This window comes from Hypanus sabinus, chromosome 18 (genome assembly GCF_030144855.1).
Source record: "Hypanus sabinus isolate sHypSab1 chromosome 18, sHypSab1.hap1, whole genome shotgun sequence".
Classification (NCBI taxonomy): domain Eukaryota; kingdom Metazoa; phylum Chordata; class Chondrichthyes; order Myliobatiformes; family Dasyatidae; genus Hypanus; species Hypanus sabinus.
In genome coordinates, this window is record NC_082723.1 from 41,577,421 (window position 1) to 41,649,509 (window position 72,089).

The 72,089-nt window shown below is 40.8% G+C and overlaps 3 protein-coding genes across 4 annotated transcripts; 1 reads left to right on the forward strand and 2 right to left on the reverse strand.

Annotated features, from left to right (window-relative positions):
• Positions 1 to 1,005: 1,005 nt before the first annotated feature.
• On the reverse strand, positions 1,006 to 5,844 carry LOC132407560 (uncharacterized). Of its 2 annotated transcripts, none has more exons than XR_009516508.1 (2): positions 4,070 to 5,844; positions 1,006 to 2,801 (listed from the first exon to the last, which is right to left on the reverse strand). XR_009516508.1 is itself a non-coding variant. In XM_059994279.1 (2 exons), exons 1-2 carry the CDS (start codon positions 5,426 to 5,428, stop codon positions 1,942 to 1,944), a joined length of 1,023 nt encoding a protein of 340 aa, XP_059850262.1. In that variant the 5' UTR covers positions 5,429 to 5,844; the 3' UTR covers positions 1,007 to 1,941. The 2 variants fall into 2 exon arrangements, 1 of the variants encoding a protein (XP_059850262.1); XM_059994279.1 differs by having other exon boundaries at positions 1,007 to 2,801; positions 5,266 to 5,844.
• A 14-nt stretch (positions 5,845 to 5,858) lies between these two features.
• Positions 5,859 to 11,606, forward strand: mrps2 (mitochondrial ribosomal protein S2). The gene is made up of 4 exons (XM_059994281.1): positions 5,859 to 6,018; positions 6,617 to 6,736; positions 10,137 to 10,263; positions 10,962 to 11,606. Exons 1-4 carry the CDS (start codon positions 5,994 to 5,996, stop codon positions 11,491 to 11,493), a joined length of 804 nt encoding a protein of 267 aa, XP_059850264.1. The 5' UTR covers positions 5,859 to 5,993; the 3' UTR covers positions 11,494 to 11,606.
• Positions 11,607 to 16,881: 5,275 nt separating this feature from the next.
• dipk1b (divergent protein kinase domain 1B) lies at positions 16,882 to 34,125 on the reverse strand. Its single transcript, XM_059994282.1, has 5 exons — positions 33,670 to 34,125; positions 28,674 to 28,808; positions 27,353 to 27,460; positions 19,878 to 20,054; positions 16,882 to 19,125 (listed from the first exon to the last, which is right to left on the reverse strand). The coding sequence occupies exons 1-5, from the start codon at positions 33,730 to 33,732 to the stop codon at positions 18,313 to 18,315; spliced, it is 1,296 nt and encodes a 431-aa protein (XP_059850265.1). The 5' UTR covers positions 33,733 to 34,125; the 3' UTR covers positions 16,882 to 18,312.
• Positions 34,126 to 72,089: the final 37,964 nt, after the last annotated feature.

A 72,089-nucleotide genomic window follows, 5' to 3' on the forward strand; every position in this document is an offset into this window, starting at 1 on the left:
CAGATAAGTATGAGGTGGTTCATTTTGGTAGGTCAAATATGATGACAGAATATAGTATTAATGGTAAGACTCTTGGCAGTGTGGAGGATCAGAGGGATCTTGGGGTCTGAGTCCATAGGACACTCAAAGCTGCTGCGCAGGTTGACTCTGTGGTTAAGAAAGCATATGGTGCATTGGTCTAATCAATCATGGGATTGAGCTTAGGAGCCGAGAGGTAATGTTGCAGCTATGTAGGACCCTGGTCAGACCCCACTTGGAATACTGTGCTCAGTTCTGGTCGCCTCACTATAGGAAGGATGTGGAAACCATAGAAAGGCTAAAGAGGAGATTTACAAGGATGTTGCCTGGATTGAGGAGCATGCCTTATGAGAATAGGTTGAACGAACTCGGCCTTTTTTCCTTGGCGCGATGAGAGATGACCTGATAGAGGTGTATAAGATGATGAGAGGCATTGATGGTGTGGAGAGTCAGAGGCTTTTTCTCCAGGGCTAAAATGGCCAGCATGAGAGAACACAGTTTTAAGGTGCTTGGAAGTAGGTACAGAGGAGATGTCAGCAGCAAGTTTTTTGTGCAGAGTGGTGAGTGTGTGGGATGGGCTGCCGATGATGGTGGTGGAGGCGGATACAATAGAGTCTTTTAAAAGACTCCCGGACAGGTACATGGAGCTCTGAAAAATACAGGGCTATGGGTAACCCTAGGTAATTTCTAAGTTAAGGACATGTGTGGCACATCTTTGTGGGCCGAAGGGCCTGTATTGTGCTGTAGGTTTTCTATGTTTCTATGCTGGAGACTCGTCAGCCATCAAATAAAATCATCATGAAAAAGGCGATGTATGGAAAGCTTGGGGAAGGACAAGAGGAACAAGGTTCTGAGTCAGATACTTAAAGTCAGAGAAGATAGCCCATGTAGATTTTTATTTCTGTCCTAGAGGGTGAGGTATTGAACTCAAGATGGAGTTGTGGTATTCATTTGCTTAATACCTTTGATAAGTTCAACACCCCATTTCAGACCATGATCATTCTTGGAAATACACCTTGTGCTTTGGAAAACTTTTGGACATAATAGTTAGATGCAAAACAACCAGAAGCAGAAAGGAAATTGTTATTTTTCAAGTAGCTTTAATAATGGAGAGGAGATTCTCCTGTCTGCTCACAGAGGCTGAGGCCATGAACAACAAGTTGTGACCAGGTGATCTGACAGGAGAAGTCAATTAGTTGAGCACTTGTGAAAGGCTGATAGTGTTTTGTTGATGCCAGAATAAAAACTTTTCTACAAATGTTTACTACAATTCAATATTGGTATGAATCTCAAAAATACATCTATACATATCAAAATATAAGATTTATATAAAAATCACTATTTACAGAAAATATATATTTTTTCTTAGGATTGACATCATCTTATTTCCTGACACAAGGTTGATGGGAAATTTTCACCTTAACAGATGTTGAATACAGCTGTAAGAAGTGAACAAGGATAGGGTAGTGTGAAGGAGGGTTGTGCAATATGGTACATTGGATATCATAAAGTTAACAGTGTGTCATTTAGTTCCTTATCTTTGAACGTGTTTTTACTACCCTTCCTGTATTCACTGAGATTCAATGCAAATTTGTCAAATAATACAACACAAGTCTTAATATGAACTCCAGGCAGCATAGATATCTGCAAATTCAGAGATTTTCAAGGTCAGTAAGAAGGATAGATTTGTCAAACTGCGAGAAATGGCAAGGGTACAATCCAACATGAGTACAAGTGATGCTCCACCAGATGCTATCCGCTTAGAGATCCTTCCTGCTCAAAGTGCTAGCCTTCACACATTTGCTTGTTGACTGATATCTGTTCACAATTTTGACTCTTGCCACTGCTATCACTGCAAGTTCCTTTCCCGTGTTTAATTACCGAATAAAACAAAAGTGAAATCAGCCAGCCAGATGAGTGGACTCAGCACAGAAAGCCATTTTCCAAGTGGTCCTCAGGATTCACTGTTACAACAGGGGTGTTGTGGATATCTGTATTAGTGGGTACTGTTTGGTTGAGGTAATGTAAAATATTGGCCATCATTCTCAGCGTGAAATTAGAAGGGGAAATCTCTTGCTTAGGTTCCGCATTAATGAACCACACAGAGACGAGGGACATTGGCACAGCTGTTAGTTCAGTGACTGGCTGCAGGCTGAGGGTAACAGTACAGGAGAGATTTTTCACTATTTCTGCAATTATAATATTAGAACCTGATCTGGGAGAGGAACCAGTTTGCAACCAAAGAACTTGACTGTAATCTTGCACTTTACTCCTTCCATCTGTACCCAAATCCCCATCACAGACTAACAATAAACTGGCAATAGTCTTGGAGAGGCAAAGCATTGTATTCCATGATACACCATAACCAATTAACTGAGCTTGGAGGATTTCAGCAGGGTCAGTGGGAAGCTGATTGAAAATATTTTCCAGTGTTGCCCAGAAACCATCTGACTGCCTTGGGAACAAGACCCTTAGCTTACGAAGCTTTTGATTCAGTGAGTGTTGATGACTGAACTTCGGTGAGTCAAGGTGGAGGAGGAGAGGGTCATTGTGTTTGGAGCAAACTAAAAAGATTGTGACGGCAACAAAAATGAAAGTTAAAACTGCAGCAAGTTTTAACGAAACAAAGAAGTCTGATTCTGGAGAGATTGAAGCAGTTGTCTGCTCTCTTGGTTCCACTTCGTACCCACAGGAATTGTGATCAGCTCCAGGAAAACTGTACCACTGAGCTGTGTCAGTATTTGCCTTCTGTTCATTGGACATATCCCTGATTGCAATCTCACCTGTGACAAATATTTAAAAAGGCATGTCATATTTATTTAGCAAACACGAGGAAATCTACAGATGCTGGAAATTCAAACAACACACACAAAATGATGATGGAACATGACTAAGGGTCTCGGCCCGAAACGTCAACAGTGCTTCTCCTATAGATGCTGCCTGGCCTGCTGTGTTCCACCAGCATTTTGTGTGTGTTGTTCATATTTATTTAGTACTTTTTCTCCTAAAAACATCTCAACGCACATAAAATAAATACTGAAATTCAAATGAAATGATAGATCCACAGGGAAGAGTTTAGTTCGAAATACTGTGGGCAAATACTGTAACATATGCAACTCAGATTCACAGAAGAGTTTAGTAACAGAGATGGGGACAGATCCTGTAATATACATAAATGCAGTGACATATTAATCACTGATACGTGGTGCAGAAATTATAGATGAACAGTATCATGTCTGATTAATGATATTGTTGGAATCCACTTTTTAAAATACAGTACTTTTTATAAGATATTAGATGAATTAATGTAAGACTAAAGTCATAGTTTAAGCACAATCTGTAGTTTTTTTAAAACAAACTCATGTAGTTTTCACAGTATGTGGTGGTTCGTTCCCACTTCCTGGCAGAAAGCGGAATAGCAGTATCATAACGGTTTATCACCTTTCTCATTTTTCACTGGTTAAGTGTTAGCACAGTACCCTCATAACATAATTGTACAACTGTTGATTGGTTTATTCTTATCTAAGGAATTTCTGTTATCAGATTATAAAGGTGACAGACTTTTCTAGAAACTTTTCTACAGGCATTGTTGCTTTTCATTGAATCTCTGCTTTTGCCTCTCAGCCCTTCACTTCAAAGGCATCTTTGTTTAAACTTTAAAATAAATGTTCATTAAGAGTTAAAACTCCTCACAATTCTTGACCCCCAGAAGAAACCCAATGATTGGAAAAAATAATCCAACAATATGCAGGACAGACATGCTGACAAACAGAGCAAACAAAAATATGGATGGATAAACAGGATCCTTTCTCCAACAAGTGTACAGAGTGCTTGACAGTTTACATGGCAAGCTTCACTAGAAGCTTATTAACTGATAGATACCCCTACAAAATCTTTGATGGGGCAGTAGGAAGCTTACATCAGGAACACCAACACATGCTTAAAGATCACAGTCCCCCCCCCCCCCCCCCCGTTGTACTCCAAAATGGTAATGCATTAATACAGCTGACAGACACACTGGTAGCTCCAGCAACTTGGCTTCGATCCTTACCTCAGGTGCTGATGGTGGTGTTTCAGGTGCTGCAGCTTCCTCCCACATCCCAAATACATGAAGGCTGGTAGGTTAATTAACCACTGTAACTTGCCCCCAAATATGTAGGTATGAAGTTGATTAGAATGTTTGGAGAGAAAAAAATTGACTCTAATGTAGAGGTTTGGTTGGGCAGCAAACTCAGTCAGCAGCTCTGACACCAGTCCATTCTCTGTGACCATACAACCTACAGGCTGGGCTTAACCTGGCTGCTCCAAAGGTGCCACCTCCACAGTTTTACACAGACCGGTGGATCTGGTCGACCATCCATTGGCGAACTGCTGGATCTGGGTCAACTATCAGAAAAGCAGAGCAGCATAAGTTCCTCAGTCACTGGACACTGAGGGGCTGCATTTGGTGGGGAACCCCCTCAAGCAACCAAGGTTTGTATTACCTCAGGAATGTTGCTCTGAAGACAAAAGGTGCAAACATTACTAAGGTGTGGAACTAACCACATTGTGAATGTGTAGACTAACTGACAGTAGGAATTTAAAGAGTTTTTTTTTCTTTTGAATGTGTAATTCTGCAATGGCGGGAAGAGAAATTGGTGACTGCAACAGAGGTTTACAAACTTCGATAAATTCCGGATATCCGAACTGGGAATTCTCAGAGCAAGCAACATTTGTGGAGGGAGAAAACAAGCTAGTTCACTATTTTCTGGGATTATGATGGAGGTGGGGGATCTAGGACACTGTTCAGAAGTGCCGGCTGTGAGCAACTCAATGCAGAGAAGTGGAGTCGATTGCTCTGGCACAATCGAGGTACAAGTATAATTTAAAAAAAACCTTTCTTGCCGTAGCATTATAGGTATGCAGATTCAGACAACGCACAGAACATATACATAAATTCATATGCCTTCACACAAGTTGCTTGACCTGCAGAATTCTTCTAGCAGTTTACTTTTGTTTCAGATTTCCAGTATTCGCAATACCTTGTGTCTCAACATTTTGGAATTGTTACATTCGACTTTGCGAAAGGTGAAAACAAAAGTACGACTGTGGCGCCCTATAGTTTCGAGAGTGAAGAGGCTGGGATGACCCCTTCCCTTCCGCTCAATCTGATTCCTACTAGAGTTTTGTCAAGTTCTGTGTCCATCTGCTTCACTCCTCTCCAATCCGAGCAGTCCGGCCAACTCTCCCTGACTTCTCTCTACTCACCGAGGTTGCGGGACGGAGCTGGCGTCACTGGGCTGTGGCCAGGTGGATTGGACAGGGTTCCGGGCCCTGCCATTCGCTCGCCGGTGCCCCCAGGCTCTGTGGTCCGGGGCTTGCAATCTCGGCCCCTGAACAAGCTCCGGGACTCTCCTCCCTTCTCTTCCATAGCTGCAGCCAAACCGGTCAGTCCGGTTTCTGGGAGGGAGGGATCAAGAGGCGGGCTGCATCCAGGAGATTGGACCCGGCTTCATCCAGCCCGATGCCAATCGGATGGAGCAGCCACCGATATGCCCGTCTCGGCGCAGAGCCAGGCTGAGGGACTGGTGATGAGGTTGGCGGCAGCGGGAGCCCAGCGCCCATGGTCCGGAAAGGCGGCAGCCGGACAATCACTAAAAGTGTGGGGACATTGAAACAGCAACGGAAAGTACTAGGGCCCCGGCCACAACTCTGCTACCTTGCCCAAGAGGACCATTTAACGCTCGGGAACCTTTTCAGTTCCTCCCGCCGCCTAGAGCCTGAGTACCCGACTTGTGGAGGACAGCCAACCGCGCACGCGCAGGCGGCGACTGCAGCGCCATGATGGTGAGGGTCTGAAGGTGTAATGCGAGGGCGTGAATAATGGCGCCATGATGGTGAGGACCGGGGAGGCGGATCGACAATGACGTCAGACGGAAGTTCGAGGGATTGCTTTTCCGCTGTTGTTCATAAAGTTTGTTGAATTAAGGCTCTTCATGGCAATGCGGTTGCTGCAGGGCGGTGAGTGGGAGCCGACTGAGCTCAACCGGGGGTCTGTTGTAAAGGGGCTTCATGTGCTGGTTGGGCAAAGGTTCTTCCAGCGAAGCTCCAGGAGGGCCACACCTACTCCTGGGGTATCCCCCTGCCAGCTTCGTGTCTCTGCCTATCACCCGGCCACATCGGCATCCGGAACTCCGAAGCTCCCGCTTCTCCGCTCCGTCAGGCTGTCCCCAAACAATCTGCTGCTGGAACTCGAGGTCGACCAGCCTCTGTAGCAGTGGGACTTTGGGTGGGGGAGGGAGGTAAGTCGAGACGAGGCACTGCATCAGACAGAACCAGTTCCTCCAGCAGATCGCTTGATGTTCCAGATTCCAGCATCTTCAGCCTTTGGCCATTTCCATTTTCATTTCGAGTCACTGCGATGCCCATGAGAAATCATCGACCCGAAACATGAACTCTGTTTCTCTCTGACTTGATGTGTATTTCAGCTTTTCCTTTTCAATTTCAGAGCTACCGCGTTAACATTAAATTTTGCGTTTTGCCTCGCCCTCTCCTGACTTTGGCCGATAGTCTTTGTTTCGCCTTGTAATCCGATATATTGTCTCTCTGCCTCTCTTAGTACTGCCGCGATTGGGCTTCATAACCCAATCTGTATTTTCTTCCAACCAACTCCTGAAAGGCCAAACGTATGGACACGTCGCAGGGCCTCTCCCTGCTATACAGGTGTCTCCACAAACAGGTCAGTGATGAGCTTACGAAGTTGGGCATTGGAATTTGCTTCACTATGCAATCTTGAAGAAATTGGGAAGCGGGTCTTTTGGACAAGGTGACGTTGAAGGGGAGAGCAGACTGGAATGTCAAAAAAAAACATTGCAAGTCCTTCTTGATCAAGGGGAAACTAGAAGTCATTCAGTTTGGCAAACTAGGAGAATGGAGAAGCTACTAACAGGTAGTTACCATCTTCGTCACTTATTGTGTAAGCACCTTATATTTGATGAAGGGCAGAGTGAAAGGGTTTTTGTAGATGATGAAGAAAGTTGGCAGTTATTTTTGATATCCTGTATGATCTTGTAGTTGCTTGACTGGAGAAGATAAACCTGATAAAGTTTGTTCTGGTCCCTCTTGACTGGCAAGTTCAAGTGTATTGTTGCTATTGGCACAGGATATTAATGCCATGAAGAATAGCTTTTTGCACCAACATAAGTGACTTAACATAAATTGTACATGTATCTGTTATCGATTATACATACATCTGACAGAAATGTGGCCAGACCACGTTTCTGTCAGGTATATTCAAATCTCATATGGGCGTATGGTAGTGGAGATGACTGAGGGACCAATAAAAGCATTTGTGATAGAGGGGGATAATGTTGCTATTTTCTGGGGAGGGAGGCATTAATGGTGTGGCTGAGCAGGTAGGTCTAATGGGGTCGAGTTGTTAGTTTTGAATTTGAAAGTGCAGTCATGTGTGGCTTGGGAGAGTTTTTATTCTTTCCTGCTAGGAGAGAAGCGGAGTTGAGAAGAGGAAAGGAAATGTGGTTAAAGGCTGGCGTGCACAAATGATGGCCTTTTTGCTGTCAATTCAGAGGAGAGCAGACTTGAGGATTACCGTCCAGTTGGGCATACAGGCAGTGAGAAAGGGAGCTGCTTAAGTCACTGAAAATTACAAGCTGTTTGGTGCAACGGATAAGGGGAGATGGTGGGAGGAAGGGTGTGTCCTGCTTGTAGCTTAATGTGTTCATTTCTGGATTTTGATTAGACGGTGAGGCATTTAATAAGTAAGTAGGGATAGATTAGAACAGGGTTCCCATACATTTTTTTTTGCTGTGGACCCCATTAAGCAAGATTGGGAACCCCTGGACTAGAGTGAAAAGGGGCGTCATATTCCCACTGCCCTCATCCAATTTATATTTTTAATTGTCTTTGGTAAAATCAATCTGAAAATGCATTGTCACTTTCCACATATATGCTAATTAGTCATCTATAGTTCACTGCGATCTCTCTTGATCCTTTCTACTCTCACTAAATTATCTTTCTGCTTTTTTGATGTACATTAGTGAATAGGTGGAAATTCATTGTAGAAATTCATATTGTGAAGACTGAAGGAATCAATATTGTTGTCTCCCTCACAAGCTATATTCCCAAATCAGTGAATCTATCCCTCTTCCTGCATTGAGCTCAGAGTGAAGCCAAGTGTTTGTAACCTTAATTCCCAGAATTCATTTGCCGATTTGGTTCTTCTCTAAAACTGCCAATTTCCACTCAATAACATTGTCTATTCTGGTACTCCCTTCACCTACCTGCTGTTAAAATCTTCATCCATGACTTCATCTTCAAATTTGTTACTTCAAATTCACTCCTGGCCACCTTCAGACATCCCTCTGTAGACTTTGTGAATCTCTGCCTTCTAACTTGCATTAAATACTTTTTTAATTCAAAGCCAATGTTCCCTATGTTGGTTTCTGGTTAAGCAATACCCAGTCTTTGAATCCATTGCTCGGCTCCATTTACTGACTCAATTGTCTCTAACCTGGTGGCAAAGTGTGAAGTTACTGGACTCAGATTTTGGCCTTCAATTGAAATTCTGCCAATGCAGCTCAGGATTTTAAATTAATCAAATTAAACAAGTCTAGGTTCCTTAAAGGAACGAAAAGCATCAGTAGTGGTAACTGTGAAGTACTGGATTATTTATAAAACAAGCATCCTTGTCAATGAAAACGATCTGCCAGGCCTTGCCAGACTGTTGTGCCCAATTCAGTCCCATTGAGCTGTGCTGATTTCAGGTACTCCACCACTGTTAGCCATGTCTTCAGCTGTCATGGTGCTAAGTTCAGAAATTTCTTCCCTAAAGATCATCCTTTAAAGTTCTTAAAATCTGTTGCCTCGACCAGTTTTTTGATCATTGGCTTTTATATCTCCTTATGTGGCTCACTATGAAATTTATTGGATAATGTTCTTGTTCAATGTTGTTACTGTATTATTACTGTGTTAATCTAAGTTGAACGGTTGAGCAAGCTAGAATTTTTCTCTTTGGAGCAAAGGAGGATAAGAGGTGCATTGATAGCAGTGTATAAGATGATAAGAGGCATAGGTAGATTAGTGGACAGCCAGCAGCCTTTTTCCCAAGTTGGCAGTAGCTAATATGGGAGGACATAATGTTAAGGTGATTGGTGGAATGTTTGGGGGGAGGAATCAAGATTCAAGATTGTTTATTGTTGTTCATCAGAACACGAATGTAAAGGAGAACAAAATGATTGTTACTGCAGCATTTGAAAACATGCAATGAGCATAAAGAGCACAATAAAAACATAAATATAAATACATGAAATTAGCTTAATACTTTGATTTTAGTACACAAAGTGGTGCTAGACACAGGAGTGTCTGTACAGAAGGCGACTCTGACAGGAAATATTAAAATTGGTGGTGGCGGTGAGGTAGGTTCAATGGGTGGACATGTTGATCAGCCTGACGGCTGGGGAAGTAATTGTTTTTGTTTCAGGGGTAGTGTTCTTTTTAACACACAGTGGTAATTATATTGAGTGCGTTGTTGGGGGTGTTGGAGAGGTGGATTTATCAGGGAGGTTTAAGACACTCTTAGGTAGGCACATGGATGAAAGAAAAATTGAGGGCTATGTGGGAAGGAAGTGTTAATTGATTTTGGAGTGGGTTAGAAGGTTGGCATATTATTGTGGGCCTTCACTGTGCGGCATTATTCTGTGTTCTAAGTTGTTGTTGAGGTAGGTTGAGATAAGGTAGCTTAATCAGATGGAAAACTTCAGTTGTGTCTTTGCTCATCAGTCCGGTTCTAGTTAAAGTTGATAGATTATAGAGTTCAGGGATTTTATCTGATATGAGTGATCTATCTAGAAGTGAAAGCAGTTGTTTGAAATACAGGCAAGTTAGCACTGAGATCGTTGAGATGACTGGACTTTTCAATAAGGTCACGGTTGATAATAACTTCAACTTCACGTTCCTGCCTATCCCCCTAACCGTTCACCACCCTGTAGAAGGGACAGCAGGTGTTGAAGGATAGAGGTCAGGATTTGTACAGAGGACTTGTGGTGTCAACTCAGCGAGACGTCTGAACTGTGGGTGTGCAGAATTGCAACTGTTAACCTTCTGCTGTTCAACTATTCCAGAGGATGACAAAGTTTTGAACGACCCCCTGAAACATCCTGATTTCTTCCATGTCAGTGAGCTCTTCACTGTCCAAGACCTCTTCGACGCCAGGGTGCACTATGGTCACAAAAGAGGATGTCGGAACAGGTAGGTGTTTGCTGTTCAGGGACTTGGACTGGATAAACCACAGAGGCTGGTAAACCATAAGTGGTGATTGGTGGTAGGAAGGGGAAAAAAATCCCTTTTATCTTCCATTCTGGTTGAGGTGAAATTTTAACATAGAAAACTAACCAGTTGAGAGAATTTATAATTTATCTAGGTAGGGCCACTTCAGAGATGGTGTATGGATTGTACTGAAATGTGTTATTAAATCTATTAATTTTAAGCAAAGATTTCAAGGTGAGGCATGAATATGGAAAGTTTTGGGTTTGGGATTCCAGCTTTTGAACCATAGCTCTCAGTGTGGGGTGATGTTGGAGCTTGTCTAGAGAGGGTGGAAATTTCAACTATACATGACTTGGCCCCCAGAACTCATTAGGGAACCCATGGGATACTGCACTTTTACAGACAGCTGCTAATGTATTGTGGATGTTGAGATTTTCTAATTGGCATGGATGCAGATGGTCTGTCCTTAATTGCTAAGGTAAGTGATTTTGTCCTGTAGGGCATTGATGTGATACAGCCTCAGAGGGTGAGGTTGTTATGTCTAAGCTTTTTAAGTGGGAGTGTTTGGTTTCTGGATGATAGAGCTGGCATTACTTACAAGCTGTGCCTTGGAGGGTGGCTGCTCGGTGAGGTTTGTCTGAAAAGAACAGGAATCATGGAAGCGCTTTGCCTCTCTTTAGGCTGATGGAACCATATCTATTTGGGTGCCGAATGGAACAGGACATTATAGACTTGGATCAGACCATTCTTCACCTTCAGCAGGCTCTAAACTTCACTGCCCATTGTGCATATCGGAAAGGGATCATCCTGTTCGTAAGTCGAGCCCGTCAGTTTTCTCATCTGATAGAGAAAACAGCACAGGAGAGTGGAGAGTACGCGCACACCAGATATTGGCAAGGTGGGCTCCTGACCAATGCGCACATCCAGTATGGCCTTGGTGTTCGCTTGCCTGATCTCATCATCTTTATTAACACCTTAAACAATGTATTTGAACAGCACGTTGCTGTGCGAGATGCTGCCAAAATGAACATTCCAACAGTAGGAATAGTGGACAGTAACTGTAATCCAAGTCTCATTACTTATCCCATCCCAGGGAATGATGACTCTCCTTTGGCTGTTAAACTTTATTGTAAACTTTTTAAAATGACCATTCTCCGGGCAAAGGACAAAAGACGTCAAATGGAGCTTCTCCATGGACTCCAGAAAGAATGAACAAAGTGAAGTGATTAATATTCTGAAACAGCTGCCATCAGCCAAAGGAATCTGTAAAAACAGGAGGAAGTGTCCATTGTAATAAAAAAAATTTAACACAATATGTTAATTTAGTCTGTGGTTAGCGCACAATCTTCTTGAAGGTTCCTTCTCACTTTGGGACAAAGACGAAGGGAAAAGGTTAATGGAAGAGTGGAAGGCAATGGGAAAGGTTTGAAATAGTTATTTGAGATATATATGAAAAAAAGTCTCTACATCTGGGGAGTTCAAAATGATAAGCTGGGCGCTACTGGCTCCAGAAAGAACGTGCATTCACCAGCAGGGAGAACCTCCCAAACTAATTTCTTTAGTTCTATTGAAAGAAATCAGCAGCTAATTCTAGGGTGCTTGCTTAATTTCTGCTGGCTATTGCTGTGACCCTACATGAGTTCAGTATAATTCTAAAGGTCCTCAAGTGTGATGGGAGGTGCAGAAGGATCTTGGAACAAAGTAGAATGTTGAAAATAGCCAGGAGGCCAAATGATATGGACAGATAAACAGTCATACCATTGGTAGATCAGTACTCACTAAAACTCAGCTGAGGACTTCGACCTAATTTTCAGCATTCAACACTATACTAATTGCATCTAGACATTCTGACATCAGAGATAAGGAGCAAGGTTGGGTTATTTGACTCCTGTGTATCCTCCCCAATTCATGGTCAATCAGTTCTGCCTCGGTGCTACTTTTCAGTATTTAGACAAGAAATTGGAACTGAATTAGATCATTTGGCCCATCTAGTCTGCTCCACCATTTCATCATGGATGATTTATTATCCCCCTCAACCCATTTTCCTGCTTTCTCCCCGTAACCTTTGATGCCTTGACTAACCAAGAACCTATCAACCTCTACTTTGAATATACTCAATGACTTGGCCTCTACAGCCGAATATGACAATAAATTCCACAGATTTACCACCCTTTGGCTAAAGGAGTTAATTTGCATCTCTATTCTAAATCAACATCACTCAATTCTGAGAGTGTGCTCTTTGGTCCTTAACTCGCCCATCATAGGAAGCATCCTATCCGCATCCATTGTCTAGGCTTTTCAATATTTGATAAGTTTTAGTGAGACTGTTTTCTCCCCCCCCCATTCTTCTAAAACCCAGCAAGTACGTACCTAGTGCCATCAAACCTCCTCATGTTAACCCTTTCATTCTCAGAATCATTCTTGTGAACCTCCTCTAGACCCTCTCCAATGCCAGCACATTTTCTCTTGGATAAGAGACCCAAAAGTGCTCACAATATTCCAAGTGTGATCTGACCAATACATTATAAAGCTTCAGCATCTCAGCCTTGCTCTTATTTTCTAGTCCTTTCAAAATGAATGCTAACATTGCATTTGCCTTCCTTACCACCAACTCAATCTACAAGTTAACCTTTAGGGGATGCTGCACAAGGACCCCCAAGTCCTTTTGAAACTCTGATTTTGAATTTTCTCCCTGTTTAGAAAATAGTTTATGCTGTAGCGGTGTGCTACACTCAGCGCTAAAATAACGACACGGAGTCAGTAAACTGCAATTAAAGATGATTTTATTCGAACTTCACAGCCTTGCTTTAAAGCCTCCCTCATCCCGCCCTCCCCGGGCACGGATGCTCCAAAGGACACGTACACACAAACCCCTGCAGGCTTTTTCCCTTTGTTGTGTACCTGGCCTTTGTGCCTGCATGCTGGCTATTTGTGAGCCGGTTCGAGTGCGCTAGGAAGTGGGTCGCCACAATGCCTTTATTCCTTCTACTAAAGTGCATGAACATACTCTGCCTGTTCTTTCAATCTGCCCAAGTCCTACAGACACCTTGCTTCCTCAACACTACCTTTCTCTCTACCTATCTCTCTACCTATCTTTGTATCATCTCAAAACTAGGCCACAAAGCCATAAGTTCTTTCATCCAAATCATTGAATTATAATATGAAAAGAAACGGTCCCAATACAGACCCCTGTGTAACACCTCTAGTCACTGGCACCAACTAGAACAGGTCCCTTTTTTGCTGGCTCTTTGTTTCCTGTCAGTCAGCCAGGCTTCTATCCATTCTAGTATCTTTCCTTTAAAATCATGGGCTTTTAACTTGTTAGCAGCTTCATGTGTGGCACCTTGTCAGAGGCCAACTGAAAATCCAAGGACATTACATCCTCTGATTCCCCTTTGTCTATCCTGTCTGTTACTTTCCTCCAAGATGTCCAACAGATTTGTCAGGCAAGATTTCCCCTGAAGGAAGCCATGCTGTTTTTGCCCTACTTTATCATGTGCCTCCAAGCACCCCGAAATCTCATCCTTAATATTGGAATCCAGCATCTTCCCAACCACTGAAATCAGGCTAACTGACCTATAAGAGCCAACACGAAGAAATCTGCGGATGCTGGAAATTCAAACAACACACACAAAAATGCTGGTGAAACACAGCAGGCCAGGCAGCATCCATAGGGAGAAGCGCTGTCGACATTTCGGGCCGAGACAAGGGGTCTCAACCGGAAACGTCGACAGCACTTCTCCCTATAGATGCTGCCTGGCCTGCTGTGTTCCACCAGCATTTTTGTGTGTGTTTTAACTGGCCTATAACTCCTGTTCTTCTGCCTCCTTCCATTTTAAAGACTGAATTGAAATCTGCAATTTTCCAGTCCTCCGGAGCTATCCCAGAATCTTGAAAGATCATTACTAATGCCTCCACAATATCTTCAGCCACCTATTTCAGAACCCTGGGGTGTAGTTCATCTGCACCAGGTGACTTTTCTAACTTAGGATCTTCCAGCTTTCCCAAGCATCATCTTAGTAACAGCAACTACACTCACTTCTGCTGCATGACGCAGTCTAATTTCTGATATACTGCTAGTGTCTTCCACAGTGAAGGCTGTTAAGTTCCTTTGCCATTTCTTTGTCCCTCATTCTTTGCTCTCCAGCATAATTTTCCAGAGTTTTGTTATCCACTCTTACCTCTCTTTTACTCTTTATCTATCTGAAAATAAACTTTGATATTTTTGACTAGCTTATGTTTTTTGTATTTGCCTTCTGCTGGTTTTTAAAAGCTTCCCAATTCTCTAATTTGCCACTAAATTTTGCTATTATATGTCATTTCTTTGCTTTTAAGTTGTCTTTGACTTCCCTCGTCAGCCACAGTTACCTCATCCTCTCTTTAACTGTTTCTTCTTTAGGATATATCTATCCTGCATCTTCTGAATTCCCCCCAAAAACTCCAGCCATTGGTGTTGTCATCCCTGCTGGTGCCTCCTTCAAATCAACTTTGGCCAACTCTTCTCTCATACCTCTGTAATACCTTTTATTCCGCTGTAATACTGATAAATCAGACTTGAAGCCTGGGGAGTGCTTTGATCTCTGGTAAATAAGGTACCATTACAAAATTGGTTATGCGCAGTCAGTATAGGCTTTACAAAATTCTCAATAGACACTTTATACTCAAGATATCTTGATTTTTGACTAACATTAGATTTAAATGTTTGGTTCCTGGTGGGAGGGGTAGGTTGATTTCCCCAGAAAAGCTCATCCAAGTGTCATTCACATGGTTATTTTTATAATCTGTGGTAAACATATTGATGTTGCTAAAGAACAGTGTTACATGTGGTGTAATTGCCTGCTTGATTTTTCAAATGATTACTATTCAAATGCCACTTGCCTTTAGCTCTATTCCAATTTTAATAATAATGGAAAACTAAAAATAGCAGCTTCTGATGCAAAGGCATTGTTATTCCAGGCAGTGGTAAATCAGTAAAGTTTTTTTTATGCATTGTACACCAATGATTCAGCCACTGTTGTCACTGATGATTCAGTATTAAAACAGCTCTTCTTCTGTCTGGAAAATGCAGCGCCACACCTCCCTCTGAAGAGGCGCTGCACCATCAAGAGGGCAATGCCAAAGGAGCACTCTATTATCAGATGGCAATGTTGAGAGAGTGGACTAGCGTTGGAGAGAGGCCAGGCCAGTAATTGAAGACAGATCATTTGCTGCTGGATCTGTTTTTGTAAAGCAAAATATAGATACATCTGATGTGATCCCAGCTTTGGTCATTTACCTCCAATGTATTAGTCATAAAAAGTACAGCAGAGAAACATCAATGTACCTACCCAAACTTCTCTTAAATGTTGAAATTGAGCTTGCATGCACCACTTGCACTGGCAGCTCATTCCACACTCTCGTGATCTTCTGAGTGAGATCGTTTCACTCATTTTCCCCTTAAACTGTTCACTTTCCATGACTTCTAGTTGTAGTCCCACTCAATGTCAGTGGGAGAGAAAAGCCTGCTTGCATTTGTCGTATCTATACCCCTCATAATTGTGTATACCTCTATCAAATCTCCCCTCAATATTCTATGTTCCAAGGAGTAAAGTCCTAACCTTTTCAATCTTTCCATATAACTCAGGTCCTCCTGTCCCAGCAACATCCTTTTAAATTTTCCTTGTACTCTTTCAACCTTTAATGGATGATCAAAACTGCACAAAATACTTCAAATTAGGCTTCACCAATATCTTGTACAACTTCAACATCCCAATTCCTGTACACTTCCATCTATCTGTCCCAAGTAATTCCAGCCAGCCTTGATAAGGCTGGGATCAGAGCTGTTGAGGCCATTCTATATAAAACCATATAAAACAATCTAGGGTCTCTAAAGCTTTTTGCACAGTGTTTTGTGCTTTGGAGACAATTTAAAGTGAACATTTACTCTACTAACTTGAATACTTTTGAGATATGATAAAAACGGGCATCCAAAGGGAGCTCATGTGGTCAAATGTAGTGTGTACTATCTGTGTGGAATTTGCAGAGATCATGATTGAACGTGCATCTTGGGTGCTGTGAGGCAGTGGTTCTGCTAGCTACCTGCCTTAAAGCAGTTTCTTAAAAGATGTTGAGCTGGGGTGTGGGATCTGTTTCCCATATCCACAAGGATTCCCCAGACATGCTTGATCAACGTATTTCATTGTGGGTGCCTGGTTTCAAGTAGTTTTGCTCAAAGCCGGTGTCCAAGAGCTTTTGCTCTAAGTCTTAAATCCCACCATCTTGTGTGCGAAGAAATGGGGAAATGTTTTGGGTCCCATGGGAAGTAAAGGAATAACGATTTAGCTCTATGTAGCTACATAACTATGTAGCTCTTTGAGCCTTCTGTGATTCATCTTGCTGCTTTAAACTTTATTTGACCTAAATAGGACTAAAATGCAACAAAACATTTTGGTTTGGAATGCTCACTTTCTAGGTAATGAGACATTTGACTTGTTATGGCAGGTTCCCCCACCCAAACATCATGACAGGGAATACAACTTCTATATCGAAGGACACTGTCTTGAGTTTACTTTAAGGGTTGGTCTCTGAAACATTGTGATAAATAGGGAGGGGGAAGGTTTAGAGATGAAGCACATTAAAACAACACCATCAAACTGAGAACACAGTAGACATATATTAGCACAATGATCCACCTATTTTCTTTTGGTATTTATTTATTTATTTACAAGACATTCTTGGCATAGCAGTTGTTTATTTCCTATCATTACCTCTGAGAAGGTGCAGGTGAGTCACTTTGAACAGTTGTAGACCATCTGGTGAGGGTACTCCTAGTGTCATTAGGTAGGGAATAGTAGAATGTAGACTCAGTCATGCTGAAGTAACTATGACATATTTCTGGTAAAATAATGGGTCATTTAAATAAGAATTTGCAGGTAGTGGCATTCCCATGTGCAAATTGTCTTTGTCTTGCAGGTGGTATAAGTATGTTTGGAGAAGGGAAAAGGAAAAGGAAAAGTGAAAGGAATTGCATCAGCGCCAGATTCCGGAGCAAAGATTCCCAAGTTCGAATCCAAGTTGAGCCACTCCCAAGCACGCTTTCCATCCGTGGCAGGTTGAGTGTCGAGCTAGCCACTTGGCCTCGTTTAAAAAAAAAACAAGGGTCGAGTCAGGAACATTCATATCGTGACCCGATTAATCCGAAAGGAGACCAATCATGACACCACGCACCAGACAAGATTGGCTGAATGTCTGGTGCGACAAGCTAAAAAAAAACTGGAGTTCGAAGTAGCACCTCTTCCTCGCTACCTAAATATAAGACCATATGGTACAAGTGAGATTAGGAAAATGAATGAAGCTTGTATGTAGAAAAGTTGGGGGTGGCATGTAGAAGATGTTGCTTAGAGCTACTGAGGGAGTTATGAAGGTTCTGGTGATAGCACAATCAGAAGCGAAGTTGAGGACTAAAGTTTTGGAGATATTAGTGTCACTGTGCAGAAAGGTGAGTGGAATTGTTGGTGCTTTGGCTTGAAACCCTGCTTCAATTCCTTTCCCTACACTGATGTTGCTTGACATGCTGAATTGCTGCAGCAGATCGTTACTTCAGATCCTCTTGTATCTGTAGAAGGTAAATATTTGAATTGCAACTTTTCGGGGAAGTCACTAGCATACTGACATACTCAATATTTGTGACATTCACCATGGGTTAAAGAAGATGGCAGGTTGAAGGTTATTACTAATGGATCATATTCTGTTGATAAAAATTATACTCATGATTGAGACTAACTAGTGGGACAATTCCCTAATGATTAGCAAAAACCCACAACCAAATGAATGTTTCTTGTTCTGCAACCGCTATATTTCATCTTTAATATCATTTTCATCCCTCACACTACAACAGGTTTAAAGTCTGACAATGTAAAGGTTATTTTAAATTGCCTTATTAGGATCTACAGCTACTTGCCTAGAATTTTACGAAGTTGTTGACACAGATAATACTAATTTATAAGTGATGTTAAAGATTCCAAATACAATGCTTAGAGAATCTCTAACCCTTTAAGAATATTTGGTGTTAGAGATCTTTTTCCAAAGTAGTGTTTTGATGTTGTTCAACAGCAGTGAATGATGTACCTCCATCTGGCTTGCTAAGCCATTCAGAGTCATGCAGGTTTGTAAATGTTTTTGTAGTTCATCCCTGAAATCAGTAGGTGCTCCGTACAGCAGATATTCCTGCAGTAAACCACAAATTTTGGCCAGATTTGGCTGTATCAGTTCAGTATTGCATTGCTTCATGAGTTTGTCACAAGTTGCTATGCAGTCCTTTCCGTGTGTGCAGTCTGTGTTGTGTTCACAATGACGCCCTTTATAGAAATCTTTAAGCGTCATCTCTGTTACCACCTTCCTGAGGTTAACCATTTTAAAATCATATTTCTCATTGTAGCCGATGTTACCTGGGTCGGTGTCGCAGATATAAAAACTACCGTAAGTGCCGTGAAAAATCTCCTCCACAAATTCTAGGAGTCCAATGGTGATTTCTGCTCGCCTGGGCCATGCAGGAGCAAACCATTGGTTCAGGCTCTTCTGCAACACTGAAGGTAAAACTGCCTCAAGGAAATGTGGCACCTTGATGCTGTAGAGGGAGTGGTAGGGGATCTTCTCGGTGATGTACAAATCTCCACAGAAGCCCAGCAACTGTGCTGTGTGTTCTTTCTCATGCAGAGAAACTATCAATAAAAACTCATTCAGCTGAAGCAAAGCCCAGATAGACTTTGCTTCTGCTAATGACACCTTCTTGTCCTGGTTAATATCAGCCATGCTGATTATTCTGGTAACAAGGTTTCCAAGTGATTGTTGATCTCCAAGACTAGCCTGAAATAAAGTGAAAGCATTGTGATTGACAGCATTGCAGGAATACTAAATACAGTTTCAAAGTAAAAACAAGAAAACTGAGTATGGATTGGTGTGAAATTTATAGGCTATTTGTCAGTGGGAATATGGTTTAGAGGAGGAGAAAGCTGAAAGCTAATCCAAACAGTGGCTCGATAAGGAGTTTTGGGGGAAGAGGTTCATAAGCTGTCTGTGGTGAGCTGGTGAGTTTAATGATGATGGACGAATCCTGGTGTGAATGGTGTTGTCTGGAGGTCAGATGTGAATATGTGTTAGAAGCCTTTTAGGAATATTTGAATAAATTATCTTAAAATCATGGTTCTACTATTTAAGGTTGGGCATCAAGTAAAAGAAACAAGGCACCTTTCTGCTATAAAAGGACTGGTACAGGATCATCAGTGCAGTACAAGTTTACAGAAGACCAGGAAGGGTTTCTAGGATTTTGCAAAGAGGCAAGTGAGTGTTCTTAATGCCCCCTCTTTATCCCCATTATTTGTCTGGATCTGATAGAATACCTAAAGATCCTTCTATATGTAAACAAGGTGATATTCACTTCTGAGGAGTTTGGTACGACTAGGAAGGATTCCACCCTGCATCTACTTTCATCAAGTAGATTTTGAGCTTAAATTTTGATTTGCCTGAAGCAATTCAACTCGTGACAGATCCCGAATCTGATTCAATCAATTAGAACTTCAGAATCCGAGATGTTTGATAGAAAATCCTATTAAACCAACCTTTAGGAATGTTAGCAGCATCTCCTTGAACTCCTCCATTGAGGTACCTCTAGTCGGTTTGTCGAACAGCACAACATCTCTCCGAGGCAGAGTCTCTGGGTTTAGGTCCGCTCTGAAGGCATCTTCTATCCCACACTTAATAATGACTTCCTTCCCTCTCCATATACCACTATAAACCTAGGAGAGGTTCAGACATTACAGGATGAAGATGGTATTACTGCCCTTGGCATCACAACCCACCTTCACCACATCTCATTGTACCTCTTGCATTTCTCAAGACCAGCTGTATTTTACTGAATGTATCAGTGATAAGCAATGCGGATTACTGAGATTCTCAATGGCAGTTTGTGTGATCAGAAAAGTCCTTGTATGGAGAGAGAGGGGGGAAATGAAGATTGATTCAAATTGACCTACCAATGTGACATTAATGGAGTTGACTAAACATGGTAATTAACCTAGCAATTTCAAACGGGTCCAGATACAGGGCAAAACAAGAAGTCTGAAAATCATTGGTCCAAAGTCACCAATGCCTCCAAGGTAGCAGTATCCACTCTTAATAGTACGTTGTATCTTAAAAAGTAATTTCCCAAAATGTGTATTCAAGATATGGCCTACATATATATGTCAAAAATGTTCATTAGATTCTTTTATGCTCAACTAACACATTGAACAATACAATCTCATAGAAATACTCTTTCTAATGCCAAGTACAGTTGGTAGCATTCTTGTCTCTGAGTCACACTTCATTGAAGAAAGTGAGCTCTGAATCTAACCTGCATTTGCAAGAAGAGATGCGTAATGTAATGATAAAATCTTTTTTGTTTGTCATTCTATTCTGGTGGATGCATATGGTCCCATAACACTGACTATGGATGAGTACATCCATGCTGAGCCGGTGAATTTTGAAAATGCTGGTGTCGCAAAAAAACGATAGGCGTCCACACCAGGCGTTTCTGAAAATACCTCCGTCCACATTAAAACGGGTATTTGAATGAATCTCCTCCTACTGGGCACATGCACAGGACACAGCTACAGAAAACCAGCGAAGAAGAAACGGTATACTATTTCCATTTCCTCCTCTTAGTTCAAGAAAGCAATGAAATGCCGCGCTGCCACCACCATCTGTTCCGGCACATCATGACAGAGTTTTTAAAAAGCTCCAGTTACCCTGTACACACTATACCGCCCAGCTGGCGTTTTCAGATTTACACACTCTGGAGAGCGTTTTAGAAAAGCTCCATTTTCGGGGGAGGAAAACGCCGTTTCAGTGTGGACAGAGGGTCAAAACAAAGAGAAAAAGCTTCAGTTATGGATCTATCCGGTCTAGTGTGGACGAGTCATACAAAATGTAACACAAATTATTCAGCCCACCCAATCAATGGATCTTTGCCCTTTACCCAGGACAGAGGATATCTTTGCAAATCTTTCTGGAGGAAAACACTTGAGCAAAGTAGACTTAGCTGAGGCCTACCTACAGACAGAGAAAGAAGAGTCCAAGGTGTTTCTCACCATTAACACTCTCAAAGGACTTTGTCACGCTAGGCTCATTTTTGGAGTAGCATCTGCGTCTGCACTCTGACAAAAAGCTAGGAACAGGTGCTGCAAGGCTGCCTGGACACTCAGTGTTATCTGGATGACATCATTGCTACCAGTAAAGATGATAAGGAACATCTCCAAAATCTCAAGGCTGTGGAAGATTACGGGCTCAGAGCACGTCTCAACAAGTATGAATTCTTTAAACCAAGCATCACTTACTGTGGTTGCACTATTGACGCACAAGAATTAACACACGTGTGCTGAGAAAATTCAAGCAGTGGTGGATGCTTCAAGACCAAACAATGTGTCATAGATGCAGTCCTTTTTAAGATTTGTAAATTACTGTAACAGTTTCCTGCCAAACCTAGCTACTGTGCTCCACCCCTTGAACTCATTACTACAGATCAGGAAGAAATGGCAGTGGGTGAAGCAGTGTGAGGTGTCTTTCAGAAAGGTAAAGGAAATAGTGATTTCAGACACTGTACTCCCACATTATGATTCACACTGTCCAGTGAAGCTTCCCTGTAATGCCTCACTGTATGATACAGATGCACTCATGTCCCATGTTATGAGTGATGGAAGTAAAGGCCTTTGCATCACATTCCCTTACCTCTGCAGAGAAAAATTATGCATAGATCGAGAGAGAGAGGCTTTGAGCCTCTTTGGGGTGTAAAACACTTTAACCAGTACTTGTATGGGAGACAGTTAACTCTCGCTACTGATCAACAACCATTCATGTCAATTTTCTGTCCACAGAAGGTTGTTTCACTAACAGCAGGAGCATGAATACAGAGCTGGCCTCTGGTTCTTGGAGGACACAATTACAAGATTGAATTCAAGAGGACAACTAAGCATGGAAATGCTGAAAGATTGTCCCATTTACCCTTGGAATAGAAAGTACCTGAAAAATTTTTACTCTTTTGTATTCTCCCTAATAGAAATGAAAGTATGCCTATTACAGCAGAGATGATCCAAAGAAAACCAGAATAGACCCCACACTGTCTCAGGTCTACAAGGCCACCCAAAATGGTGGGAATATGCAACAGAAACTCCCTATTTTTACCAGTGGCGGGATGAACTTGCCCTTAATGGAGGTTGCCTTGTGTGGGGGGGCTGAGAGATGTATCATCCAAGCTGAGAGCTAAGAAGTGTTAGAGGAGCTACATGCTGGTCATCTAAGTGTGGTTAAAATGAAAGGGCTGGCTTGAAGCTTTGTCTGGTGACCTGGGATAGATCAGCAGATTGAGCAGCTTGCCATGCGCTGCTCGGGATTGCCAACATACCCAGAAGATGCCAAGAGCAGCACCTCTCCATCCCTACAAATCACCTGCACTGTCCTGGCTAAGGATTCAAGTAGATTTTGCCAGACCATTTATGTGCACAAATTTCTTGATAGTAGTAGGTGGAGGTACAAAGTGGCCAGAAGTATTCCCAATAGCCTCTGCTACAGTCTTGCATACTGATGTGTTGAGAAGCCTCTTTTCAAGGACAGATGTTCCAGAACACTTAGTGAAAATTGTCCACAGCTTTGTGTAGAACAGTTTCAAGTCATTCCTGAAAATGAATGGAATCAGATATATGATATCTGCACCGTATCATCCAGCTACAAACAGCTTGGTGGAAAAGTGTGTCGAGAGTCTAAAGCATGAACAATGAGCAATGTCAGCAGGACACACTACACTGACATTCAATCAGAAGCTTGTCAATTTCCTCCTTGCCTATCGCAATGCAGCACACTCCACAACCACCAACTCACCAGCTGTGCTGTTCCTGGGTTGTTGTTTGCAATCACACTCGGATCTCCTCAGACCCAATCTCAGAAGGAGTATGAAGGGCAACAGCTGAGACAAATTCTTAAACTAGGAGGTTCGATATTTCACTCCTGGACAAGCAGTCCAGGTGAAGGAACTAGAGGTCATCAAAAAATTGGTACTTGGAAAGATTAAGGATAGAATTTGAATCCCCTTCTACATAGTAGAGATTGTGCCTGATATCATCGGGAGATGACACATCGATCAGTTGAGAACAGTGTCAATTATTAGGGAAGAAAGATGGTCAGAGCTGTCTGAACCATTTCCTGCAGTCCCAGAGTCAATTCCTACAACCATCCTAGAGGAGGCCCCACTCCAGAATCTGAGACTGTTTTCACAGCCATGAGTCTCACCTGGCACAGTGATTAAATCTTTGGGCCTGAATGGTACAATTTAAAATTTACTATGCTTTGAATGTCTGTATAGTAGTTGTATTATATACATAATGTGTGTATGGTTGAGATGCATTCTATATTGAGTTGGAGTTTATAGCTAAGCAAGGAAGAATGTTGTGTATTTAATATATTAGTAACATCTGAGTAGTACTGTAAATATATTGATTAAGCATTCTTTGTTTACATAATACATTGCGAGTTATGCGTAAAAGTACATCATCATGCTACCATGTGATTTCTGCGCACCTTGCTTAAAGTAAAAAAAAAGTTAGTTTCGCATTCCAGCTGTGTTTTTTGCTTTTAATTAATTTTGGAGTTCCAAAACAATACTCTTCTTCACTGAGGTGATTCAAATGCTCATCTAGACAAATACTGCCACTAACTCTGTTTCCAACACTCCCAGGCAGTACATTCCAGGTAGTCACCACTTACTGGGTGAAAAAGATCACCTTCACATCCCCTCTATATCTCTTCACCCTTACTCTAAACCTATGTCCTCCAGTTTTATTTACCTCTAATATGAGGAAACATTTCCTGCAGTCTGTCCTATCAATATCTCTCATAATTTTATGTAACTCAATCATGCACCACTTTAATATCCTCTGCTTCAGGAAAACAGACTTTGCCTCTCCAGTTTGTCCTCAAAATTTAAACCCATCATCCCAGGAAGTATCCTGATGAATCTTTCCAGCACTATCACATCTTTACTATGGCATGGTGACCATAATTGAATGCAGTACTACTGGACATTTAAGTCTTTTAACCAAAAATATCAAATGTAATGTTAAAATTGTACAAGGCATTGGTAAGGCCAAATTTGGAATATTGTGTACAATTCTGGTCACCGAATTATAGGAAAGATATCAATAAATTAGAGAGAGTGCAGAGATGATTTACTAGGATGTTACCTGGGTTTCAGCACTTAAGTTACAGAGGAAGGTTGAACAAGTTAGGTCTCTATTCATTGGAGGGTAGAAGGTTGAGGGGGGATTTGATCGAGGTATTTAAAATTTTGAGAGGGATAGATAGAGTTGACGTGAATAGGCAGTTTCCATTGAGAGTAGGGGAGATTCAAACGAGAGGACATGATTTGAGAGTTGGGGGGCAAAAGTTTAAGGGAAACACGAGGGGGTATTTCTTTACTCAGAGTGATAGCTGTGTGGAATGAGCTTCCTGTAGAAGTAGTAGAGGCCACTTCAGTTGTGTCATTTAAGGTAAAATTGGATAGGTATACGGACAGGAAAGGAGTGGAGGGTTATGGGCTGAGTGCGGGTAGGTGGGACTAGGTGAGATTAAGAGTTCGGCATGGACTAGGCGGGCCGAGATGGCCTGTTTCTGTGCTGTGATTGTTATATGGTTATATCCCTTTAAACACACGATTCATTATCTTAGCTGTTTATTGGATCTTTCATTGCACAACCTGGCTGCTTTGTTTGTTAATAAATCCACATTGTTTCTACATCAAAATAATTCATTGATTGTGAAGTCTTTTGATGGGTATTGAAGATGGAAAGTGGTGTGTTGGTGCAAATCCTTACATATTAATCTTTCACCTAGTCTCAACTACTACTCCTGGAGGACCACAACCTTGTTGTAGTTTGGAGGCTTGCATGTCTCAAGGACACAGAGAGCTATGTTGGCTGGAGTCTGAGCTTTATGCTTTAGGATAGAGGACAGACAAAGAGAGGTCCGCTGGCCCTCCATGTTTGGGGGTTCAACTCAGGGCTAAGACCTCTCCTTGACCAGTAAAACAAAATTGTTATGGAAACACCAATGAGGAATTCTTCATCTGAGCGTGACAGCATTCCTGAGTCTCCACCCAGGACTTGCATGGCTAACAATAGTGAAAACTGAGAGGAAACTACTGACATGATGAAGGAAGCCCCGAACAACACCAGAGATGGAGGACCTTCATTGCTGCCCTAAACGCCAGTGGCATAACGGGCAGTAAGTGAGTGAGTAGTATCAACTACTGCATACTGCCTTGGAAGGCTTAGAAAGTTAATTACTACTTAATTGGGTTCATTCAATTCCATTCACCCACATTAGTTGTCATTCTAGTGACGCCACAATTAGTGTTCAAACTTCCTCAGAGTATGATGTCACTGTTGGTGACCTGGAGCCATATTCTTTAAGTTAATACTTCTGAGAAATGATTTGACTGTTAAAACATATTAAAATAAGTTATATTTATGTGCTTTCTCAAACGGTCTTTATACACTCCCCTACACCTCTCAAGATTGCCATGTTCACAAATGATAACGTCTGGATTCATTTAACTTCTGTTAGGCTTGGTCTAATATCGTGAGAAACACAGGATCACAAATGAACACAAAAACCATATTCCAGATTCACCTCCAATAATACTTATTGTAATTTGATACTAGCTTAGCTTGGAGTTTTATTTGATTGTTTCTAAGAAATTCATGTTACCTTTGAAGGAGGAAAAGAGGTGGATTAAACCTGGAACTGGACTGAGATGAGAATGTATGACAGCTCCTCAATGAGTGATATACAAACTATCTCCTGTGTCTTTCTTATGATTACTAACTCTAGCTACAGATTATGATTACTAACTCTAGTACAGATTAGCAATAAAGACAATTGTTGTCAATTCATTTCATAGGAACACCCTCCAAAATCTCATTTGGGAAAATGCAATAAATTGCTGTGCAAGTTGACTCTGTGGTTAAGAAAGCATACGGTGCATTGGTGTTCATCAATTGTGGAATTGAGTTTAGGAGCCGAGAGGTAATAATGTAGCTACACAGGACCCTGGTCAGACCCCACTTACTGTGAGTACTGTGCTCAGTTCTGGTCATCTCATTATAGGAAGGATATGGAAACCATACAAGAGGTGCAGAGGAGATTTACAAAGATGTTGCCTGGATTGGGGAGCATGCCTTATGAGAATAGGCTGAGAGAACTTGGCCGGCCTTTTTTCCTTGGAGTGTCGGAGGATGAGAGGTGACCTGATAGAGGTGTATAAGATGATGAGAGGCATTGATCATGTGGATAGTCAGAGGCTTTTTCCCAGGGCAGAAATGGCTAGCATGAGAGGGCATAGTTTTAAGGTGCTTGGAAGCAGGTGCAGAGGAGATATCGGGGTAAGTTTTTTTACGCAGAGTGGAGGGGGCGTGGAATGGGCTGCGATGGTGGTGAAGGAGGATACGACAGGGTCTTTTAAGAGTCTCCTGGACAAGTACATGGAGCTCAGAAAAATAGAGGGCTATGGGTAACCCTAGATAATTTCCAAGGTAAGGACATGTTTGACACAGCTTTGTAGGCCGAAGGGCCTGTATTATGCTTTAGGTTTTCTATGTTTCTAACCTCCCTTTTACATGTAGAATTCCCTTTGCACTCTTGATACCAGTAAGTCATGTGCTCATCGACCTCTGATGAAGCAAATACATCTTAAAATGCTTGTTTTTTTAAAACTCAGCTTGGGTCCAACGTCCTGAATTTCAGGTACCCATTTTTACTCCATAGCAGTTTGGGGACAGGGCAGCCTTAGATCTTGTTCTGAGTTGTAGAAAACCCAAGTCCAGATCCATGGAAGGGAATTGTTTAAATTTGCCTTTCATATTATACAGGAACTGGGCCATGTTGGCTTGGCTATTTAATGTTCCTGTGTGTAAACATGCCTCCCAGTGCCTATTGAGCCCAGATGTCAACCATAATGTGCGAACATTTGTATAAACACTGATACTAGCTTCATCAATAAATCAAATACCTGATTCACAGGGTTTGATGATAGGCACTGTTGAAACAGCAACTTGTTTTCTTCACACAAGTCCTTGCATGCAGATCCAGAAATAATTCCTTTCTTATAACGATCACACTGAGAGAGAATCATATTGTAGGTCAAAGTGCTTTTAATAATTATTACCAACAACAAGGAGATACCAATTTTGAGATATATGAAACATCCCATTCATAGCTCAGTGAACAATGGACTCAAAAGGGCTCAAAACTGGGCCAGTTTCTCTTCTGATATTGTTAACAATTCCATCTTGCCTCTTTATCATTCATTGTCCTAGATATTCAGGGATCTTGCTTTTGAGTTTGGAGATCCGAGATAGAAGTTCAGATCTAGAAGAAATTGCATGAAATTATTGTATAGGCACCCGTTAGTCTCGAAAGACCATGGATTTGCACCTTGGAAAGTTTCCAGGGTGCAGGCCTGGGCAGGGTTGTATGGGAGACCGGCAGTTGCCCATGCTGGAGACATGCTGCAAGTCTCCTCTCTCCACGCCACCGATGTTGTTCAAGGGAAAGGCAAGGGCCGATACAGCTTGGCACCGGTGTCGTTGCAGAGCAATGTGTGGTTGAGTGCCTTGCTCAAGGACACAACACGCTGCCTTAGATGAGGCTCGAACTAGTGACCTTCAGATCACTAGACCGACGCCTTAACCACTTGGCCACGTGCTAACACTGCATGAAATTAGAGGATTCAATAAATATCATTTTTCTCATTACAGAACATAGAATTGCACAGCACAGGACTAGGCCCTCAGCCACCATATTGTGCTGAATCAATGAAGCTAATGATCCCTAATTAAACTAATCTCATCTCTGACACATGGTCCATTCTGTGCATGTTCAAGTAGCTATCTAAGATCCTCTTAATGTCTCTTATTACTCCTGCTTTAACTACTATCCTTTGCAGTGCATTCCAGGTATACTATTCTGTGGGGGGGGGGGGGGACTTTGATCCCCAATCTCCTTTGAACTCCCACCCTCACCTCAAATGCATGCCCTCCGGTAACGTACATGTGATTTTGTGCAGTTACACATATCATACGATCCTGATGCAGGCTATGGCATTGACATATCACACTTTACAAGATGATACTGGATAACATTGATCTGCAAATCTGACCACTTTTAAATCAGTTTGCTTATTCTGCTTCTGACGTTTTACTTTCTTATTGATTTTTCTATAAATTAAGTACTATTTTTAATAACTCAGCATCAATTATTGAGCTAATTCTTCAGTCATACGACATGCATTGATTGAAAACGGCTAATTTGTCCAAAGCTGAAAAACTTACAATGATCATTTGGCAGATATGACCTCGGCACAATTCTGAATAGGAGGAGTAGTGCATATAAAGCACCCAGCTGCCAAGCAAGATTCCTAACCACATCAAGAACAGGTACTTCACTTTGACACCAGGGAGGCGCTTCTATAAAGAAAAAAAAATTGTGTAAGTCCCAAATAGCATCTATTACAGCTCATCACACAGCTTCACTGCTACAGGTTGTATTAATTACCAAAGGAGGATAATGAATATGTGGGATCACCAGCCAGTGACTTGATGGAAAATGACAACATTGTCAGTTTTAAGATTGCACTTGGAAAACACGAAGATCTTTTGGCTGCTGTAAGTTTCCAAGGAAGGTGGACAATTGGGAACGTGTATAACCCAGTTAATGGAAATGTCCCTTCTATCTGTGTTAAGGAGAATCCGTGGTGGCAGTTACATTCATCTGGTGATTGGATTTGTTGCATGCAGCTAATGGAAGTGAAGGGGATGTTGCATGTGGCCACTGGGGTGTGTTCATTTGCTGTGGCTGAAGTGGTTTACATGCATCCGTTGAGGAGAATACAAGCTGAATCCATGGAGGGAGTTGTCTTCATCCAGCAGAGGAGCACTCAGATAATCGGATCAGAAAGAAAACACTTTTCACTAAATAAAGCAGATTGGGAGAGGAGGTAAAAGCCAGTCTGATCTGACAAGATAGAAGGGAATAGTAGATTGTAAAATGCAGAAGTGGGGACTGGAATCAATGGTGAGAGAAGAAAATACAGACTGGAGTCACTGATGTGGCCCTGAATCTTGTATTGAACTGGGGTTTGCCCATGCACTCTGTGTCAGACTGTAATTGAACAGGTAAAATCTGAAAGTTAATTAAATTTGATGATACATTTTGGTTTAGAGAGGGAAAAAGATATTCAATTCCATGTCCCACCAAAGCAATCACCTGAACTTCACAGGAATCTTTGAGTGTGCAGACCTCCCTCACCTCAGAACTAAATCTGGATTCATCTTGTACTGGTTGTGACTTCAAACTGCTTCAGAAAATTGAACAAGTGGTCCAGCCTGTGACTTTGGGACATAAAAAGTCCAATGATACTAATTCCAGAACAGGCGAACTCATAAAATCGCACAAGGGAAGGAATTTGGTACTGTAAAGAGCCATCCCATTCCCTGGATCATTCAAAGCCCTGCAAGTGGTTCTTTTTGACAACATACCTTTTTGAAATTACTAATAAATTAATATCCAAAATCCTTTCAGATAGAACATTCCACTTCTCCCAATATTCTTGACAAGGCATAGCTTTAAACAAATATCATTAAGTATCCACTGCCGTCGATAGGTTTGACTTTGTTGAAAGAGGCTTCTGTATTTGACTTCATTAACATATTTCCCTCAGTGCTGAGTGTGAATCATGTTTGAGTTTGAAACTTATTGCATAGAATTATCTGATTTAGAATCACAGAATGAAAAGTCCTTCCTTTTCACTTGATTTTTTTTCACTTTTTAAGTATTTCTTATGTTACATAGATTTTTTAATTTATTGCACTGTTCTGCTGCTGTAAAACAGCAAATTTTACAACATACCGTATATCAGTATAACAACCCTGATTCTGATGTAATCCATTGAATTTTCTTTCAACTATATATCTAGTTCTCTTTTGTACCTTACTATTGAATCTGCATTTCAAACAAATCGCAGCTCACTGTGTGGCAGCGTTTTCTCATATGACTTCTGCTTCTGTCACCAACGATTCTGTTATGTTATTGCGATTTTGTCTTTATAAACAGCACAATGTCTGACACTTTTCCTGCAATGCCACAGGTGCCCACGTGCTTCACGGTGAGCTAAGTACTTTTGAAGCTCTAGTTACTGTGGAAGTGTTGGAAAATGCACAAGCCAGTTTGCACACAATGGATCCAACAAAAGAATTAGGTAATTGCCAACATCAGTTTTAGATGTTGCTTAAGAGGAGAAAACACACGATTGGACATTCAGGTAAGCTTTTAGCTCTTCATTGAGTAGTACTGTAGCAAATAGTTTAACATTTATAATATGGGTACCTTTAACATTCACTTACTATGGCACATCCTTTAGTGAAGTGTTCCCTGTTACAGCACAACACTCCTTTAGTTCTAATGTTTCAACAGTGTGTCATCCCTCATTCCTTTCTGTCTGGTGGTGTAGCACTTTACAGCACTGCAGAGGGCTAACCTAAATTAAGGGTTTATTATTCTAAAGGTTGCCTATCAAGGGCCTCTTCAAACATGACAGCAGTATTTAATGGACAAAATAATTCTGTTTTGGATAAGCAAATGCATTATTAGCTGTGCACTGCAATTCCACACCCCAGGGGCATGATAATATCAAAGCCTTTGAAACGAAGGAATCATCACTGCCCAGCATGGAGGCAGATGAGGTCACACCACTAACAAATATTTGAACCCTCATCCTTCTTGCTCAGATGAGAGCTTTTGATTATAAGGATTAGTACAGACTACAATGGAAATAAACTAGAGGAAACCGGTTGGGTGACGTAGGACATAAACATAGACCAGCGCAGAAAGGGAACATGTCCTTTGACCTGCAATGTTGCGCTGAACTGATTACATTAGTGACCAAATGCTCAACTACACTAATCCCTTCTGCCTACATAATGCCCATTTCCTGCCCATTCATATGCCTATCTAAGAGCCTCTTAAATGGCCCTACCATAATTGTCTCAAGTACTGTACCACCCAGTGCATTTTATGCACTTGACAGTCTCTTAAAATACTTGATCCACACATCTCCTTTGAACCTACCCCCACCCACTTTAAATGTATGTCCTCAGGTATTAGATATTTCAACCCTTCATAATCTTATAAACCTCTATCAGATCTCCCCTTAGCCTCTGATGCTCTACAGAAAACAACTCAAGTTTGTCCAACCTCTCCTTATAACCCATACCCTCTGATCTAGGCACCCTCATCTTAATGAGGATAATCTTGTGCACCCTCTCCAAAGCCTCGAATCTTTTCCACAATGGGGTGACCAGAACTGAATGAAATTCTTCAGATGCGGCTTAACTGGACTTTTATAAAACAGTAACATAACGTCCCATCTCATGAATGCAATTACTCAACTAATGCAGGCAAGCAAACCACATGCCTTCTTTAACACCCTATCAACCTGTGTAGTCATCTTCAGGGAGCTATTAACTTGGGCAGCAAGATCACTCCGCTCATCAACATTGTTAGGAGTCTTGCTCTTAACAATGTACTGTCTCTTTACATTTAATCTCCCAAAGTACACTTCACATTTGACCAGGTTAAACTCCAGTTGCAACCCCTTACCAGCCTACTACACTATCCACACCAGATATTTTGTATCTTCTATAAACTTACTCACACATCTTCATTTTTATCCACGTAATTTTTATAGATCATAAGAAGTCCCAGTACAGATCCCAGAGGAACACTACTAATCATGGACTCCAACCAGAATAAGTCCCATCAACCAATACACCCTGTCTTCTGAATTCAAATGGCTAATTCACCATGGATCTTAGTCTCCTGGATGAGCTTCCTATGAGGGACCTTGAACAACATTTTACTAAAATCTATGTAGACAACCTCCACAGCTCTATCTTCATCAATCACCTTTTTCACCTTCTCAAAAATCCAATCAATTTACACCACACAAATCTGTGTTGACTGTCCTTAATTAAGCCGTGATTTTCCAGTTACTCACAAATCCTATACCTAAGAATCTTCTCCAGGAACTTCCCTACCACATGAGACTTGCAAATCTATAGTTTCCAGGATTATTCCTGTTTTCCTTCTTGAATAATGTGGCTAGAGAAGATATTGGTCAAGACCCCACCAATCTCATCTCTTAACTCTCTCAATAAGGGTCTTGGAACTTATCCACCTAGATGTTCTTTAAGAGACCCCACACTATCTCCTTTATCTCAAAATATCCTAGTACATTAGCAAGATCCACATTGACCTCTCTGTCCTCCACATCTTTCTTGGTAAACACTGATAAATATTTGGTAAATACAGGTTAAGTTCTCATTTAGACTTCACACACATTGTCTGCCTCCAAGCACATGTTCCCTTTATTACAGTTGAATAATCCTACCCAAAGGGACAAACAATGGGTGCAGACTAGAGTTACTGAGACTAGTGACACACTGTATATCACATAAGCTCTAACACTTAGATTCACTGGTCCAACTTTCACAGAAATCTGTGAGAAAGTGAGGATGTATTTCGCTAAAGTTCCCAGTATTCCATCTAAAGTATATACTTGATATTACAATTGAGTTAATGAGGAAGAGGAACCAGGAAATAAAGTATAGTTTGATAAGAGATGTTTAAAGGGATACAAACCAAACATGGACACTAGTTTGCTGGGCAGCATGGTCAGGATGGATGAGTTGGACCAAAAGGCCTGGTTCCATTTTATGATTTCAATCAAGATGGCAAGTTAGGGAAGTGGTGTGAGCTCTGGGAAAGAGGGTGGCTTGGGACAGTTTCAGACCCTGCCCCATCTCAGTGAAGTGGACTTTATACACTTGCTACCTTGTTTACTAATCTGCTCAGGATCTCAGCCCTCCCAGCTTGTGGCACCTCCAGACATCTCCGACCATCACCAAACTATCTCTTCATCGCCGGCGCGAATGGCCTCAGCTATTTGACACAAAAGCTTCGGAAATCCCTTTTTTAAAACCCTCTTCCTTTTGTGACTAGTTTTAAAGCCGACCTCTTTTTGCACAGCTTGTGGTCACCTGCCCTGACATCTCTTTATTTGGCTGCGTGACAATTTTCGCTGGATGAGGCTCTACTATGTTAAATGAGGTTGCATTACCGCGAACTGTAGTTGCTGGGTTGCTTGGGGTCTCCCGGACGGTAACGCTATCGATGCTCGACTTGGGGCTGGGGGGTGTCGGCGATTTCCCGGTACCCCTTCCCTTGCCCTCCCTCCCTCCCCCCACATTAAAAGCCCGGACTCCTGAGTACCTGCAGAGCCCTAGAGAACGGGCAGAAGACGACCAGATGGACCAACCTCCGGGCGCGTCTCATCCTCGGACCGGCCTCGCTGCCCGAACAACCCGGCACGGCACGACCCCCACTCTCCGTCTTCCTAGTAACGGGAGCTGGGCGAAGGAACCGACGCCCCTCGCTGCAGCCCGGGACCTAGGCAGGCATTAACGCCTACCCTCGGGCAACTATCGCAGCGCCGAGCCCCATCAGCGGAGAGCAGGAGCCGCGGCTTCGCTCTGCTCGGCGCCGCTTGTGCGGCCACTCCGGGTTCGGTGAAGTCCTCGGCTGCAGCGAGCAGGTTCGGGTGGGCATGCGCCGGGCATCGAAACGGGGGAGGAGGAGAAGGGGTGGGAGCGCGTCCTACGCCTGCCAATCCGCAGGAGGACGGGGAGGAGGTGCGAATCCCGCCAGGGACCCGATCCACGAGAACGGCAGCAGCGGGGTGCCAACCATCGGGGATGGAGTCGGGTCGGATGGAGCAGAACCCGAAGGAATCCACACGAAGGAAATGTAAGCACATCCGAAGCAAGTTCGCCGTGGAAAACAGCAGCAAAGGAATCTCTAAAGAAGAATTCCACGGGCAGAAATTCTCCTCAACAGGAACCCATTTTTAGAAACGGCAATCCCATCCATTTCAATCCATTTAAACGCAATCCCAGCAACAAGAGTCTCATTGGACTAAAATCAATCAACAGTAATTATATTAGCATGAAATTCCATCATCGGAAATATTCCCAGCAGGAATCCCATCAACAGGACTCCAATCAACAGGAATAATTCCAGTAGGAATCCCATCCAGTCTTGTCAATGGCAATTACGGTAACGGGAATCTCATCAGCAAGAAACTCCACAACAGGAATCTATCAGTAAGATTCCCATCAGCATGAATCTCCCTAACAGGAATCCCATCAACAGAAATGTCCTTAATAAGGAATCCCATCATCAGGAACCTTGAGCTGAAGGGCCTGTTTCTGAGCTGTACTGTTCTATGTTCTAGGTTAATATCACCATTAGTAATCAGATCGATAGGAATCTCCAAAAAGGTATCTCATCATTAGCAATCTTCCTAACACAAATTTCTACAACATAAATCTCGAGCATAATTTCATGAATAAGAATGTTATCAATGGAAATCTCATAGACAAGGATCCCTCAACAGGAATCCAATCAACATAGATCTTAATAACAGGAATCTTATTGGGCAAGAATCCCATCAATAGGAATCTCCTCAGAAGGAACGTCACTGACAAGAATGCCATCAACAGAAATCTCTCCAGCAGGAATCCATTGGGGATTCTGTCAACAGGATTACATCAATAAAAATGCAAGCATTGGAACCACACCAGTTGTCACACTGACAAATCTTACACTGTTCCTTTGGTAGGTTAACGGCAGTGACATGAATAGACAATCAGCAATGTCCACTGAAGTAGCAACAATTAAACTGGAATAGGAACTGCACCATCATCATATGAATGGAAGTGTTACCAAACAATGAGAATGAAAAAGGCAGCAATGAAATCAGAAATTACAAGAGCAACATTTGCTTTAATCCTGTCACATGTTGTAGGGATTCCTAGTGGCATGATTCTTTTAAGCCATAGAGAGTAATATAGCCCTCTACACATTGAGTTTGAGCCAATGGTCAAACATGCCCTTGCATTAATTATATATCAATCTCACTTATCCTCAGCAGATTCTACCACTTACCAAACACTGAAGGCATTTGTCAAAACTACCAAAATGTGCCTCTTTGGACTTTGAGAAGAAACCAGTGCACCCAAAGGAAACTCACACAGACACAAAGAGAACATACAAAGTCCCCACAACACTCAAGGTCAGTGTGGATCAACACTACTAGAGTGGTGAGGAGGTAGGCAAGGAGCCATAGCATTTTAAGCCTTGCTGCCATTCCTCATGGAGGAAATGATGTGCCTGCTGTGGGTGTGTGCGCTTCCTACTGGTGTCTTTGATCTTATAATTCCTAATATCATAATGGAATGGATGTTGGTACTGTTCGTGAGATTCCTACTTACTCAATTGATAACGTGTACTGACAGTGTAGAATGTTTCAAGTATTAGTTGTATACCAGAGGAATGTAAAGTAAAAAGACTTTTATTAAAGGAGAAAAGTTAAGAGTTTCAAGCTAGTGAGATGTAAAAATAACAGACAATGAGAGCATTTGCCGATATGTAAAGGAGGATGGATAACATAAACGTTGGCTCATTGTGGTTTGAGTCTGGGGAATGAACAGCGCAAAGTAAGGAAATCAGAGAGTGACCAGTTTTGTATTTTGTTTGAAGATACAGCGCCCCAACAATAGTGGGAAATCAGGGGGCAAAATGGAGGGAGTAATTTTAAGCAGTAATTATTATTGTGGAAAATATACTAGAGAAATTATTGAACTAATGACCCTTGGTCTCTATCACTAATGACCTCTTCAAGGTGTCCTCACACCTTGAAGAGTGTCAGTGGTGTTATAAGTGTTCAGTATTCCCTAAAAGCTGGAAAAGTTCAGCCACATTGGAAAGCTGTAAATGTAGCACACTTTTTGAAAGGAGAGAACCAGAGAACAGGTACCCTTGAGCTAGTTAATTTTAAATCTATCATTGGGAAAATGCTGGAGTCTAGTCCTAAGGGGTAATTCTAGCACAGTAAAGCAGAATAAACATAGACTGATCATGAAAGACAAATAATTTTTGATGATTATCTGAGTTTTTGAGGATGTAATAAGGATGGAAATCCATACAGGTAAAATATTTGAATTTCTGTAAAATATTCAGTAAAAGATTACTTATTGAATGAGTTAGTTAAAGCCATTGAAGGTAATAGGAAATAAAGCCAGGATAGGTGTTTGGTCTGTTGTTGTTTATCATCTATATTAATGACTTAGATGATAATATAGTAGAGTGGATAGGCAAATTTGCAGATGACTCCAAGATTAGGGGCATGTTGAACAGCAAGAAAGACTATCAAAGCTTATAATGGGATCTGGACTAGCAGATAAAATGGACTGAAGCATGGTGGAATTTAATGTAGACAAGTGTGAGGTGCTGCACTTTGGGAGGACAAACCAAGGTAAGATTTACATAGTTCAAATGTAACATTTAACAGAAGTGTGCAGGTAAATTGGACTAGGTAGAAGATGGTATTAGAATGGACTAGATGGGCTGAATGGACTATTTCTCTGTGGTAGAATTTTATAACTATATAAAGGATATTTATGTTGAGCATTCTCTAACATGTTTTCAACTGCTGTAATCTATACTAATAATTTAGATGAAGACATCAAGTGCATTGTAGCCAAATTTGGTAATGGTACAAAGACAGAGGAAGAAGCAAACTGTGTGGATGATGCAAAAAACTTGTAAAAGGGATGTGGATGCAATGAGTGGGAAAAACATTGAGTATCATGAAGGGAAATTAATCACTTTGATGGGAAGAATAGAAAACAATAATATTGTTTAAATGGAAGGTCCCTGCACAATGCTACTGTTACGTACCCCGTAACTGGGTGTCTTACCAGCAAAGATAGAAGTGTCTGTTGGAGTCTGGTACTATTTTCAAAACAGTGTTTATTAGTAAAATATACAAATCAATATCAACAATGCAAATATATAGATAATCCATGTTAGCAATACTAAACCTAAAAGTGTGGGTATAATAATAATCAATAATAAACAAGCTCTGATGTCTAGGGGATAATGAATTGTCATATGTGAATACAAAGTTCAGTTCATGTAGACTGAGGTAGTTGTTGGTCAATGTGTGTGTGAGAGAGAGAGAGAGAGAGAGAGAGAGAGAGAGAGAGAGAGAGAGAGAGAGAGAGAGAGACCCCTCTGACCTTTAGCTAGACCGTTCTTCTATGGTGGACTCATTAACCAGGCAAGGGTGGACACACACACAAGCCCCCACCGGCCTTGCTATAAACACTGTGAGTTAAAATTGACCGATCCTTTGTTCGGTCTCTGATGTCCCACACTTTCTCGTGGGTTTCTGCTGCTCACTAGCGTTTCTCCTGGTGTGTCTGAGGGGTGTTCCCCAGACCTCACTTTTATCCCTACTCACGGGGTCTCAGGTGTCAGTTTTGAATGGCTTAGCCCATCAAACCAGCCCACTCTGGCTGTCCACTGAGGAATTTTAATGAACAGAATAGTACCAAGTAAACAGCCCTCTCCGGAGCCGTGAGTCTTACAGGAGTCATAATATGTTCTCTCTCCCCCGGTGTTATCTCGCCCTTGTCTGAAGCAAATGTTCCAGACCCAGTACGTTTTGTTCCATCTCTTTCTCTCTCATTAACAGCCTGGCAACAGTAACAGTTTGTAATTCTCCCAAAGGAGGGGGACATGAGCAACCTTGCACCCTTCTGCCCATCAGAGCTGTTCATCCTTCGTAACACTACCGTATCGAGGAAACTGGGTGTTCATGTACAAGAATCACAGAGAGTTAGCATGCAGGTATGACAAGACTTCAGAAAGGGTATTAGGGGTTGGCCTTGATTCAAAGGGAATGGAGTACAAAAGCAGGAGTCTTCAATAAATGCACAGGTGTGCTGCGGTTATTGGTAAAACCACATTTAACAGATCTCGCCTTGAGTTTTGGGAGAGATAAAGTTGCATAGGTAGCAGTTCAGAACAGATTACCAAGTTGATCTCTTAGATGAAAGTGTGTCCTATGAAGAATGCTAGAGCAGTTTGGACAACATACATTGAAATTTGGAAGAACAAGAGGCGATCTTAATGAAGATTTTGAAGGGGTAAAAGGAGAGAATGTATCCCCATATGGGGGTATTTAAAAATTTAAGATTTAATTTCAGAACAAGCAATTGCCAGTTTAAGAAAGGTGATGTCATGGTGCTTTGGAAATCTCTGCACCCCCTCCAAAAGCTGGGTCAGTGCTGATATGTGGAAAGTTTTGAAATAAAACCAAGATTAGACGAGTCATAGTTTTTCTTAATGACTGAGCATTTGTCTTCCCTTGCTCAAATCTCCTCTGTTCATATGAGGTGGGATTGATATTGGTGAAATTGATGTTAGTCTCATTGCTTCAGTTTCTTTTGGTGTGATCATTACTAGTATTGAGGCCAGGATTCTAGTAGTTTTAGCCATGGATGCAATTGATGTGATTCCCGTTGGCTATTCTTGCAATGCCATTTCCTTTGCTTTGATTTTTTTTGTTTGAAATAATATGATTGGTGCTGACACGAATCTTGTTGGTGCATCAGTAAGATGTTTCCTTTTGGTATAAGTGTAGTGCTGTTGGTGTCCATGCTATTGATCTGATTTCCATTGATTTAACTGATAAGAATTAATTCCTATTGCACAGGTTCACATTGATTAAATTCCCAGAGTATATTTGTAATTGTGAACAGCAATGACATAATTCCTGTTAATATAAATATTATTAACACAAGTCTGGTTGGTTAAATAGTTATTATTGTGATCACAGTAGGTGTTATTAATATGAGTTTGTGTCATAAGGTCTGTCTTTGAGCTCTTTATCTTTGTGAGAACGTTTATGGCCTGATTCCAGTCAGGCTCACAGGACTGGCACCGGCATTGACCATATCAAAGAAAACAGCACCAACAGGAATCACATCAATAGAAATGTCACCAAAATGTCAGAAAATATAATACCCTTAATGGAATCATTCCAACATAAAGTCAAATCAATGACAATTACTTCAGCAGGCTGTAAACCAACAGCTATTTCACCAGCAGACATCTTACTAATATAAATCACGTCATTCAGACCAACTGGAATTACAGCAACAGAAAGCGTGCCGACTGCAATCAAACCAATTTGAGATACAGAAACTACTGCCATTGATACTAAAAGGAATCACATGGACAGGTATAATATCTCTGGAAACAAGTGAGGATTGAATTCCACCAGCAAACACACTTATAGTGATCGGGTCTACAACAATGTACCAATACTCATCAAATAATATCTACAGCACTGACATCACACTGGTCCCAATTACCCTAACTCTAATCTGAGTAACATAACATCACCAATTTGGTCAGTCTCATGCTCCCTATCACTCCAACAGAATCACAACAATGGCCAAATGTTTCCTGGGTTGAAACATTTCAACAGAAGGTCACCTGAGATGTAAACTTTCAGCATCTTTGAATGCACAGCACATCCAGCCTTGAAGTAGATAGGTCACAGCAGCAGAAGACCTTGAAGATACACTCAATGGGCACTTGTAGATGTACAGCAACTTGAGCTCTTGAGTTAATTAAGTTCGAAGACCATTGTTGGTTCTCTCTCAGGCTATTTGGTTGAAAGTTATTGTAGCATGAAGTGCTCTATCACCCAAAGGCACTTAACAGAGAGTTCAACATCTGTGGAGCATATTCCAATGTATGGTAAGTTACATCAAATAATCTATCTGCTATATAACAGATTATAAACTACTTCTCTTTAGTGAAAGAACAATACTAGAGCAATAGTAATTGTTTATCTCATTGTAAGGCTTTGTAATTAATAGACATCAAAGTGCAATGTACGCTATCTTATTTAAGATAGCTCATTGGCAAAGTTTTGTATGTCTGCAAAGCCCATTTGCAATGTTTGAAGTAAGAATTCAATAACTGTATGATTGTTGCAAGCTACTCTTTATCTGAGCATCAGAACTGGAGAAGTAATAGCTTATGTTTTTGTAATATTCAATTCAATGATCTATAGCAGTGCAAGTTTGAAGTACTCTCTCTAATACAGAGGCATATAACAATGGGTGTGCCATTATCTGAAAAGCTCAATTGAATTGTATATATTTTGAGTTAATTGAATCAATTTGTTTATGATGAATTGGAGAATATTTTTCACATGAAGAGTAATACTGGAGTTGGTGGAATGCTTTCTCTCTTTGCAAGATTGTTTAGTTCAAAGTAATTCTGGTATGGAATACTTTATTTTATTTAAAAGCTCTTGGAACACAGAGAGAAGCAATCTGCAAACCTCAGACTCAATGTGTGAAGAGATGAATCTGTTTTGAGAGGACCGGAAGTGACGGCATTGATGAATACTTATTTTTGTGAGATATTATAAACAGCCCACTTTTCTTTTTCCTTCTCTTTTGTTTGTTTTTTTTCTTTTATATTACTTATTAGTTATAGTTGTTAGATTAGATTAGTTAGTTTTGCATTATATAAATTTTTTTTTTGTTTTTTTTTTCTTTTTTCTGTTTTTTTATATTATACATTATGAAATATTTAGATTTACTATGTCCATACATATATCTTATGGCTTATGTCTTGGTAAACTCATTTATATTGTAACTATTATGTATGTTTTTTTTTCATATGTAATGGAATGTGTATGTTGGTAATTTCTTTATCAATATATCATCTGTATTCTGTCCATATTACTAATATTAATAAAAAGATTTAGAAAGAAAAGAAAGAGATGAATCTGTTTACTCTAAGATTGATTGTAAACCACTTCTCTTCATGTGATGAGCAGGATTGGAGTAAGAGCTGTGATTCATCTCATTGTAAGACTGTTCAGAACAAAGAGAAATGAATTTCTCTATCTTTATCACAGGAATCTTAATTGAGATTTCAGCATAAGCCACAAGGCCTATTTACAATATATGGAACTTCATTCAGCTGATTCAATTTGTTGATGGCAGATCATAAACTATTTCTGTTCATGTGGAGAACAATATTGGAATAGTTGTTAAACATGATCTTCTTGCAGTGCACAACAATATTAGTTAATAGCGATGGAATTATGAATTAATCTCTTATAGAAAAGCATCTGACAGCCATCTGCAAAATGCTATCACAACACATGAAATAATTCCCATAAAATGATCTGCTTATTGCATGACTGACTGAAAATGACTTTTTCTTAGATGGCCCATTGGCCCATCTAGTCCATGCCAAACCATTCAAACTGCTTACTCCCATTGACCTGCACCAGGACCGTAGCTCTCCATAACCCTACCATCCATGTACCTATACAAACTTCTCTTAAACGTTGAAATTGAGCTCATGTGTACCACTTGTGCTGATAGCTCATTCCACAATCTCATGACCCTCTGAGTGAATAAGTTTTTCCTCATGTTCTCCTTAACCCTTTCACCTTTAATCTAGGACCTCTTGTTGTAGTCCTACCCAACTTTAGTAGAAAAATCCTGCTTGCTTTACCCTATCTATACCACTTATCACATTGTATACCTCTATCAAATCTCCCCTCAATCTTCTATGTTCCAAGAAATAAAGTCCTAACCTAGTCAATCTTTCCTTATAACTCAGGTCCTCCAGTCCCAGCAGTATCGTTGTAAATTTTCTCTGTACTCTTTTAACCTTATTTACATCTTTCCTGTAGGTAGGTGGCCAAAACTGCATACAATACTCCAAATTAGGCCTCACCAACATCTTATGCAACTTCAACATAACATCTCATCTCCTGTACTGAATACTTTCATTTAAAAAAGGCCAATGTGCCAAAAGCTTCCCTTATGATCCTATCTGCTTGTGCCACCACTTTCAATGAATTATGGACCTATATTCCCAGATCCCTTTGTTTTACAGCATTCAACAGTGCCCTACCGTTCACTGTTAAGACCTACTATGGTTGGTCCTACTGAAGTGCAACATCTTGAACTTGTCTTCATCAGTTCTGTAATAAACAGTTGATATTTCAGGCTATGACCTATCATCAGAACTGAAATAAAGGGCCCTGATGAAATGACTCAGCCTGAAATGTCGATGGTTTATTCCCCTCTATAGATGCTGCCTGATTTCCTGATTTCCTCCAGCATTTTGTGTGTGTTCCATTAACTCAGCCTCTTTGATATAAAACTCATTGTGATCTTCTCTCTTATGAGAAAAATAATGCTGGGGTATTGGTAATGTTCATCTCATTGTATGACTTTGTTTAGTGAAGAGCCTTTGTAATTTAAAGTAATCTATTTTATCCAAGCACATCTAACTTAAGGTGTAGCAGCATCTATAAAGCAGATTAATGATGCATAAATTAATTGTAATTTGAGTGTAGTGGTTCCAATTGAATGTAGTGTTTGTATAACAACTTTATACACTTTATTAGGTACCACCTGTATGTTTGTGGTCTTCTGCTGCTGGAGCCTGTTCACTTCAAGGTTCAACAAGTTGTGCATTCAGAGATGCTCTTCTGCACGCCACTGTTGTAATGCATGTTTATATGAGTTACTGCCGCCTTTCTGTTAGCTTGAACCAGTCTGGCCATTCTCTTCTGACCTCTCTCTTTAACAAGGCATTTTCACCCACAGAACTGCCACTCCATTCTCTGTAAACTCCATAGACTGTGGTGCGTGAAAATCTCAGGATATCAGCAGTTTTGGAGATACTGAAACCACCCCATCTGGCACCAATAATCACTCCATAGATCACACTTTTTCCCCTTTCTGATAATTGGTCTGAACAACAACTGAACCTCTTGACTACGTTTGCATGCTTTCATGCATTGAGCTTCTGCCACGTGATTGGCTGATTGGATATTTGCATTAACGAGCAGCTGTACGGGTGTAACTAATGAAGTGGCCACTGAGTGTATATCAATTCATGTGAAGAACAAAACTTGAGCATTTGGAGTGGTTTATCCCAAATTAGCTTGGTTTAGTTAATAGTTGATAAATAGAGCCCAGATTTAGCTTGGTTAGTCTTGTCCTTCGGTTTTGCATCAATGAGGTTGGGAGGCTAAGTGGGAAATAATGGCTACTCACCTGAGACCAGAGGTTGAACATCTCAGATCTCAGACTCAGATCATGTGATGTTCAGAGTGAAGATGGCTGTTACGTACCCGTAATGGTTTAAAAGAACCAGCAGTAATAGACCATGCCTGGAGTCTGGTTTTGATGTTAAAACCACGATCTTTATTAGTATCTACTTAATATAGCAACTTAAACACGAATAATCAAAAGTTAACAGTGTTATAAGTATACATATGTGTAAATATAACTCCTAAACTATTGAGCTCAGGGGCACCAGGCTTAAAATCTTGAGATGGTGAGGTATGAAAGCTCAGTTCATCCACAGATTAAATGATGTGAGAGAGATATTTGTAATCCAAGGTGAATGTTGAGAGAAGGCATTTATGTCATATTCCACAGGTTCTACGCTGGTGAAACAGGATAACAATCGCCGTAGGTTTTATCCGTCATCGTTCCAAATCCACTTACGAATTATTACCAATAGTAGCTTATCACAGGGGTACTATCTTCAAAGGGAACTACCACCCGGGCCAAGGGATTCCACAAGGTTGCCCCAATCACACAATGTGATAGCCACTTATTGCTGTGCTGGGTCAATGCTCAACCCACCCTTGTGGGCACTCGAAAGTTCCAACCAGTAACCCTTTAGTCACTGGCTTCCTTGCATTGTCCGACACCAGCTGCGACTGACTGTGTGTGGGTGAGTGTCCTTGCTGAAATCAAAACAAGCTGCCGAGTCAAATAGTTCCGCCCCTCTTTCTCTCTTAGTAAGAGGCAAACAGGAGATGAGAAAGCCGGCGGCTGATGTCACTCAGGCACTTGCTCTTAAAAATGACAGTCCATGGCAAGGTAAGCATAAGGGTTCATCACAATGGTGAACAGGGCTGCTGGGGGCTTCTGCAAGCTTTATTTGCCCATATCTACCACACCTTTAACTCTCTCCTCAGACACCTCTGAGGCAGATCTTCATCATGAAGCAAAATTATGGAGAAGAAAAAAAGGAAAAAATAACTGTAAATGCTGGAGATTAAAATAAAAATAGAAAATGCTGAAAACAATTAGCAGGCCTTTTCTGAGGATGTCAGTACCTCCAGTTGAACTCTGTCTTTTTGTGTGTTTCCCCGGCTATCAGTTTGTGGTTTTGTATTGCCATGTGCTCCTGTCCCTGCTCCTGCTCTACCCCGGCCCCTGTATTACTGAGTACTCCATCTCTCATCTGCTTCTCATTATTACCTGTTTTGCTGCCACCTGTGTCTCATTGTGCTCCACCTATCATCGGCCTCTCTGTTTATTGCTCAGTGTATTAAAGTCCTATGTCTTCACCTATTTGCTGCTAGATTGTGCCAGTGAGTTTTCCTGAGCCTTTCCAGCATTCATATCTGTACTCCGTCCGTCCGTCCGTCTGAATTTCGACTTGGCCTGTTTGCCGATTCTAGTTTTTGGATTTCTGATTGTTCTGATCTTTGCCTGAACTTTGATGCCAACTTGGTTTATACCTTGGGATTTGTTACTCAATTAATATCACTGTGTGTACAGTATTGGATCCCTACTCCAGTGCCCTGACAGAGGAACAGAATTAATGTTCAGATTAATGACCTTACATCAGAAAAAGGAATAATTAGAATTAAAACATTCCTTTAGCTGCAGAGAAAGAGGAGGCATGGGGAGAATAGAGGATAGAGACCAAGAGCGCCAAAAATGACCCAAGGTTGTGGGGAATGCTGAAAGGAAAGTTGTCAGAGCAAATGTAACAACAGTCTTGGTATGGAAACACCAATGCATAGAACTTCCTACATTCACAGTCAATAAATTCAGTTAATTTATTTTTTTTTAAACTGTTGTACCTTTGCTACTCATGTGGCTGCCTGGGGTGATACACTCTTTCACAGGTCAAACCCTCCCCACTGCTGAGTATGTTCACATGCAGTGCTTCTGCAAGAAAGCAGCATCCATCATTAGAGACTCCCACCATCCAGGCCCTGGCCTCTTCTTGCTACTGCTACTGAGCAGGAGGTCCCACACCACCTGGTTCAGGAACAAGTTATTTCCTTACAGCCACCATAAGACACGGGAGCAGAATTAGGCCATTCAGCCCATTAAGTTTGTTCCACCATTCATCGTGGCTGATTGATTATCCCTGTCAAACCCATTTCCCTGCCTTCTCCCTGTAGCTGAACCACTACTCTCAACAGATTCTACACTTATGACTCACTTTCAAAGATACTTTACAGCTCCTGTTCTCAGTATGTTGTTTATTTTGTCAGTTCGTCTTCTTTTGCACATTGACTGATTATCAGTCTTTATTTAAATGTAGTTTTTCAAAAATTCTGTTGTTCTTTTCTGGTAAATTCCTGCAAAAATGTATCTCAAGGTTGTATATGGTAACATATACATGAAAATTTACTTTGAAGTTTGAACTTTAAACTCCTGTCTCTAGGAGTTGCTGACTGAGGGTGTGTTTCTGCAGTGTCCATAAAGCTGAATTTGCACTCCACATTGACTGATGCTCCATTTAAAGATAACAATGACCCTGTCCCTTCTTGCTTGTTGAAGTTGCATGAGTTAGCATCTCGGTAAATGTGGGAGGCTTGATTAATCTATTATCAGTCCAATGGACTCTCAGTACTTCTCTATCCTGTGGTCAAATGTCAGCCATCAAGGGGCTTCCTGGACACTTCCAGTACTTGCTCAAAGACTCTAGTTCTGAAATAGCCCTAAGCTCTTAACTATGAATAAAATTGGTGATATTCCCCTACCCCAACTGATAGAAGAGCTGCCAATGAAAAGTTCATGGCTTCCAGCATCTCTTAATGAGTAAGAGAGAAAAACAAATATAGAGACCTATTTTTAACTGCTTGATTTGTTATTCACTTAAGAAAGGTTTAATTACATGATATCCTTTTATAAGGAAGGTATAGTTGTATTTGAAGGCATTATAAAAAAGTCTCTGGGATGATTCTTGTTTGAAGTGAAGTCAAGCAGTTAGATCTTATAATGAAAGAGTTTAGTAGAACAAGGGATAATTTTATTGAGATACACGAGAGTCTGAGGGGATTTGACAGTGTAGGTGTTGTGAGAATATTTTTTCTATGTGGGAAAATTTTGCAGGAGAGGTCATAGTTTCAGAAATGGGAAGGAATTGTTTCTTTTGGTGTTTGGAATTTGAAACTCAGAAAATCTAAGCACGTTACAGGCCCTTCGGCTTACAATGCTGTGCCAACCATGTAACCTACTCTAGAAGCTGCCTAGAAATTCCCTACCACATAGCCCTCTATTTTTCTAAGCTCCATGTACCTAAGAGTTTCTTAAAAGACCCTATTCTATCTGCCTCCACCACTGCTGCTGGCAGTGCCTTCTCAGTATGGAAAACTTACCCCTGACATCCCTCTGTACTTACTTCCAAGCACCTTAAAACTGTGCCCCCTCATGTTAGCCATTTCAGCCCTGGGAAAAAGCCTCTGACTATCCACACGGCCAATGCCTGTCATCATCTTATACACCTCTAACAGGTCACTTCTCATCCTCTGTCGCTCCAAGGCAAAAAGGCCAATTTCACTCAACCTACTCTCATAAGGCACACTCTCCAATCCAGGCAACCTCCTTGATAATCTCCTCAGCAATTTTTAAGACAAATCCTTGTCTTAAAGTTTTGAAGGCTGAGTTATTGGTCATATGGGCAGATTTGGCTGAGTGGTGTGTTAACAACAACCTCTCACTTAATGTCAGCAAGACCAAAGAACTAGTTGTAGACTTCAGGAGAGGGAAACCAGAGGTTTTCGAGCCATTCCTTTTTGGAGGATCAGTGGTGGAGAGGGTCAGTCACTTTATCTCAGAGGACCTGTCCTGGACCCATCATATAAGTGTAATTGCAAAGAAAGCACTACAGCATCTCTACTTCCTCAAAAGTCTGCAGAGAATTGACCATGACATCAGAAATCTTGACAAACTTCGATAAATGTGTGGTGGAAAGTACACTGACTGGCTGCATTACACACTGGTATGGGAACACCAATGCCTTTGAACGGGAAGTCCTACAAAAGATAGTGGACTCTGCCCAGTACATAAAGCTAAAGCCCTCGCAACCATTAAGCACATCTACATACAACACTGTTGTAGGAAAGCAGCATTTATCGTGAAAGACCCTCACCACCCAGCCCAAGCTCTTTTCTCGCTGCTGCCATCAGGCAGAAGGTAGAAGTGCCTCAGGATTTGCACCACCAGGTTCAAGAGCAGTCACTACCCCTTAACCATCAGGCTCTTAAACAGAAGAGGATTACCTTACCTGTTGAGATGTTCGCAAAACCGATGTTCTCACTTTAAGGTTTCTTTATCTTGTTATTTTATGCTCTCGTTATTTATTGATATGTGCATTTTGTTGTTTTCTATGCTCTACTTGCTCTTTCATTGATCCTGTTTATAATTACTATTCTAGAGATTTGCTGAGGATACCTGCAGGAAAAGAATCTCAGGATTGTATGTACTCTGATAATACATCTTGCTTTGCACTTTTGAACTTTGATTATTGGCTGGTGGGGCTAGGAATGGTCAGGGGTTACAGAAACCAATAGGAAAATAGTTTGTATAATGATTAGATCAGCAATGCTGGTGCAGCTTTGAGAGACTGAATGGTCTATTCCATCTCTAATCTCTGATATTCATATGCTCAAAAATATGCAACATTATGATCAGTATTTCAATTGCTCCACTTGAATATAAAATGTAGTTTGCCCAGTCAATGAATAAGGCAATGATATGAGTTCCTTATTAAATCAAGATAAGAAACAGGATTTTCTGAGGATATTTAACTATGGCATTTATCTATGAGGCAGATAAATTCTAAAAACATCCAAAATAATTATCTTTGGGCTGAAGCATACTTCCATCTGTTGATTGTTTATTTGGAGAGCTGTCAGTCATCTTCCTCATTGATAACTTCTGTGCCTCTGCGTAATAATACAGTAGTAAAAGATAAACTGGAGCTTGGATGGCGTCAAACTTTCCACTACATGGCGGGATTCTCCATTTAGTAAAGACAAACTGAGCTGAAGGGCTCGAAACCCCTTCTTATGTAACGAGTGGTTGGCATAACTGAGACAGCTCCAGTGATTGAAGGGGCATTGATTCTACATACCAAGTTAATGGATTTGCTTATTTTTCTTTGGTTTAGTTTTCAGCACTCTTAAGGTGTTTTAAACATTCAGCATATTTTGGCTCATGTTGGAATTGTAACAGTGGAATGTCATTAACCAGGAACACACACAAAGTACGTGTAGGAACTCAGCAGGTCAGGAAGCATCTATGGAGAGAATTAAACAGTTGATGTTTTGGGCCAAGACCTTTCATCAGGACTCAGATATTGACTAGGTTGTTATGCTTCATCCAAGGAGCTCTTTCCATCGGAGATGACTGCAACATTTTATGAATCAGAATCGTTTATTATCACTGACATGTCATGAAATTTGTTCTTTTGTGGCAGTAGTACAGTGCAATACATAAAACATATTTTATATATATATATATATTACAGAGAGAGAGAGAGAGAGAGAGAGAAAGAGAGCAAAAGTGTAGTGGTGTTCATGGTCCATTCAGACATCTGATGGCTGAAGTGTAGAAACTATTCCTAAACATTGCATGTGTGTCTCTGGCTTTTGTCCCTCCTCCCTTATAGTAGCAATGAGAAGAGGACATGTTCTGGACGATGAGGGTGCTTAATAAAGAATGCTGCCTTCTTGAGGCATTGCCTATTGTGATGCCCTCAATGGAGGGGAGGCTAGTGCTCACGATGGAGTTGACTGAGGTTACAATCCTCTGCAGTTTTTTTTCTGATCCTGTGCATCGGAACTTCCATATCAGATGGTGATGGTTACATTCAATGGTACATCTACAGAATTGTGAGATTTGCAGTGACAAAGCCTTTCCTTAAGCCAAACCTCTCAGAAAGTGTGTCAAACACTGGACCTTGATATCCAGGAGTTGTCCCAGATCGACAGAGGTCCCTGTGAGTGATACAGTTGGATATATAGGACAGGTGGGTACATAGGAGGTCAGGATACAGTGTATCCTGAATGTCTTTGCCATGGCATATAGAGCCCTGGGTCTTGTTTTGAATGTAAAAAAGGCAGAAGTCCTAAATCAGCCACAACCCAACCAGTCATTTACCCAATCCCCCATAAAGGTTGACAACATCACCCTTGAAAATGTAGATCACCTTGGCAGCATTCTGTCCAAATTCTCATTGAGTTATAGAGAGATGTTGTGCTATGCAAAAGTCTTAGGCACCCTAGCTATACATATATTTGTTTCCAAGACTTTTGCACAGGACTGTATAACATGGAGACAAGCCCTTCAGCCCATCAAATTCATGCCTATTTACACACATCATATATTAACCCATTTCTCACTACATTCTATCAACTCTCCCCTGATGCTACAACCCCTTCTACTCACTGACCAGTCAGGGCATCGTGGTAACATAGCAGTTAGCACAATGCTATTACAGCTCAGGGCAATGGAGTTGGGGTTGATCCAGTAGTCATTTTCCACATCGGAACAAATGACATAGGTCAGGGCAGACTGTCAGTTCTGCAAGACAAATTTAAAGATTTAGATGGGAAACTTAGGGACTGAACTGACAAGGTGGTCTTCTTGCAATTCCTGCCTATGGCACACGCCAGTCCAGGTAAGATGGAAGAGATTAGAAAATTTGATGTGTAGCTAAAATCATAGTGTGGTTTAAAGGGGCATAGATTTATGGGACATTGGAGCACCTTTTGGGGCAGATGGAACCTGTACTGCTGGGATGGGTTGCAATTTGTACTGGAGGGGCACTAATATATTGGGCAGGTGTATGATTCAGTTAGTTGAGGACTGTTTAAGCTAGGGATGTGAGTGAAGGGAACTTAGAATAGGCCAGGCTCAACTCTTTAAGCATATTAATGGAGAGTGACATATTCGGACATAAACTGATTATGGGCTTCAAAAATATAAAAATAGGTTGGAATAGGATGAAAAACATCAGTAATAGATTAAGAATGGCCTGTATACATACAAGAAGTATTAAGAATGAAATAAATGAGCTGAAATTATATGCAAATGCATGTAAGTATGATATAATAGCAATAACTAGTTGTCTATTTGAGAGTAGTACCTTAGAGACTTTCAAATCTAAACTCGATAGTTATTTCAACACTCTATCTGAGTAGGAATTTGGCAAGCTTTGTTGGGCCAAAAGGCATGTTCTTGTCAAAATCTTTCTAATGTTCTAGTTCAGAGTTCAACTCCGGTGCCATCTGTAAGAAGATTGCATGTCCTCCCTGTGAATGCATGGGTTTCTTCCCCCATTTCAAAGATGTACTGGTTAGTTAGGTTAATTGGTCATTGTGAATTGTCCTGTGATTAGGCGAGGGTTAAATAGGTGGGTTGCTGGGTGGCGTGGCTTGTTGGGTCAGAAGGACCTGTTCCGCATTTTACTTCCATGTAAATAATAATCAATTAATTATCCTTCTGACCAGCGCATCTTTGTAACGTGAAATAAAACCAGAAACCTGGAGGTTTATTTGTTTCACTGTTCATCAGTTTAGTATTTGTATGATTAGATTTGGCAAATACAAGGCCAAACCAAACTACATAGGCAAAGGAAATAATTAGCTTATAACCTTAGTGCTATCTTCTCTCCTACTGTGTCTGTCCTACTGTTCCTATGCAGTTCCCCTGGTGTGTGCAATGTTGCTAGTAGTCTCCTGTTTCCTCTGGCTAATGTGCCTGCCATGGTTGGATAACTAGCAGTGGAAGCTGTGAGGTGCGTGCTGGAGAATGGATGAATGGTATGTATTTGAGGGGTGTGACGATGCAAATCAATATTAAGTAACTCTATTACTGCTCCCTGGTCTTTTGTCATGGTGTTTTAAGTTCCTTTCCAAATACTTTATATGTTCCAAAGCAACTTTGTATGTTCAAGAAGCTAGATTTAAAATATCTCTACACCAACCTGTCTTTACGTTGAGTTTTTAACAAAGACTAAATTATCTGAAGGTATTTTCCAATGTTAAAAGAAGAAGGAATATAAATTAATGGTCTAAAACAGGACTGAATGTACAATCAAAAGATCATTAGTCCATAGCTTGTTCCACGTTATCCTACCTACTAACATTCATTGACTAGCGATATTTAAAGCATACATGCCTCATTAATGAAGTAATTTTTTGCTTGTTTCTCACTGGTTACAGGCAGAAACATTGGTGCACCAGTGTTGCAGGTATGAAAGCTTATTGTGATGCTTGGATAGTGCCACCATCTGGAATTGTGTTGAAACAGTGGTCGTCCAGGCACACAGAGCATATTCCACCATACTTATGACTTGACTAGATAATAAAAAGCCTTTGTGCAGTCAGGGCTGGAGAAATATTATTATGAGGGCTGTGACTAGGTTGTGGAGGGAACCTTAAATCAAGGTACATAAACTTTTAACAGATCTAGCCAAAGCGATAAGGAAAGGATTATTTCTCTGAGCAGAGAGATCAATAAATGTTAACAGGTTTTAGACAATTAGTAGAAGGATTGAAGGAAAGTCTGCACTAAGAACATCTACAAGGAGCGCTGTCACAGGAAAGCAGTATCCATCATCAAAGGTCCCCACCATCCAGGTCATATTATCTTCTCGCTGCTGCCATCAGAAAGGAGGTACAGGAGCCTCAGGTCTCACACCACCAGGTTCAGGAACAGTAATTACCCTGAACCAGAATGGATAACTGAAATTTTCTAATCACATTTGCTAGGGAGTTTGACAACACAATTGATCTAATCTGGTACCTACAGCACAAGATATACCACATTAGCTGTACAACAGCAGTAAATGAGGCCAACATTAATTTTGAACTTGCTTACAAATATCCTGTGCTATATATCTAATCACAAAGTACTGCTGAACACCTACTAACATCACGGGAGGAGCGATGTCAAACACATGCCTTCTTCCCAGCACGATTACCACACTTCATGTCATCATTGTAATCCAACAGTGCCCTACAATGGTCAAATTATGCATTACAGAATATTATCACATCATGTTAGTCCACAAGGCATATCAGAAGTAATAGCTCTTTAAAATTCAACTCCTTTCAACAAGGATAGATAAATAGAACATGTCAAAGTCATTTATAATCATTGTTTATTAAAATATCTCACAGCATATCTTCCAAAACTAACCTGTCAAGTTATTAATGTTCTGTTAGTCATCTTTCCCATAACCTAGTTATTGCTCCATAACTTATTTAATCAAATTGCCAGGTGAAGGTAAGAGCAGGGTGAAAATTTTCTAGCTCAGGGCAAGAGCTGGAGTTGTCACTGATTGACTCATTGATGCATTGGACCTGAGAACTGGTCAAAGTCGAAGTAAATTTATTATCCAGTACATATGTGTCACTGTATACTACTTTGAGATCCATTTTCTTGCAAGCATTTACAGAAAAGAAGTAAAATAGAATTTATGAAAACTATACATTGATATAGACTGACACACAATCAATGTGCGAAAGAATACGAATAGTGAAAATTATAAAAAGTAATGCTGAAAATACAAGTTGTAGAGTCCTTGAAAGTGGTTATGTAAGTCATGGAATCAGTTCAGAGTTGAGGTGAGTGAAGCTATCCACACTAGTTCAGGAGCCTGATGGTTATAGGGTAATTAACTGAAACTGCACTTTCTGCCCAATGGTAGTTGCAGGAAGAGAGCATGGCCTGGACTGTTGGGGTCTGTGATGATGGATGCTGCTTTCTTGTGGCAGCACACCTTGTAAATGTGTTCAGTGATGGGGAGGGCTTTGCCTGTGATGGATTGGGATTTACCCACCTGTTGACTTTTCTGCTCTTGGGCATTGGTGTTTCCATTACAGGCCATGATGCCACCAGTCAGGATACTCTCCACTGTGTATCTTTAGAACTTTGTTGAAGTTTTAGATCACATGGCATACCAAGACATCTATGAATGCAGAGATACTGTTGTGCAATCTTTGTGATGGCATTTACATGCTGCTCCTAGGACAGATCCTCTATAAAGATAACACAAAGGAATTTAAAATTACCAACTCCTTTCACCTCTGATCCCTTAACGACAATTGTCTCATGGACCTCCAGCTTTTCCCTCCTGTTGATGACAATCAACTGTTTGATTTTGCTGACCTTGAGTGAGAGGTTGTAGTTGAGGCACCATTCAACCAGATTTTTAATCTCCCTCCTACATGCAGATTTGTCACTATGGGTGTGGCATAGTGGCACAAATAGTAGAGTCACTGTCCCTGGATCAATCCTGATCTCAAATGCTGCCTGTGTGGAGTCTGCATGTTCTCCCCGTGACTACATGCTGCTTGCTTTGGTTTCCTGCTGCTTTCCAGAGATGGTTGGGTTTGTATGTTGATTGACCACTGTAGAATGTGTCAACAAGTGGTAGAATCTGGGAGGAGCTGTTCCAATGTTGAGAGAATAGTAAATTCTGGGATTTTCACACACAACAGTCTCTAGAGTTGACAGACTGTAATGTAAAAAAGAAAACACACGTCCTTTAAGGGCAGTTCTGTGAGAGGCTGTGTCCTAAACCCCCACCTTTACTTTTTGTATATCCTGTGTCACCACCCACAGCTCCAATCTGCTAATTAAATTTGTTGATGACACTACACTGATTGGCTTAATCTCAAATAATAATGATGCAGCCTGCAGAGAAGACATCACCCTGACACAGTGGTGTCAAGAAAACAACCTCTCCCTCAATGTCGCAAAAACAAAGGAGCTGATTGTGGACTACTGGAGGAATGGAGACAGGCTAACCTCTATTGACATCAATAGATCTGGGGTTGAGAGGGTGAACAGCTTTAAGTTCCTTGGCATAAACATCACTGAGGATCTCATCTGGTCTGTACATACTGGCTGTGTGGTGAAAAAGGTATACCAGCATCTCTTTCGCCTCAGACAGTTGAAGAAGTTCGGCATGAGCCCCCAAATCCTAAGAATGTTCTACAGGGACACAATTGAGAGCATCCTGACCGGCTGCATCACTGCCTGGTATGGGAACTGTACTTCCCTCAATCGCAGGACTCTGCAGAGAGTGGTGCGGATAGCCCAGCACATCTGTAGATGTGAACTTCCCATGATTCAGGACATTTACAAAGACAGATGTGTAAAAAGGGGCCAAAGGATCACTGGGCACCCAAATCACCACAGCCACAGATTGTTCCAGCTGTTAGCATTTGGAAAACAGTACTGCAACAGGCTCTGAGACAGCTTCTTCCACCAAGCATCAGACTGATTAATTCATGTTGATACAATTGTATTTCTATGTTGTATTGATTGTCCTGTTGTACATACTATTTACTATAAATTACTCTAAATTGCACATTGCACATTTAGACAGAGATGCATCTCTCTCTCTCCCCCCCACTCCCCCTCTCTCCCTCCCACTCCCCCTCTCCTTCCCCTCCCTCTCTCTCTTTCCCTCCCTCCCCCTAATAAGAGAGAAAGAAGTGTCTCCGTTTCACAGTGAGAGGGGAGACATAACAAACAGCTTGCTGGTTTATGATGTTAAAAGTACATTTCATTGCATTTTCTGAGCTCTGTGCCCAAAGATCTTGGGTCTCTTCCATCTCCGATGACACACCAATCTCTTGCAGAGGCATTGACCTCCAATCCCCTCGTTTCCAGAGCCATGAGATTCTGGGCCTCCGAAGGCAAGGGGAGCACTTAGGCCAAGCCTTTGGTGTGCCAAACAATAGCCAGTTGTGAAACCCCAAGAGTGGGTCCTATTTCCGCAAAGAACCGTAGTCAGCGTGTAACTCCAGGTCAGGGTCTTCAATAGAACTCTGAAAAGGAAAAATAGAGATATTAAAGATGGAAAGAGAGCTGCTTCTGAAGTTGCAAACAAAGGAGTTGCTTTCTAAGCTCCTCGTGAGTGTGATGTAAGAAATAAAGTCAATTTAATCCAATCCAATTCAATTCAATTCAACATATACTAAATGGTGAAACAGATTGAAGTGAGTCAGGTTTTAAGTGAAGTAAAAGGAAGAATAAGGAGGCATGATAAGGATTTGATTTTAATGAGGATGCAGGTACAGACAGTCTGTAGATTTCCACAGACAGCACATAAAATGCCAAGTTAAATTGAGAAGGATATTAACAAAAATACTCTTTAACTTTCAAAGGTAAGTACAGAAAGCTAGGACTGTGTGTATCACTGGTGGTGATAAATTCTAACACCACATTTTGAGAATGACATTGAACCTTACAGAGGATCTATAATACCAGGGTTGAGAGACTCCAGCTGCACAACCAGAGACTGGCATTCAGAACAAAAGGGTTAAGAAATATTTAATGGTACCATTAAAAATCATGAAGCTTTTAGAAAGGACAATGTTGCGTAGTGAATACTTACGTACCATTTGAGTAATCTTGTGTTTATAGGTTGATTAAGCATTCTTGTTTGTTTAAATAATTCATTACGGGTTATAGGTATAAAAACGTGAATTGCATTCATCATCACGCTACCACGTGGTTTGTGTACAGCTCGCTTAAAGAAAACACAAAGTCAGACTACTTTGGATTAGTTTAATGGTTTGAAGTTACAAATCATAACAGACAAGTAGACACACTTGGAAGCACTAGGCAGAGAACACAGAATTAAGCTAACTAGTAGAAAGTAATCAGTATCGAGACAATGAGTTTCTTTAATAAACTAAGTTGCCATGGTCTGGCATTCATTTCCCAAAAGAAATGGTGGAAAAGGATTTCATTGTGACTTTCAGCAGAGAATTGGATAAATGTGTGAGCAGGGAAATATAGCGGAGTTGTGGAGGAATAGTGCCACAACAACAACATGTCACTCATCATCAGCAATACCAAAGAGTTGATTATTGATGAGAGGACGAAGAAGCTGGAGATCCATGAGCCAGTCCTCATCAAAGGAATGGAGGAGGAAGGGTCTATCGCTTTAAATTCTTTGACATCAGTGTATCAGATCTTTCCTGGGGCCAGCATTTAAGTGTCATCACAAAAAGGGCACTGCAATGCTGTTGCTTTCTTAGGAGGTTGCATAGAATGGCATTCACCAACATCTTTGATAAACTTCTGAAGATGCACGGTGGTGAGTATCCTAACTGGATGCATCATGGCATCCAGTTATAGAAACACCAAGCCCAGGAACAGAAAGGCCCATGGAAAGTCACAAACATGAGAAAATCTGCTGTTGCTGGAAATCCAAGGTAGCACACTCAAAATGCTGGAGGAACTCAACAGGTAAGGCAGCATCTATGGAAAGGAATACGCATTTGATGTTTTGGGCCGAGATCCCTCATCAGGTCCTGAAGAAGGGTCTCAGCCTGAAATTTCGACAGTTTACTTGCTTTCATGGATGCTGCCTAACCTGCTGAGTTCCTCCAGCATTTTGGATGTGTTGCTTTGGATTTCCAGCATCTGCAGATTTTCTCCTGTTTATGCCATTATGTCATTGTCACAAACACGAGCAAATCTGCAGGTGCTGGGAATCCAAAGCAGCACACGCAAAATGCTGGAGGAACATTTGACGTTTCAGATCCAGATCCTTCATCAGGACTCGTGCGGTTTGGGATTACGGCTTACTATTTGTCTAACGGTGACCCTGCAATAAAACTGAAAAAGACAACACAGTTATTACAGTTATTTCAAAGAGGTAATGAAAGATAGTACTGGGAAACCTTATCAGTTGTGAATTACTTCTTGCTGAGAAGCTAAAGTAGGGCATTACAGAGGGTGGCAGTCATAAGTGCGATACTCAGTTAAACTGGGACTCAACTGATACCTCCAGAAACAGCTCAATTCACAATCTCAGGCTGCAACTGAAATCTAAGTTCACACTTATCTTATTAAACTTAATGGGGCTTAATGGCATAGGTTTTTGGAACAACTGGAATTGAATAACACATGTAATATGTACTAATTTGAAACCTCACATATACAAAATGCTGCCAGAGCTCAGCAGATCAAGCAGCATCTATGGAGGGAAATAAAGAATGAGCATCTCGCGCTGAGTCCCTCCATCAGGAAACTCTTTATTCTTCTCCATAGATGCTGCCTGTGCTTAAGCACTTCGTGCGTGTTGCTTTTGATTTCCAGCATCTGAAGAATCTCTGGTGATTAGAATATCCCACATTTTGTTAGATGGCTTATTGTGTTAGACAATCAGTCGATTTCCTTTATAGGCAAAGGAGGCATGTTTCATGCTTTAACCAACATGGAGAGCAACAAGCAGCACACACAAAATGCTGGTGGAACACAGCAGGCCAGGCAGCATTCTGTAGGAAGAAGCACTGTCTCACCTGGACAGGGTCAGTGGTGCTGTGAGGATTACATTCCTGGTCTTTTCTAGTGCCTTTACCACCATCCAGCCCAGGATCTTAAGGCACAAGCTAACGGAGATGTGAGTAGACTCACACATGGTGGCTTTGATAACGGACTACTTGACAGACAGACCTCAGTATGTGCGGTTGGGAGACTGTAGGTCTGACACGGTGGTCAGCAGCACAGGAGCGCTGGAGGGGACCCCCGGTCTTGTTCACCCTGTACACATCAGACTTCCAATATAACTCGGAGTCCTGCCATGTGCAGAAGTTCGCTGATGACACGGCCATGGTGGGGTGTGTCAGGAATGGTCAGGAGGAAGAGTATAGGAAACTGATACAGGACTTTGTGATATGGTGCAACTCAAACTACCTGCGTCTCAATATCACCAAGACCAAGGAGATGGTGGTGGACTTAGGAGTCCTAGGCCTCATATGGAGCCAGTGATCATTAATGGAGAATGTGTGGAGCAGGTTAAGACATACAAGTATCTGGGAGTGCAGTTAGATGAGAAGCTAGACTGGACTGCCAACACAGATGCCCTGTGCAGGAAAGCACAGAGTTGACTCAGAAGGCTGGCGTCATTCAATGTTTGTAGTGAGATGCTGAAGATGTTCTATAGGTCAGTTGTGGAGAGCGCCCTCTTCTTTGTGGTGGCGTGCTGGGGAGGCAGCATTAAGAAGAGGGACACCTCACGTCTTAATAAGCTGGTAAGGAAGGCGGGCTCTGTCGTGGGCACAGAACTGGAGAGTATGACATCGGTGGCAGAGAGGAGGGCGCTGAGTAGGCTACGGTCAGTCATAGAAAACCCTGAACATCCTCTGTACAGCACCATCCAGAGACAGAGACGCAGCTTCAGCGGCAGGTTGCTGTCAATGCAATGCTCCTCAGACAGGATGAAGAGATCATTACTCCCCAACGCCATTCGGCCCTACAATTCAACCACCAGGGGCAAGACATGTTAAAGTGCCGGGGTTAGGACTGAGCTTAAGTTACCACTCAATGCACTTTAGTAAACTATTTAAGAACTTTTTAAAAGCTATTTATTAATGCTTTTTGGGAGGCTGATTTTAGATGCATATCATTTATACTGAGTTAAATACTGTAGGTAATTAGTTTTGCTACAATAAGTGTATGGGACACTGGAAAAATGTTCAATTTCCCCTTGGGGATGAATAAAGTATCTATCTATCTATCTGTCGATGTTTCGGGCTGAGACCCTTCAGCAGGACTAACTGAAAGGAAAGATAGTAAGAGATTTGAAAGTAGGATTGGGAGGGGGAAATGCGAAATGATAGGAGAAGACCAGAGCGGGTGGGGTGAAGCTGAGAGCTGGAAAGGTGATTGGCGAAAGTGATACAGAACTGGAGAAGGGAAAGGATCATGGGACGGGAGGCCTCGGGAGAAAGAAAGGGGTGGGGGAGCACCAGAGGGAGATAGAGAACAGGAAAACAACTAAATTTGTCAGGGATGGGGTTAGAAGGGGAGGAGGGGCATTAACGGAAGTTAGAGAAGTCAATGTTCCTGCCATCAGGTTGGAGGCTACCTAGCTGGTATATAAGCTGTTGTTCCTCTAACCCAAGTGTGGCTTCATCTTGACAACAGTACAACAGTAAGCTTCCAACCAATGGATAATCTGGGCACGATGTGATTCTAATCGATGCCCCTGTGGGAACTTTCCAACAAACAGTCTGCTGAAGGAACTCAGCCAATCGAGTAGTGCTTGTGAGCGGAGAGGAATTGTTGATGGTTTGGATCAAAACCCTGCATCGGGACAGTTGGTGCTTTAGGTCAAAACCTTTTTGACCCAAAACATCAACATTTCTATTCCCTCCTACAGATGCTGCTTGACCCACTGGTTCCTGCAATAGATTGTGAGTTTCTGCAGATTCCAGCATCTGTCATGTCTGCGTCAGCTGGGAATATTTCAACTTGAGTTGCCTGTCGGTGACTGTGAAATTTAATCCTTCTCCTCCCAAAGTTCTGAAGCATATTACAGGGTCTAATCACTTTCCCAAAAGAAGTTCAGCATAATAGGGTGGCATGGTAGCATAGTGGTCAGCACAACGCTTTACAGTACCTGCGACCCAGGTTCAATTTCCGCCGCTGCCAGTATGTATACCCCGTGATCATGTGGGTTTCCTCTGGGTGCTCTGGTTTCCTCCCACAGTCCGGTTGGTCGTTAATGGGGCAATGTAAATAGTCCTGTGATTAGGCAAGGATTAAATTGGGAGATTGCTGGGTGGCGTGGTACGAGGGGCTGTAAGAGCCTATTCCACACTGTATCTCAATAAACAAATAAATCCAGTGATCAAACCCAAGTCATTTTATACTTTCCTAACTCTGAGAACAGTAAGATGACTGACTGAGAAAATGGAAGAATCCTTGTCTTTTTAATACTTTGTTGTTTCAAAACAATTTAAAAGATGTCCTGATTTCCACATTAGAATGATATGTAACTGTGCAGTACTGCATGACGTTTTGCACAGATGTTCCTGAGATTTCTTCGTTGAGAGATAATTACACATTTAACAAATGTTCTAAGTAACACTTTAAAATTACATTAGATCTCGAGAAGCCACTGCTCTACTTAACAGGTTGATTCCCACTGTGTGCAAAGGGTCAGTTGTTCTCTGCATAGTTGGAAGTTGGAACATTGCAAAGCCAAGTGAGAGTTGCAAATATTGACAGGAAGTTGGGAGCTGCCTTGAGTGCAGCATTTGATTTGACTTCTTCCTCCTAAAACAGCCGAGGTTCACTGTCTCAAGTTAAGTAAATATACAGCTGGCTACTTTTGTGAGGTAATGAAATATTTGTGGCATGTGGTAGCACATTAATATGTTCACACATCAGCCTCTGAAATTTTCTGTCACATTCGCTAGGGAGTTTGACAACACAATTTATCTAATCTAGTATCTACAGTACAAGATGTACCACATTAACTGTACAACAGCAATAATTTTGAATTTGGTTACAAATATCCTGTGCTATATGTCTAATCACAAAATACTGCTGAACACCTACTAACATCATGGGAGGAACGATGTCAAACACATTGCTCACGGTCAGCTGTACTCTTCCCTGTACATTCAGTTCTGTTAACGACAATTACTCAAAATGGTGGCTGACACTCATGCACTGTTCTAGAAAATGTACTCAAAGGTCAATTTCTTCCCTGTCCATTAAGAAAATAATTGCAGATTAATTGCTTAAGTAGGATCTTAAAAACATAAAACACTGCAAAGGGTCCTTACAGCCCAACCCATTCATGCTGACTATCTTTGCTGATCACATTGGCCCCTCTTCCTGTACTCCCTTCCTTTTCAAGTATGTGTCCAGATGAGTTTTAAACATTGTACATTCTGTGCCTTCATTCTTTTCTCTATAAACTCATTCCAGATATTCACCAACCTCTGTGAGAATATGTTACCATTAATTTCCTTTAAATTCCTCCCATCTCATTTTAAACCTACCCTGCAAAAAGGAATTCTTGTTATCTTATACATATGCCTCCCATAATTTTGTAAACCTCTATAAGATCACCCCTCAGCATCTTTTGTTCCAGTGAGGTGAGCATAATCCTAGCCCAAATAATCTCTCATTCTGACTACAGCCAGCATCCTGGTGAATCTCTTCCGCATTCTCTATGTTTTTTCCACCTCCTTCTTGTGATGTGGCAACAAGATCTGTACGCGATATTCTAAGAGCAGTTGATCCAATATTTTGCACGACTCAATATGTGAATTTTCTTTTGGTCAGTGCATTTATGTTTGAAAAAGTACGGTATTTGCCAACAAAAAAATAACATCCTAGTTTATTTATTTAGGGCAATTCTAGGAATTCTTTCAGGTCAGCAGCAAAAAGAAAGACCAGTACGATAACTTTCATACACCTTCAGAATTAATTTCATTGAAGCAGATTGTGGGAGTATCATATCAGAATTGAGAAAACTTAAAATTAGGGTCAAAGCATCATATAGTCATAGTGAGATAGCCCTTTGACCTCTGGTTTTTGTTGATCTTTAGATACCCATTTTTATACTAATATTGTTTGTTCGTACATTATGTAACGTGCTGTATGGTGTGGATGATCATAGCCCTTAATTGTTCTTGAGAGATTTTTCTATGGAAGCGGTTTGCTATTGCCTTCTTTTGGCCAGTGTCTTTACAAGACAGGTGACCCGAGCCATTATCAATACTGTTCAGAGATCATCTGGCAGGTGTCAGTGATCGCATAACCAGGACATGTGATATGCACCGGCTGCTCATACATCCATCCACTACCTGCTTCCTTGGCTTCATGTGACCCTGATTGGTGGGGAGAGGGGCTAAACAGGTGCTATACCTTGCCCAAGAGTGACGTGCAGTCTAGCAGAGGGAAGGAGTACCTCACACCCTCTTTGGTAGAGATGTATTTCCTCCCTGCCACCCACCTTATTCTCTCCATTTTTCCATCAACTCACCTATTCACGAAGGGCAACTTACAGTGGCCAGTCAACCAATCAGCCTCTTAACATGTTTTAAGTTGCAGAGAAGGAGGAGGAGTGAAGAGAACAAAGGAGCTGTTTGTGATAGAGTGGACATGAGGAAAAACTGAATGATGTAAATTCTTACGGGGAGATGCTGTTGAAGGCTTATTCAAGAAGAGATCAATTTGGAGGATGTGAAAAGGTGGAGAACTGAGGAAGAGAAAGAGAAAAAGAAGGATGCATTCAGTTCTCTCTCATAGTGAACATAGAGTTGGAGAAAGAGGTACACTTCTTCTCAGTGTAGAATATTACCCTATAACTAGTTTTCAACAGTATCATATCTCCGTCCCATCTCCAGAGCCTGAATTTTCTCTAACTCTTCTGATCTCTAGACTAATCCAATCACTTTACCCCCACATGATCTTCCTCAACTTTTTTCCTCCTTTAGTGGACTCTATGAAGTATTCCTTTAGTAGATGGAGCCCACTTACATTTTCACTTGTTGGTCGTATTCATGTAGTTAAAATGATGATTTTACCAAAATTTTTATATTTATTTCAGTATATTCCTGTTTTTTTGACTAAGAAGTTTTTTGATCAGATTGATTCTTTTATTTGGGATAATATCTTTTATTTGGGATAATAAAAGACCAAGAATTGGTAAATGTCATTTGCAAAAGTTGAAAAAGGATGGAGGTCTCGCTTTGCCTAATCTAAGAATGTATTATTGGGCTGTTAATTTGCTGTATATGCCCTTTTGGTTATATTTGGGTGATAGGAATGATCGGCCAATTTGGGTAGACCTGGAACTGAGAGCTGTGAAACAGTTTTACTTAACTTCGTTATTAGGAGTTGCTCTACCTATACAATTAGCTAAAGTTGCTAATTTAAACTTATATCCTGTGGTTAAGCACTCTTTACAAATTTGGATCCAGTTCCGCAATTTTTTTAATCTTAAAAACTTTGTAGTATAATTTATTGAAATTACTTTTTTAAACCTTCTTGGAGTGATCTAATTTTTTTACTTTGGGAAAATAAAGGTATTCATTCTTTGGATTTATTTAAAGAAGGCAGATTGATGTCTTTTGAACAATTAGTCGATAAGTATTCTCTCTCATATTCACACTTCTTACAATATCTTCAAGTTAGACATTTTTTGCAAAAATATTTAAGGAATTTTCCTTACATATTGGAGGCTGACTTGTTAGATACCATTATGAATATGAACCCCTCGTTGCAAGGTTCTATTGGAAGAATTTATAATTTATTATTACAATGGGATAAGCGTCCTTTACTTAAGATTAAACAGGATTGGGAGAAGGAACTCAATTTGACTTTTATATGGGAGGATTGGACGCAGATTCTGAAGCTGGTTAACTCTTCTTCGATCTGTGCTAGTCATTCACTGATTCAATTCTAAATTGTACATCATTACCATTTGACGAAGAAGAGACTTACTAAAATATTTCCCAATGTTGACAAGTATTGTGATAGATGTAAAACTGAGATAGCTATACTGACACATATGTTCTGGTCATGTTCTATATTAAAACAGTTTTGGAAGTCAGTCTTTTTGACAATCTCTAAAGCACTCAGATTCAATTTACAACCTAATAAATTGACTGTGCTTTTTGGAATAATTCCTCAAAATATCCATGGTATTTCTGTGTCTGACTAACATGTTATTGCGTTTGTTACATTAGCTAGAAGGGCCACCTTGTTGAAATATCAGTTCCTACTTTGTCACAATGGTTCTCTCAAGTGATGCTGTGTCTTAGCTTGGAGAAAATTAGAAGTCGAACCTTTGAAACTTTGTTTGATTTTGAGAAGAGATGGGGCTTATTTGCTCGTTATTATCATTTCAGTTAACTGATAGATTTCCTCCACGATCTAAATGTAGATTTTTTTTTGATGTATCTTTTTTTCTTATTGGCAGTTTGATGTTTATTTTTGGAAGCCTTCTCTATGACGCATGGCTCCGGGGTTGTACCCCCAATGGGTTTCTTTTTACCCCCTCACTTTTCTTGCTTAGTAGGGTTTTTTTTTATTCACAAAATTTTCAATTCTTAAGATAATTTCCTCTTTTATGAGGCATTGTAAGTGTGTTACTTCGATGTACTTTAGCTATTTTTGAGTAATAATAATAATAATAAAAAGATTTGAAAAGAAAATATCTTCCTCAACATTGCTGTCCTTCAACATCCCTTTTCTAAAATATCCCTCCCAACCTTCCTCTCAATCTTCCAGTTCTCCTCGACCCATGCCTCACACCCGCTCAATCACCCATGACCTTTGCCAAAACAATTTTTACCCATCACACTATGATCATTTACCCATCTGATCCTTGGGTTCCTGAAGAGCTTCCCTATTTGACATTTAGGCAGGCTTCCAATAGGAAATCTGCTGCAAACCATGCAGTTAAAATCCCTTGTCATTTGAGGCATCCTGCACATCTGCGTGACCAGCAATGTCTCCTCCTCCCTTAGTCTGGAATCTTTTCCTATCCAGGTATAATAGGGCAGTGACTCTGCCTGGATATCAATGATACTAAATTTTTTTCAGACTTCTTTCATCCTTGGAAGTGTTGGCTATTGGAGATAGATACTTTCTTTTTCTCCAGTGTCTGAAAAGGCAGGAAATGATGTGGAAAAGGGTAACATATAAAGACAATAATTCAAAATGCACAGTGAATATGTACTAATTTCCTATGGCGGTTTACTTCTCGATTGATTTAAATTGTTGCTTTTGAATTGGTTTGCAAATAGGAAAGAAAACAGCAAACACAGATTCTCTTTCCACTATAAAAAGGTACATTAATGGGAACATAACAATTGGAACAAACTGTTTCCTGGTTTCCATTTGAGTGGAAAAGAAAGTCAAATTTTGATGCTCTTAGACCATTTTAAATTGGGCTGAATTGTCTAATTCTGATCCTATGTCATATAGTCTTATAGCCTAAAATCCAGAGCAACTTTTGGAAGTGTTATTGTGCATTTCCTATTCTCTCATCTTTATCCTGACGGTAATTTTTTAATCATGCTGTGTCTTATTTTATCTGTATTATTATTTTAATTTTTCATGATAGAATTACCTGTTGATTTTCATTATGTCTTTAAAAATATTTCTGAAAGGTACCTTTCACATTATGTGCTTGACCATTTCTCAAAGTGTTACGTATTCAGGCAACAATAAATATATGAGTTCGGCAAGGGTTTTTTATAACAAACAACACGTTTATTAAACACTGAAAACAAACCCCCCAAAAGTAAACAAACACTAACGTAACCGGAAACCAACTGCGGTGCGGCAGCTCAAACAGTTCTTAAAGCGATATTGCAAAAACAGTTCTTTAAAGTGGTATTGCCAAAAGTTCGATATGCTCACAGTCCATTTAAAAAGGAGAGACTTTATAAGATGATTTAAATACTCTTTCACGTTGCTTGGCTTCGATCCCCGATGTCGAACTTCCCACGAAGAATTTACGAAACAGAACGGCTTAAAGGCACTGATCTTTCCTTCCTCACTATCTTCAATCCTTTCTGGTAATCCAGGGATTAACGTGAAGATAGTCAACGAAATCCTTCCAAATAAGGATCAAACAAAGGTCGAAACCCGTTTCACCGTAGAAAGCAATTCTCCTTGATCTTTAACTCCCGAACTTTGATCTTCACTCTCCACTAATTTCTCGAACTAGCAGAATCGTAAAGAACCTGCTGGCAATGACCTTTTAAACTTTAGGCATTAGATAAAAACTTCATCCTTCAACTAAACTGCGTCATCACTTAAAATACGCAGTGGCATGAAGTCAACTTGGCAAATCCAGCCACGAACTGCCCCTCCTCACAGGGTGGGGTCTTCCTTTTATAACCTGTAAAAAAAACCTGTCACATGATCTCTACTGGCGGGAAAATGATGTCACTCCACCATCACAAGGCCATTACCTCAAGTCCAGTATAGCTTCAACCCCAGTCACGTGACAAGGGTACCACTGTCATGTGTCATGAGTACGTAACAAAAGTTGGTAAGTTGTTTTTTTGTTGCCTCAAGTACCAAGTACAATGAAAAGCTTTGCTTTGCATGCCATCTAATGCGACTCCTTTTATCACATCAGTGCATTAGGGTAGTACAAGGCAGAGTAAAGTGTTGTAGTTGCAGAGAAAGTGCAGTGCAGGCACACAGTAAGGTGCAAGGCCATAATGAAGTCAAGGGTCCAACTTTATCTTGTTCAATAGTCTTACAACAGTAGGATAGAAGCTGTCCTTGAGCCTGGTGGTTGGTGAGTGATTTCAGGCTTTTGTATCCTCTGCCAGGGGTGGGAGAGGAGAGAATATCTAGGATGGGTGGAATCCTTGATTACTTTGGCTGCTTCACTAAGGCAATGAGAAGTGTAGAGAGTGAGAAGCTGGTAAGAAGATGTTTACCATTCTGAAGGGACTGTGATTTCCTGCTTCCATTCCCACCAACTCTATATAGCTGCAGGAGAAGCAACATCTGCCTTTTACCTCTTCTCTTCCTGCATGTAACAGAGGCTCAAGCTGTCCTTCCAGGTGAAGCTTCCATTGATAGAAGGCATTCAGTGTTCATGGTGTGTTCATTGGATAAGCCACATGCAGATTAGGTGACCTCTTTGCAGAACGTCTTTAACCAGGTAGAAATGCAGTGACCTCTTTGTAGAACACCATTGTTGCAGGGTTAACCTGGAGTTTCTTTCTTCTGAACCTCATTTCTCCAACCAATTCCCACTCTGTCATCTATGTGTCTGGCCTCCTACTCCATTCTGGTCAAGCCCAGGATAAGCCTTAGGAGCAGCATCTCATTTCTCATCCTGGCACATTGTAGCCCAATGGACTCAATATTGATTTGAACAATTTCAGAGCAAGCCATTTGTCCATTTGTTATCTATTTATAAATTAAATCAATTTTTTTCTTCTCCAGAAATGCTACCTGACCTATTAAGTATATAGTCATAGAAAAGTACAGCACAAAAACTTCTGGCCCATCTGGTCAGTGCCGAACAATTTAAATTGCCTACTCCCATCGACCTGCACTTATAGGCCTTCATACCTCCATCCAAACCTATCTAAACTTTGAAATTGAGCTCACCTGCACCACTTGCCCTGGCAGCTTGTTCCACACTCTCATGACCCTCTGAGAGAAGTTTCCCCTCATGTTCCCCTTTAACTTTTCACCTTTCACCTTAAGCATTCTATTTTATTTCAGATTTCCAGCAAATGCTCTTCAAACAGATAATGGTTCCTTCTCAATGAAAGCCTCTGATGAGGTTTAGTATATTAAGTGAATTATACAATTATACTACGGTTTAACCTGAAACAGTTTCACGATGTGAGAAAAGGCAACATTTTAGGAGGATAGCATTATTAAATTATCTATTAAAGACTGCACTAAAGGGAGAAATTTCCAGGAGACACAATGGTGAAGGGTTTCCTAGCAGCTGTGCGGAATTCTGCCAACTCCATTCACAGCTGCCAATGGATAATTAATATGCTTGTTATTACTATGTGCGTACTAGAATAATACTAAAGATGAAAGGTGAAAATAAAACAAGTCAGTCTTAACTTTCAACACTTAGTTTAATGCTTTAGTGGAATATCCAAATGGAAATCAAACAATTATTATTTTTTACATGATTTAAGTTCAACCAAGTAATGTGCTGTTCATAGCCAGTACGTAATAAAAAGCGGTTATGCATTTTTAACTTAATGACAGTTGAACTTTTTCCAACTATTAATTAGATGCATTTGATAGATGGTATGGACAGCAACAGAATCAATATTTACTAACAAGTAATGTTATTTTTTAATGATGTGATGCTATAAATTTCTCTTTATTTGATTGAGCATCGTTTGTTTCTCTGAATACAGCCCTCTGAAGTGATTTGAGATATACAAAGGTGTTGTTTCAATCTAAGTTGTTGACGTAAAGAAACAATTTCGGATAATTTTTCTGCTGTTTGAACTTACACCTCCTCCTTTTAGTGTCTGGTCCCAGTAGAATTTATCTTTTCCATACTCGTTCTTTTACCACTTAGCCATTTCTGTTTTCCATCTGATCCAAGACCTCTCTATTCCTTCCTTCCTTTCCCTCTTGTACTTCTTTTGCACGAAATTTGTTACAACTTCATCTCATTGATGACAGGCCACTGTCATGAGAAAAAAATGCTGGAATGATCTGGGACAGTGAACTGGTAAGGAAGTGGCTAATATTATTTTCAGAATATGGATGCAACAGTAAGAAATTTAAATTAATTTCACTCCTGGTCCCTGGGGGGGGGGGGGGGGTCTCTTTCTCTTTATACACTGCCAGGCCTGTTGAGAATTTCCATCATTTTATGTTTTGTTTTAAAATTATGGCTTTCCAGTGTCCATGATGGTTTGTTGTCATATTTCTCTGTGTTTACAATAGTTGTCTTAGTAGACTAGTCCTCATTTTAGTGTAATAAAATAAAACACTAGAGCAATCACGCCTCATAAAAAGTGGTGGGTGCGTGGAATGCACTGTCAGCGAAGATGATAGAGGCGGATACAATAGGATCTTTTAAGAGCCTCTTAAGAAGCTTGGAAAAATAGAGGGTTCTGCAGTAGGGAAATTCCAGGCAGCTTCTAGAGCAGGTTACATGGCTGGCACAACATTGTGGGCCAAAGGGCCTGTAATGTGTTGTAGATTTTCTATGTTTCTATCTGCAATTGATACCTTCTCTATTTTGTTGTTGTCATTATATCTACTGATAAGATGATCAGTGTTGATCAGAGGCAATTTGTTATAAGCATCTCTGCATGGTGAAGCTTTTTGCTTGCTATTTATTTATCGAGATACAGTACGGATTAGGCCCTTCCAGCCCTTTGAGCCATGCTGCCCAGCAACTCTTGATTTAACTCTAGCCTAATCACGGAACACCTTACAATGACAAAATAACCTACCAACCGGTTTGTCTTTGGACCGTGGGAGGAAACTCACATGGTCACAGTGTGAAAGTACACACTCCTTACAGCTTACAGACAGCGGCAGGAATTGAACTTGGGTACTGTAAAGCGTTGTGCTAACTACTAAGCTAGGGTGCTGCCCTGTTTGGTTTTGTTTAGTACTGATAAGCCTGAACATGTCTGGGCTAGATTTGGTGACTTGTTTCCAAACACATCCTGTACTTGTCTGTACTCACCCTTGTAAAACATTTCTTCATAATCCTAGCAATCCTCCACAAATTTACCATGGCCTCTTCAAAAATTTGGGATGTTTACCAATAATCTATAGAAAGTGTTAACTTTAAGACATTTTAATTTACCAAATACCACCATGTCAGTGACTTCAAAACTCCCTTGGACGTTACAACATAAAAATACTTAAGAAAAGAATCTGGAAGTACTCAGTGTGTCAGTTATCATCTGTGGTGAGAAGAACTGAATGCAGCTTTCAGGGTAATGGCTCTGCATTATAAATTATAGGATCTCTTAGAAACTTTTGAATAAAACCTATTTTATTGAGCATTTGCAGAAAATACCCTACTCAAAGCTATTTTACATTGTTTTGTTCACAATCATGTTAAAGAATCACTGATGAATATTATAATTATTAGTCTTAATGAAGGCTTTCAGCCCAAAACATTGACTATTTATTCATTTCCATAGATGCTGAGTTTTGTGTGTATCAGTATGACTATTATTACTGTTGTTGGATATTTGAGCTAGGGAAATGAGATAAACACTTATTTATTCAGAAAAAATGGTTACAATTTATGCTTTTCATTGAAATAAATATTTTGGTATATTGAGGTTAATTTCTATTTAAGTTAAATGTTTTATTTAATTTCCACTTTGAGTAATTAGTTGAATCAAAATGTAGAACATGTTTTAATATTAGCAAACTGGTTGCTGCTTCCTCTGTCAGTAGCCTCTGGTCTGTTGAGCCCTGTGACAGTGATTAATAATAGAAGCATATTAAGCAGAGAGAAAATATTACGAGTCTTTGCATGTCGATCACAAAATTGCTTCCATTTCTTTCCCATTTCTCATTGTTACCAAGAGATGATGAGTTTTACCAAGCCCAATTTTCAAGAAGAAAAGGACCTATAATTTTAATACACTTATTTGCCAAAAAAATACCAATCGCATCATTTCTCAAACTCAAGATCTATTGCTATGTGACCTGACACCTAATTTTGGTTTTGTGAGAGAACAGGTATTTCCCAATCTATTCCTGAAGATCCTGTGCCTTTTAAAGAATATTTTTTTATGTGGGATTGCAACTTTTACTTAGCCCTGCACCTTTTGTTCATCAGTGCAAACAAATATTAACTAGAGCTTCCCCCAAAGCTAAGTTTTAATGCTAATAAGCAGTCTATTGTATTTTAATACTGAATGAAATCATGAAGGCAAGAAAAAAATCAAGATTTGCATACAGTGGGTTAAGAAGTGTGACCTCTGATGTGGGATAGGAGCACATATTAGAATAATCATGATATCCTAACCTGTAATTTGTATACATTAAAATTAATGGTTGCAAAATTGCCGTGTGTGTGAAAATTCTCGATTTCACTTAAACACAGGAGATTCTGCAGATTCAGATTCAGATTCAGTTTATTGTCATTTAGAAACCACAAATACAATGCAGTTAAAAAATGAGACAACATTCCTCCAGAATGATATCACAAAAGCATATGACAAAACAGACTACACCAGAAAATCCACGTAACGTTTGGCAATCCCCAAATCCAGAGTCTGGAGAGGCTGCTGCGTATTAATATCGTGCTACCGTCTAGCGCGTTCCCCAGAAAGGAGCTCCAAATTCACTAGACAAAAACAAGACCAAAAACTAAAGCTACAAGACGTGCACAGAACTACATAATTACAACATATAGTTACAACAGTGCAAACAGTAGCGTAATTGATAAAAAACAGACTATGGGCACAGTAAAAATTGTCCAAGATGTTAAAGGACTGTAAGTTCAAAAGAAATCACCACAGTTTTCACAAGTCCCCAGGGTCCCGACAGACTCGGCATCCCACGCCGGCGGCAGAAGGGAATACCCCTACTATGGACTTCCAAGGCGCCGCCTGACTCAGCCTCGCAGACGCAGCACACACCGAAAGTGACCTGACCGCAGCGGACTCTGAGTCCGTCGAACCTCCGAGCCGACGACCATCCCCTCCGGCACAGCTTTGCCAAGCACCATCCTCTGCCGAGCGTATTAAGGCAGCCCCGCCGACAGCCATCGGCAATGCGACCCCGAGGACTGGGGGCCTGTTCTTCCCAGCAGAGTCCCAGACCTCACAGCAGCAGCAGCAACGAAGAAGGTCTTCCTGGAATTTCCCGATGTGCCTCCATGCTCCTACATCTGTTTTCAATCAATTATGATTGCGCATGGCACCCCACTTCACAAATAACAGATAATCAGTTCCGGAGTGTCCGCTGCAAGCTGCATCGCGCCGCCATCCAGAGCAATGCACACAAAATGCTGGAGGAGCTCGGTAGGGCAGGCAGCATCTATGGAGAGGAATAGACAGGCAACTTTTGTGGGCTGAGATCCTTCACTCAGCCCAAAATGTCAACTGTTTATTCCTCTCCATAGATGCTGTCTGACGTACTGAATTATCCAACATTTTGTGTTTGTTGCTTTCAGTTTAACTTTCTGCCTTGTTTTAACAGTGGCATAACTATTAAATAGCGCTTTACTCTATTACAAACTGTTTCGTGCAGTAAATTGATTTTTGTATGAGGTGAATTGCTGTTACATGGTTATTCTGCACAAAAAAACCCTCATGGATGATGCAAGTAATGAACTGGTTAAAGTCTTCAATACACTATACATTCTGCTCATAAATTTGCTCCTGAAATGCTGACATATAGGCC

What these genes read in the sequence shown, in the direction of transcription:
- LOC132407560 (XM_059994279.1), bottom strand. Translation starts at nt 5,428, where the DNA reads ATGGAAGAGAAGGGAGGAGAGTCCCGGAGCTTGTTCAGGGGCCGAGAT. An exon ending in AGCTCCGTCCCGCAACCTCG is followed by an intron (nt 2,802 to 5,265) that starts GTGAGTAGAGAG and finishes TATTTGTCACAG; the next exon opens with GTGAGATTGCAATCAGGGAT.
- mrps2 (XM_059994281.1), top strand. Translation starts at nt 5,994, where the DNA reads ATGGCAATGCGGTTGCTGCAGGGCG. An exon ending in AATGCGGTTGCTGCAGGGCG is followed by an intron (nt 6,019 to 6,616) that starts GTGAGTGGGAGC and finishes TGCCTCTCTTAG; the next exon opens with TACTGCCGCGATTGGGCTTC. An exon ending in ACAGGTGTCTCCACAAACAG is followed by an intron (nt 6,737 to 10,136) that starts GTCAGTGATGAG and finishes CAACTATTCCAG; the next exon opens with AGGATGACAAAGTTTTGAAC.
- dipk1b (XM_059994282.1), bottom strand. Translation starts at nt 33,732, where the DNA reads ATGAGACGCGCCCGGAGGTTGGTCCATCTGGTCGTCTTCTGCCCGTTC. An exon ending in ATATCTGCCAAATGATCATT is followed by an intron (nt 27,461 to 28,673) that starts GTAAGTTTTTCA and finishes ATTCTCTCTCAG; the next exon opens with TGTGATCGTTATAAGAAAGG. An exon ending in CATCAAACCCTGTGAATCAG is followed by an intron (nt 20,055 to 27,352) that starts GTATTTGATTTA and finishes AACCTCTCCTAG; the next exon opens with GTTTATAGTGGTATATGGAG.